The 71932-nt window shown below is 49.5% G+C and overlaps 1 protein-coding gene across 1 annotated transcript; it reads left to right on the forward strand.

Moving 5' to 3' along the window:
* The first annotated feature begins 9017 nt into the window (after nucleotides 1-9017).
* On the forward strand, nucleotides 9018-34389 carry LOC140386561 (urokinase plasminogen activator surface receptor-like). The gene is made up of 5 exons (XM_072468984.1): nucleotides 9018-9121; nucleotides 22961-23083; nucleotides 25982-26119; nucleotides 30698-30841; nucleotides 32027-34389. Exons 1-5 carry the CDS (start codon nucleotides 9073-9075, stop codon nucleotides 32281-32283), a joined length of 711 nt encoding a protein of 236 aa, XP_072325085.1. The 5' UTR covers nucleotides 9018-9072; the 3' UTR covers nucleotides 32284-34389.
* The last annotated feature ends 37543 nt before the right edge of the window (nucleotides 34390-71932 follow it).

The following is a 71932-nucleotide window of genomic DNA, read 5'->3' on the forward strand; positions in this document are numbered from 1 at the left end:
GCATTGAGGTACGTAGGGAAGAGGTGTTGGCAATTCTGGACAGGCTGAAAATAGATATGTCCCCGGGACCTGATGGGATTTATCCTAGGATTCTCTGGGAAGCCAGGGAAGAGATTGCTGAGCCTTTGGCTTTGATTTTTATGTCATCATTGGCTACAGGAATAGTGCCAGAGGACTGGAGGATAGCAAATGTGGTCCCTTTGTTCAAGAAGGGGAGTAGAGACAACCCCGGCAACTATAGACCGGTGAGCCTCATGTCTGTTGTGGGTAAAGTCTTGGAGGGGATTATAAGAGACAAGATTTATAATCATCTAGATGGTAATAATATGATTAGGGATAGTCAGCATGGCTTTGTGAAGGGTAGGTCATGCCTCACAAACCTTATCGAGTTCTTTGAGAAGGTGACTGAACAGGTAGACGAGGGTAGAGCAGTTGATGTGGTGTATATGGATTTCAGTAATGCATTTGATAAGATTCCCCACGGTAGGCTATTCTAGAAAATACGGAGGCTGGGGATTGAGGGTGATTTAGAGATGTGGATCAGAAATTGGCTAGCTGAAAGAAGACAGAGGGTGGTGGTTGATGGGAAATGTTCAGAATGGAGTTCAGTTACAAGTGGCGTACCACAAGGATCTGTTCTGGGGCCGTTGCTGTTTGTCATTTTTATAAATGACCTAGAGGAGGGCGCAGATGGGTGGGTGAGTAAATTTGCAGATGACACTAAAGTCGGTGGTGTTGTCGACAGTGCGGAAGGATGTTGCAGGTTACAGAGGGACATAGATAAGCTGCAGAGCTGGGCTGAGAGGTGGCAAATGGAGTTTAATGTAGAGAAGTGTGAGGTGATTCACTTTGGAAGGAATAACAGGAATGCGGAATATTTGGCTAATGGTAAAATTCTTGGAAATGTGGATGAGCAGAGGGATCTCGGTGTCCATGTACATAGATCCCTGAAAGTTGCCACCCAGGTTGATAGGGTTGTGAAGAAGGCCTATGGAGTGTTGGCCTTTATTGGTAGAGGGATTGAGTTCCGGAGTCATGAGGTCATGTTGCAGCTGTACAAAACTCTGGTACGGCCACATTTGGAGTATTGCGTACAGTTCTGGTCACCTCATTATAGGAAGGACGTGGAAGCTTTGGAGCGGGTGCAGAGGAGATTTACCAGGATGTTGCCTGGTATGGAGGGAAAATCTTATGAGGAAAGGCTGATGGACTTGAGGTTGTTTTCGTTAGAGAGAAGAAGGTTAAGAGGAGACTTAATAGAGGCATACAAAATGATCAGGGGGTGAGATAGGGTGGACAGTGAGAGCCTTCTCCCGCGGATGGAAATGGCTAGCATGAGGGGACATAGCCTTAAACTGAGGGGTAATAGATATAGGACAGAGGTCAGAGGTAGGTTCTTTACACAAAGAGTGGTGAGGCCGTGGAATGCCCTACCTGCAACAGTAGTGAACTCGCCAACATTGAGGGCATTTAAAAGTTTATTGGATAAGCATATGGATGATAATGGCATAGTGTAGGTTAGATGGCTTTTGTTTTTTTGACTTCCCATGTCGGTGCAACATCGTGGGCCGAAGGGCCTGTACTGCACTGTATCGTTCTATGTTCTATGTAATTGTGTTTTCTGGCTTTAAATTTTTTTTCACTATTTTCGAACATTTCCCCTGTAAATGGGCGTGGTCCAGGGCCTCTGACATCGTGATGCTTGTGATGTAGAGTGTAGGAATGGATTGCGCATGTGCAAATCGCTTTTCCTTTACTGTGTGCTCCTTGCGCAAACGCACTTTCCTTTACTGTGCGCGTTTTCGGAACTGCGCATGTGTGGCTCTGTGTGCAAGATGGCTGCCAATCAAAAATGTTGTTTGCTTCTGTTGTAAGCCTACCTTTGTCTCGTGGTGACTTTAGGGGCCAGTTTTACCAATTTTTTTTGTGTTTACCTCGCAGTAGTTTTCAAACTTGTCCAGGACTGTCTGGAAGTCTCTCTTGTCCGGCCCTTTGGAGTACTTGAAGGAGTTGAAGATTTCTGTTGCACTTTCACCCGCAATGATGAGTAGAAGATCTATCTTCTCAGCATCGGCTACTCCATCCAGGTCGGATGCTATCATGTAGATCTCAAATCTCTGCTTGAATGCACGCCAGTTGGCACTGAGATTGCCATGGTACCTGAGCTGCTGAGGTACCGGAATCTCGATCGTCTTGCCTGTGTGCTGTTGCTGGTAGTCACGGATCTTGCTGAGTTGAACTGTATAGATTCAACAGGCACTACTGGTACCATGATGTGTTATGTACTCTGGGATAACACAGGCTGCAACTCGATGCAGCTTTGACCAAAAGATACTCCAGACTTTGAAGTAAGTTCATGTGATTTATTGAACCATTAGCTCAGTTCTCTATGAGTTTGAATCTCCTGCTAATCTTGCTATAGTAACTCAGTCAAACTAACCAGTCTGCTCTAAGCCATGCAGTGGGTGTGATGCGAGTGCCCTGCCCCTGTCCTTCTCTCTGAGTGTCACCTGTGGAAAGAGGCAGAGCATGTCCTTGTCCTTTTATATGGGTTGCCCCCTTGTGGTAGTGTCACCTCTGGGTGTCTTGACTGCTCATTGGTCATGTCCTATTCTATGTGTTCATTAGCTGTATGTCTGCATGTCATGACATCTCCGGTGCTCCCTCTAGTGGTTACTTAGTTGTAGTGTATTTACATACCCCTTGTGTATATACAGTGATGCATATCACCACAGAATCAATGCAGATGCGCAGGTCTCCAGAGGGTTTTTTAACCACCACCATCGAGCTGACCCAGTCAGTCGGTTTGGTTACCCTGGAAATGATCCCCTGCTGCTGCAGCTCCTTGAGCTGTTCTTTCATCCGCTCCTTCAGCAGAGCCGGGACCCGGCATGGTGCATGGACCACTCGCTTGGCATCAGGTCGCAGTAGGATCTTGTACCGTTATGGCAAAGTGCCCATCCCGTCAAACACATCTGGATACTGAGCGATGATGTCGTCAATGCCAGCTTGAAGATCCACGTTGGAGGATGTCGTTGAATAAACCCGCTGCACCAGGTTTAGCTTTTTTCAGGCATGCACGCCCAGTAGGGATGCCCTGTCCGGCTTGACAATTTCAAACCTTAACAGTGCATGGGTACTCCGGTTGGAGATGAGTAGATGGCAGGACCCCAGTGCCCTGATGGCATTACCGTCATAGTCCAGGAGCTGGCAGGCTGCTGGAAGGACCTTGGGGGGCTCCTTGATGCGTTTGAAGTCTGCCTACGAGAGGAAGTTGGCAGAAGCACCTGTGTCCAGCTTGAATTGGATGGAACAGCGGTTGACCTGCATCACCGCATGGCATTCATCCTCCGAAACCACAGCGAGGATGGACTGAATGCGAGATGAGTTAGGTGTGGCATGTTCATGTGTGGCAATGTTGCCCACTCGGTAGGAGGTCTCCAGGCACTCGTCCTCTGAATCCGTTGTACTGCCAGGATCAGAATCCTGTAATCGGCGTTGCATATTCTGGACGTATCGTCGTCGGAATTGGGAGCGCTGGCCTCTGACTGGTGGTGCAGACCTGCACAAGGCTGCATAGTGTCCAGGCTTCCCGCAGTTTAAACATCGCCTGCCTCTTGCAGGGCAGTGTCCTTTTAAGTGGGTGGTGCCACAGGTCGGGCACGTCATGACATCGGCGTCATGACGCGGTGTACGTCGTCGCACATGCGCAGTGCGGTAGGCAGATGACTGTACCTGCGCAGTGTGGGTGTTGGACGCTTCGGTATCCCGTTCGCATCACGCATGCGTGGGGCCCCGGGAAAAGCGCGCGAGATGGCCGCTTCTTCAATGCTGAGGCGCTGCATCCGGGAGATGGCCTGCATACTCAGTGCCTAGTGGGAGGCAAGTTTCTCATTTTCAGCCGATTTGTATTGGGAATACCGATTTTTTTTGCGTGCTTATGCACTGTACATGTTTCAATCGCGACTGGCAGGGTCATATGCTTGATTTTTAAGAGCTGCTCTCTCAGAGGATCAGAGTGAACTCCAAACGCGATTTGGTTCTGATCATGGAGTCAGCAATATCACCAAAGTTGCAGGACAGCGCTAGCAGGCGGAGGCTTTAAGAAGGCATTGAAAGATTCATCTTTACCTTGAAGACGTTGTTTGAATATATAGCGCGAGAAGATTTCATTGGTGCCCACTTCATAGTAACTATCGAACTTGTCCAGGATGGTCTGAAACTTTGTCTTGTCCTGGCCTTCGGTGAAGTTAAATGAGTTGGAGAGTTTGATGGCTTGATCACCCGCTATTGAGAGGAGAAGCGCGATCTTTCTTGCATCAGGCGCATCCTCGAGGTCTGAGGCTTTGATGTACAGCAGAAACCTTTGCTTGAATATCCGCCAGTTGGCATTGAGATTGCCGGAGGTCCTGAGCTGGTGAGGAGCCTGAATCTTCTCCATGGTGCCGGGATACATTTGCAGGTTGCCACGGAACGGACTGAGGTAAGCCACCTTAAATTAGTAGTCTCCTGGTATCATGTCGTGTTAGGTACACTGGTCTAACACTGGCTGCAACTGGATGCAGCTTAGATCAGTAATATATTCCAGACCTTGAAGTTAGTTCAATCAGGTTTATTGAACTAATAGCACAGTTAGCACAGTTCTCTGTGAGTTTGACTCTCTACTAACTTAAGTGTGGTTACTCTGTCTGACTGAACCAGACTAGCTCTTAGCCACGTGGTGGAGGTGTGAGATTGTAACTACACCCTTGACTGACTCTCTAGCTGTTCATCAATGGAAAGAGGCAGAGTGTGAGTGCCTCCTGACTTTTATAGTCAGATCCCACCCCTGTGTGTCCTGCCTGCTTATTGGTCATGTCCTGTTCTCTGTGTCCATTAGCTGCTTGTCTGTATATCATTATGTGTGTGTCTGCATATCATGACACTAGGGTGGGGGATACACCAGACCATGAGATTGCAGTTTGTGGTTGAATACAATTCTGCTGCTGCTGATGGCCCACAGCACCTCATGGATGCCCCGGCTTCAGTTACTAGATCTGTTCCAAGTCTATCCTATTTAGCAAGAAATGCCACACAACACGATGGAGGGTATCCTCAATGTGAAGACGAGACTATGTCTCCACAAGAACTGTGCGGTGGTCACTTCTACCGATACTGTCATGGACAGACACATCTTAAGAAGGCAAATTGGTGAGGATGAGGTCAAGTATGTTTTTCCCTCTTACAGGAAAGGTACTGTATGTTGGGGCAAGTAAACAAGTCCTCGGAGGGCAAGGGAAATACTTCAAGGACACTTTCTGCGGTGCAACATCCTGGCCGATATCCAGCAATCCCGAGCTCAAGACAATCAGAATTGAAGACAAAACAACCGGAAAGGGGCCCAACACCTCAGGTTTAATCGCCGAGAAGTAAGTGGAGCCCAGTGTCCACAGCAGAGGGAGCAGGTGGCAACCCTCCCGCTCCTCCAACCACAGTCTGCCCCCACCCCTGACAGAGACTGTAGGCCGTGAATCGAGCCCCCCCCCCTCCCCCGCCCGTCTAGTTGCCTGAGAATTCATTTTGAGTGTGGAAACAAGTCATCCTCATGCCCCCAGAGACTGCCGAAGAGAAGAGAGATACAACTACAAGTCATCGTTGTTTCTCTTGTTCTGTGTTCCATTCTTGTTTGATAAGCAGCCTGGTCTCTGTGACTGAGCTGGGTGGGGTTCCGGTGTGTGGGATGTTCCTGGGGCATTCCAATCTTTCCTGCGGAGGCAACAGACGTGCCGAATATTCAGGCCCGCAAAGTTTGCGAGAGGGAATTATTACAAAATGCAGGAGAAGATGCATTAGTTAGGAGCATTGATTCAGTCGTGCAGTTTCCTCATTCTCTGGAGGGGGGATTTTTATGACTGCAAAAATGTCGATGTCCGCAGGGCACAATAGGGGATTTTCAAAGCTGTGTGGATACAGGCAGCAGGTTCGCAGGTTCCAGGAATTAGCTGGCAACTGGACAAGAACAAGAAGAAGTTAAATATCTTCATAATTAGTGGTGACTGAGTCAAAACAACACAAACAAACTCTTCCTCTGATTAATTTCTCTGCTGTTCACTGTTCGGTTCTTGGCAATGCGGGAACCTTTATCTCATCTGGTCACCCTTACATCACAGAAAGAAAAAAAAAACTGTGAAATAGGAATACTGGTCCAGTTGGTTTTCCCTATTGAGCTTCTAAAAGTGGTAAGGTCTCTGCCCCAGTCATGAAGTAGGTCAGTTCCTGTTGGCAGGCAGTGAGGAGAGTTCACACCCAATGAAACCAGTCCTTTGTATAAAGAGGATAAATAGTTCTTTAAGCTCAATTAAGACACATTTCATCTGCAACTCCGCCGTTGAAGCATCCCCTCAGTACGTCCCCCGACTGGGCAACAACCTTCACCACGTCCCTCTGACAATGCAGCACTTCCTCAGAACTGACCCTCTGACAGTGTAGCACTCCCTCAGTACTGACCCTCTGACAGTGCAGCACTCCCTCAGTACTGCACCTCTGACAGTGCTGCACTCCCTCAGGACTGACCCTCTGACAGTGCAGCATTCCCTCAGTACTGACCCTCTGACAGTGCAGCACTCCCTCAGTACTGACCCTCTGACAGTGCAGCACTCACTCAGTACTGACCCTCTGCCAGTGCAGCACTTCTTCAGTACTGACCCTCTGACAGTGCAGCACTCACTCAGTACTGACCCTCTGCCAGTGCAGCACTTCTTCAGTACTGACCCTCTGACAGTGCAGCACTCCCTCAGTACTGATCCTCTGACAGTCCAGCACTCCCTCAGTACTGACCCTCTGACAGTGCAGCACTCCCTCAGTACTGACCCTCTAACAGTGCAGCACTCCCTCAGTAATGACCCTCTGACAGTCCAGCACTCCCTCAGTACTGACCCTCTGGCAGTGCAGAGCCCCCTCAGTACTGACCCTCTGACAGTGCAGCACTCCCTCAGTACAGACCCTCTGACAGTGCAGCACTCCCTCAGTACTGACCCTCTGACAGTGCAGCACTCCCTCAGTACTGACCCTCTGACAGTGCAGCATTCCCTCAGTACTGACCCTCTGACAGTGCAGCACTCCCTCAGTACTGACCCTCTGCCAGTGCAGCACTTCCTCAGTACTGACCCTCTGACAGTGCAGCACTCCCTCAGTACTGACCCTCTGACAGTGCAGCACTCCCTCAGTACTGACCCTCTGACAATGCAGCACTCCCTCAGTACTGACCCTCTGACAGTGCAGCACTCCCTCAGTACTGACACTCTGACAGTGCAGCGCTCTCTCAGTACTGACACTCTGACAGTGCAGCGCTCTCTCAGTACTGACCTTCTGAGAATGCAGCACTCCCTCAGTACTGACCCTCTGACAGTGCAGCACTCCCTCAGGACTGACACTCTGACAGTGCAGCGCTCTCTCAGTACTGATACTCTGACAGTGCAGCGCTCTCTCAGTACTGAGCCTCTGGCAATGCAGCACTCCCTCAATACTGACCCTCTGACAGTACAGCACTCCCTCAGTACTGACCCTCTGACAGTGCAGCACTCCCTCAGTACTGACTCTCTGACAGTGGAGAATTCCCTCAGTACTGATCCTCTGACAGTGCAGAATTCCCTCAGTACTGATCTTCCGACAGTGCAGAATTTCCTCAGTACTGATCCTCTGACAGTGCAGCACCCCTCAATGGCAATGCTGCTGGCACAGGTGGATGGAACGTCTGTCTGGATCAGATTGGTGCCAACAGCATGGCGGTCCATCCCTGTCCTGGATGGAATCGATTTTGGACCTTACCCAATGAATTTGGATCAGACAACACCGAACAACAATCTGAGGGAGGGTTTACTCGAAGGGAAGATCTCAAGTTCGGTGAATGAGTCCGGTTTTATGGTGAATCCTGAATGAGAAGATAGGAGGTCTCAGAATTAAATTCAGAGCTTAGGGCCCCACAACCTCCTGTGGTGGAGCAATGGAACTTGGAGATATTCAAGAGGCCAGAGTGAAAGGAATAATCCATTAGTCCCATCAGGGAGGGATTTGCGTCATTGATGCATCCACAGTCAAAGGCTTTGAAAGGGTAAGGGAGCTTGGAGATGGAACAATTTATTTGCAAGGAACAAGAGTCCGGTTATGAAATTGAGTGTGGGTGATCAAATAGAAAGGGGGAGGAGCCATCTCCGAGGAATGTGAGCTATTTCGAACCAATAGCTAACATGAGAGGGTCATCCGACTGGACTGTCTGCCCCTCTTCCGCGGCTTTATTCGTGGCCGGGTGTCCCTGGAGAGGAGGCATGCGGTGTCCATGGACACACTCGAGCCCTCCCATGCTCAGTAGGCCCCGCAGGGGTTGGACTGCTTTATCGACCCCTATTTTCACATTTTGGTTTGGTGTTTTTTTACGTTTCCGTTCTTCTTTGTTCTTTTTAGGCTGTGTTTCGGTTGTTCTTTGTAGAAGCGGGCCCCTTTGATTTATCCCTTAATTAGTTTCAGATCTTCGAATTAGTTCATTGGCCCTATAACACGGCAATAGCTAACATGGGGGGGTTAACAGGCCAGAAACCCGGGATGGTTTTTGTTTAGTGTGAACAGCAGGAGGTGAGTCTGATGAAGAAGCACAGAGGGGACATGGGGGGAGGGGGGGGGGGTGAATGGTGATGATGTGACACTACGATTGTGGAAGAGGGAGCCAAGCAGGTAGGGTAAGGGGTAGGATAGTGTGTGTTTGGGGCAGGGGACGGCTAGACATGAGGCGGGAACTAGAAAACGGAGGTTTCAGTGGGGAGGTGGCGGAAACCGGCAGAAGAAAATAATAAGATGTTCTTGGCTCCCAGCCATTGCCACCAGCAGCCTGGAATTTCCTCTGGGTCTTGGCCAACATTTCACCTGTTGATACCTCAGTGTCCACAGGGTGGATCCATTCATGGGTTTTGGCTCCTGTTCCATTTGGGTATTTTAAAAAAATATTCCCCACGCCGTCATCAAGCCTATAAATGGGATGAGGATCTTTATTCTGAGCAGATCCACCAAGTCTTGGGAGTGCAGAGAGAAATAGAGAAGAAAATGAAGTTGTTGCTTGGAGCAGTGCTTCTCATCGCCTTGGTGACAGGAGGTAATGTAACTGAGGGGTCACAGTGTCTTCTCAATCCCTACACAACCTCTCCTTCTATATTTTTCACAAAGATATATCGATTATTGTGATAACATTGCAAATGAGAAGGTGACGTTTTGTGCTTGAGATCAATTAAGAGGGTTTGAGTATTGGGGTTGGAATCTGACGAATATTACAGCGTCCCTGTGTTTCAACACAGAAAGGTTATGATAAATAGTGTACACCCAGTGTTATATCAGGGAGTGATGTCCCGCATTGGAGAGTGAGGGGTGTTTTATTACAGTGATGTCCCTAATGGGGAGTGAGTGTTGGTGTGTTTTATTACAGAGTGTTATCTCCACTGGGCAGCACGGTAGCACAAGTGGCTAGCACGGTGGCTTCACAGCACCAGGGTCCCAGGTTCGATTCCCCACTGGGTCACTGTCGGTGCGGATTCTGCATGTTCTCCCTATGTCTGCGTGGGTTTCCTCCAGGTGCTCCGGTTTCCTCCCACAGTACAAAGACGTGCAGGTTAGGTCGATTGGCCATGCTAAATTGCCGTTCATGTCCAAAAAGGTTAGGAGGGGTTATTGGGTTATGGGGATAGGGTGGAAGTGAGGGCTTAAGTGGGCCAGTGCTGACTCGATGGGCCGAATGGCCTCCTTCTGCACTGTATGTTCTATGTTCTATGTTCTACTGGGGAGTGAGTGTTGGTGTGTTTTATTACTGAGCGATATCTCCATTGTGGAGTGAGTGTTGGTGTGTTTTATGACAGAGTGATATCTCCATTGGGGAGTGAGTTTTGGTAAGTTTAATGACTGAGTGATATACCCATTTGGAGTGAGTGTTGGTGTGTTTTATTACAGAGTGATATCCCCATTGGGGAGTGAATGTCGGTGTGTTTTATTACAGAGTGATATATCCATTGGGGTGTGAGCGTTGCTGTGTTTTATTACAGAGTGATATCTCCATTGGTGAGTGAGTGTTGGTGTGTTTTATTACTGTGATATCCCCATTGGTGAGTGAGTGTTGGTGTGTTTTATTACAGAGTGATATCTCCATTGGGGAGTGAGTGTTGGTGTGTTTTATTACAGAGTGATATCTCCATTGGTGAGTGAGTGTTGGTGTGTTTTATTACAGAGTGATATCCCCATTGGGGAGTGAATGTCGGTGTGTTTTATTACAGAGTGATATATCCATTGGGGTGTGAGCGTTGCTGTGTTTTATTACAGAGTGATATCTCCATTGGTGAGTGAGTGTTGGTGTGTTTTATTACTGTGATATCCCCATTGGGGAGTGAGTGTTGGTGTGTTTTATTACAGAGTGATATCTCCATTGGGGAGTGAGTGTTGGTGTGTTTTATTACAGAGTGATATCTCCATTGGTGAGTGAGTGTTGGTGTGTTTTATTACTGTGATATCCCCATTGGTGAGTGAGTGTTGGTGTGTTTTATTACAGAGTGATATCTCCATTGGGGAGTGAGTGTTGGTGTGTTTTATTACAGAGTGATATCTCCATTGGGGAGTGAGTGTTGGTGTGTTTTATTACAGAGTGATATCTCCATTGGTGAGTGAGTGTTGGTGTGTTTTATTACAGAGTGATATCCCCATTGGCGAGTGAGTGTTGGTGTGTTTTATTACAGTGATATCCCCATTGGGAAGTGAGTGTTGGTGTGTTTTATTACAGAGCGATATCTCCATTGGGGAGTGAGTGTTGGTGTGTTTTATTACAGTGATATCCCCATTGGGGAGCGAGTGTTGGTGTGTTTTATTACAGAGCGATATCTCCAGCGGGGAGTGAGTGTTGGTGTGTTTTATTACAGAGTGATATCTCCAGTGGGGAGTGAGTGTTGGTGTGTTTTATTACAGTGATATCTCCATTGGGGAGTGAGTGTTGGTGTGTTTTATTACAGTTATATCTCCATTGGCGAGTGAGGGTTTGTATGTGTTATTACAGAGTGATATCTCCAGTGGGGAGTGAGTGTTGGTGTGTTTTATTGCAGTGATATCTCCATTGGCAAGTGAGGGTTAGTATGTGTTATTACAGAGTGATATCTCCAGTGGGGAGTGAGTGTTGGTGCGTTTTATTACAGTGATATCTCCATTGGCGGGTGAGGGTTACCATGTGTTATTACAGAGTGATATCCCCATTGGGGAGTGAGTGTTGGTGTGTTTTATTGTAGAGTGATATTTACAGTGGGGAGTGAGTGTTGGTGTGTTTTATTATAGAGTGATATCCCCATTGGGGAGTGAGTGTTGGTGTGTTTTATTATAGAGTGATATTTACAGTGGGGAGTGAGTGTTGGTGTGTTTTATTATAGAGTGATATCTCCATTGGCGAGTGAGTGTTGGTGTGTTTTATTACAGTGATATCTCCATTGGCGAGTGAGTGTTCGTGTGTATTATTACAGAGTGATATCCCCATTGGGGAGTGAGTGTTGGTGTGTTTTATTACAGTGATATCTCCATTGGGGAGTGAGTGTTGGTGTGTTTTATTATAGAGTGATATCTCCATTGGGGAGTGAGTGTTGGTGTGTTTTATTACAGTTATATCTCCATTGGCGAGTGAGGGTTTGTATGTGTTATTACAGAGTGATATCTCCAGTGGGGAGTGAGTGTTGGTGTGTTTTATTGCAGTGATATCTCCATTGGCGAGTGAGGGTTAGTATGTGTTATTACAGAGTGATATCTCCAGTGGGGAGTGAGTGTTGGTGCGTTTTATTACAGTGATATCTCCATTGGCGAGTGAGGGTTACCATGTGTTATTACAGAGTGATATCCCCATTGGGGAGTGAGTGTTGGTGTGTTTTATTATAGAGTGATATTTACAGTGGGGAGTGAGTGTTGGTGTGTTTTATTATAGAGTGATATCCCCATTGGGGAGTGAGTGTTGGTGTGTTTTATTATAGAGTGATATTTACAGTGGGGAGTGAGTGTTGGTGTGTTTTATTATAGAGTGATATCTCCATTGGCGAGTGAGTGTTGGTGTGTTTTATTACAGAGTGATATCCCCATTGGCGAGTGAGTGTTGGTGTGTTTTATTACAGTGATATCTCCATTGGCGAGTGAGTGTTCGTGTGTATTATTACAGAGTGATATCCCCATTGGGGAATGAGTGTTGGTGTGTTTTATTATAGAGTGATATCTCCAGTGGGGAGTGAGTGTTGGTGTGTTTTATTACAGTTATATCTCCATTGGCGAGTGAGGGTTAGTACGTGTTAGTACAGAGTGATATCTCCAGTGGGGAGTGAGTGTTGGTGTGTTTTATTACAGTGATATCTCCATTGGCGAGTGAGGGTTAGTATGTGTTAGTACAGAGTGATATCTCCAGTGGGGAGTGAGTGTTGGTGTGTTTTATTATAGAGTGATATCCCCATTGGGGAGTGAGTGTTGGTGTGTTTTATTACAGTGATATCTCCAATGGCGAGTGAGTGTTCGTGTGTATTATTACAGAGTGATATCCCCATTGGGGAATGAGTGTTGGTGTGTTGTATTACAGTGATACCTCCATTGGCGAGTGAGTGTTTGTGTGTATTATTACAGAGTAATATCCCCATTGGGGAATGAGTGTTGGTGTGTTTTATTACAGAGTGATATCCCCATTGGCGAGTGAGTGTTGGTGTGTTTTATTATAGAGTGATATCTCCATTGGGGAGTGAGTGTTGGTGTGTTTTATTACAGTGATATCTCCATTGGCGAGTGAGGGTTAGTATGTGTTATTACAGAGTGATATCTCCAGTGGGGAGTGAGTGTTGGTGTGTTTTATTACAGTGATATCTCCATTGGCGAGTGAGGGTTAGTATGTGTTATTACAGAGTGATATCTCCAGTGGGGAGTGAGTGTTGGTGTGTTTTATTACAGTGATATCTCCATTGGCGAGTGAGGGTTAGTATGTGTTATTACAGAGTGATATCTCCAGTGGGGAGTGAGTGTTGGTGTGTTTTATGAGAGTGATATCTCCATTGGGGAGTGAGGGTTAGTATGTGTTATTACAGAGTGATATCTCCAGTGGGGAGTGAGTGTTGGTGTGTTTTATTACAGTGATATCTCCAGTGGGGAGTGAGTGTTGGTGTGTTTTATTACAGTGATATCTCCATTGGCGAGTGAGGGTTAGTATGTGTTATTACAGAGTGATATCTCCAGTGGGGAGTGAGTGTTGGTGTGTTTTATTACAGTGATATCTCCATTGGCGAGTGAGGGTTAGTATGTGTTATTACAGAGTGATATCTCCAGTGGGGAGTGAGTGTTGGTGTGTTTTATGACAGTGATATCTCCATTGGCGAGTGAGGGTTAGTATGTGTTATTACAGAGTGATATCTCCAGTGGGGAGTGAGTGTTGGTGTATTTTATGACAGTGATATCGGCGGGAGCGGCGTGCAGCGGCCTGCCGGGAGGTGAGTATTTAGTTTAAAAACACTTACCTGGTCCCGTTTCTGTTCTTCTTTTCTGTTTTTTTTAATATAAGGCGGGAACCGGATGTTCTACCCGCGGACTTCTGGGAAGGTCCCCCCCCCCCCACCAATAAATTCTGGTGGAGCGGAAACCCGAGACACTACACGTGTAGTGTCTCCCACCCGCCCGCCTCCTCAAACCTAATAATAAGACCCATTGGTGTGAGGTAAGTGCCATATTATATTATTATTATTTTTAAAAAATGTATTTATTTATTAACCAGATCTTGGTTGGAAGTTAGAGGGATGGCAGGGAAGGGAGTGCAATGTTCCTCCTGCAGGATGTTTGAGGTGAGGGATGCCGTTAGTGTCCCTGCTGATTTTACCTGCAGGAAGTGCAGCCATCTCCAGCTCCTCCAAGACCGAGTTAGAGAACTGGAGCTGGAGTTGGATGAACTTCGGATCATTCGGGAGGCAGAGGGGGTCATAGATAGCAGCTTCAGGGAATTAGTTACACCAAAGTTTGGAGATAGATGGGTAACTGTAAGAGGGACTGGGAAGAAGCAGTCAGTGCAGGGATCCCCAGCGATCGTTCCCCTGAGTAACAAGTATACCGCTTTGGATACCTGTGGGGGGGGGGACTTACCAGGGGTAAGCCATGGGGTACGGGCCTCTGGCACGGAGTCTGTCCCTGTTGCTCAGAAGGGAAGGGAGGAGAGGAGCAGAGAATTAGTAATTGGGGACTCGATAGTCAGGGCACAGATAGGTGATTTTGTGGGAGCGAGGGAGACTCACGTTTGGTATGTTGCCTCCCAGGTACAAGGGTACGTGATGTTCGGATCGTGTTTTCCGGGTCCTTAGGGGGAGGGGGAGCAGCCCAAAGTCGTGGTCCACATTGGCACTAACGACATAGGTAGAAAAGGGGACAAGGATGTCAGGCAGGCTTTCAGGGAGCTAGGATGGAAGCTCAGAACGAGAACAAACAGAGTTGTTATCTCTGGGTTGTTGCCCGTGCCACGTGATAATGAGATGAGGAATAGGGAGAGAGAGCAATTAAACACGTGGCTACAGGGATGGTGAAGGCGGGAGGGATTCAGATTTCTGGATAACTGGGGCTCTTTCTGGGGAAGGTGGGACCTCTACAGACAGGATGGTCTACATTTGAACCTGAGGGGCACAAATATCCTGGGGGGGGAGATTTGTTAGTGCTCTTTGGGGTGGTTTAAACTAATGCAGCAGGGGCATGGGAACCTGGATTGTAGTTTTAGGGTACGAGAGATTGAGAGGAGAGGTCAGGAGCACAGATTTGACTTCGCAGGAGGGGGCCAGTGTTCAGGTAGGTGGTTTGAAGTGTGTCTACTTCAATGCCAGGAGTATACGAAATAAGGTAGGGGAACTGGCAGCATGGGTTGGTACCTGGGACTTCGATGTTGTGGCCATTTCGGAGACATGGATAGAGCAGGGACAGGAATGGTTGTTGCAGGTTCCGGCGTTTAGGTGTTAGTACGTTCAGAGAAGGAGGCAAAAGAGGGGGAGGTGTGGCGCTGCTAGTCAAGAACAGTATTACGGTGGCGGAGAGGATGCTAGATGGGGACTCTTCTTCCGAGGTAGTATGGGCTGAGGTTAGAAACAGGAAAGGAGAGGTCACCCTGTTGGGAGTTTTCTATAGGCCTCCAAATAGTTCTAGGGATGTAGACGAAAGGATGGCGAAGATGATTCTGGATAAGAGCGAAAGTAACAGGGTAGTTATTATGGGAGACTTTAACTTTCCAAATATTGACTGGAAAAGATATAGTTCGAGTACATTAGGTGGGTCGTTTTTTGTACAATGTGTGCAGGAGGGTTTCCTGACACAATATGTTGACAGGCCAACATGAGGCGAGGCCACATTGGATTTGGTTTTGGGTAATGAACCAGGCCAGGTGTTAGATTTGGAGGTTGGTGAGCACATTGGGGACAGTGACCACAATTCGGTGACGTTTACGTTAGTGATGGAAAGGGATAAGTATACCCCGCAGGGCAAGAGTTATAGCTGGGGGAAGGGCAATTATGATGCCATTAGACATGACTTGGGGGGGGTAGGTTGGAGAAGTAGGCTGCAAGTGTTGGGCACACTGGATATGTGGAGCTTGTTCAAGGAACAGCTACTGCGTGTTCTTGATAAGTACGTACCGGTCAGGCAGGGAGGAAGGCGTCGAGCGAGGGAACCGTGGTTTACCAAAGAAGTGGAATCTCTTGTTAAGTGGAAGAAGGAGGCCTATGTGAAGATGAGGTGTGAAGTTTCAGTTGGGGCGCTTGATAGTTACAAGGTAGCGAGGAAGGATCTAAAGAGAGAGCTAAGACGAGCAAGGAGGGGACATGAGATGTATTTGGCAGGTAGGATCAAGGAAAACCCAAAAGCTTTCTCTAGGTATGTCAGGAACAAAAGAATGACTAGGGTAAGAGTAGGGCCAGTCAAGGACAGGGATGGGAAGTTGTGTGTGGAGTCTAAAGAGATAGGCGAGATACTAAATGAATATTTTTCTTCAGTATTCACTCAGGAAAAAGAGAATGTTGTGGAGGAGAATGCTGAGACCCAGGCTATTAGAATAGATGGCATTGAGGTACGTAGGGAAGAGGTGTTGGCAATTCTGGACAGGCTGAAAATAGATAAGTCCCCGGGGCCTGATGGGATTTATCCTAGGATTCTCTGGGAAGCCAGGGAAGAGATTGCTGAGCCTTTGGCTTTGATTTTAATGTCATCATTGGCTCTAGGAATAGTGCCAGAGGACTGGAGGATAGCAAATGTGGTTCCTTTGTTCAAGAAGGGGAGTAGAGACAACCCCGGCAACTATAGACTGGTGAGCCTCACGTCTGTTGTGGGTAAATTCTTGGAGAGGATTATAAGAGACAAGATATATAATCATCTAGATAGGAATAATATGATTAGGGATAGTCAGCATGGCTTTGTGAAGGGTAGGTCATGCCTCACAAACCTTATCGAGTTCTTTGAGAAGGTGACTGAACAGGTAGACGAGGGTAGAGCAGTTGATGTGGTGTATATGGATTTCAGTAAAGCGTTTGATAAGGTTCCCCACGGTAGGCTATTGCAGAAAATACGGAGGCTGGAGATTGAGGGTGATTTAGAGATGTGGATCAGAAATTGGCTAGCTGAAGAAGACAGAGGGTGGTGGTTGATGGGAAATGTTCAGAATGGAGTTCAGTTACAAGTGGCGTACCACAAGGATCTGTTCTGGGGTCGTTGCTGTTTGTCATTTATATAAATGACCTAGAGGAGGGCGCAGAAGGGTGGGTGAGTAAATTTGCAGATGACACTAAAGTCTGTGGTGTTGTCGACAGTGCGGAAGGATGTTGCCGGTTACAGAGGGACATAGATAAGCTGCAGAGCTGGGCTGAGAGGTGGCAAATGGAGTTTAATGTAGAGAAGTGTGAGGTGATTCACTTTGGAAGGAATAGCAGGAATGCGGAATATTTGGCTAATGGTAAAGTTCTTGGAAGTGTGGATGAGCAGAGGGATCTCGGTGTCCATGTACATAGATCCCTGAAAGTTGCCACCCAGGTTGATAGGGTTGTGAAGAAGGCCTATGGAGTGTTGGCCTTTATTGGTAGAGGGATTGAGTTCCGGAGTCATGAGGTCATGTTGCAGCTGTACAAAACTCTGGTACGGCCGCATTTGGAGTATTGCGGACAGTTCTGGTCACCTCTTTATAGGAAGGACGTGGAAGCTTTGGAGCGGGTGCAGAGGAGATTTACCAGGATGTTGCCTGGCATGGAGGGAAAATTTTATGAGTAAAGGCTGATGGACTTGAGGTTGTTTTCGTTAGAGAGAAGAAGGTTAAGAGGAGACTTAATAGAGGCATACAAAATGATCAGGGGGTTAGATAGGGTGGACAGTAAGAGCTTTCTCCCGCGGATGGAAATGGCTAGCACGAGGGGACATAGCCTTAAACTGAGGGGTAATAGATATAAGACAGAGGTCAGAGGTAGGTTCTTTACGCAAAGAGTGGTGAGGCCGTGGAATGCCCTACCTGCAACAGTAGTGAACTCGCCAACATTGAGGGCATTTAAAAGTTTATTGGATAAGCATATGGCTGATAATGGCATAGTGTAGGTTAGATGGCTTTTGTTTTTTGACTTCTCATGTTGGTGCAACATCGTGGGCCGAAGGGCCTGTACTGCGCTGTATCGTTCTATGTTCTATGTTCTATGATATCTCCATTGGCGAGTGAGTGTTAGTATGTGTTATTACAGAATGATATCTCCATTGGGGAGTGAGTGTTGGTGTGTTTATTGCAGAGTGATATCCTCATTGGGGAGTGAGTGTTGGTGAGTTTATTACAGAGTGATATCCCCATTGGGGAGTGAGTGTTGGTGTGTTTTATTACAGAGTGATATCTCCATTGGGGAGTGAGTGTTAGTGTGTTTATTGCAGTGATATCCCCATTGGGGAGTGAGTGCTGGTGTGTTTTATTACAGAGTGATATCTCCATTGGGGAGTGAGTGTTAGTGTGTTTATTGCAGTGATATCCCCATTGGGGAGTGAGTGTTGGTGTGTTTATTACAGAGTGATATCCCCATTGGGGAGTGAGTGCTGGTGTGTTTTATTACAGAGTGATATCTCCATTGGGGAGTGAGTGTGAGTGTGTTTATTGCAGTGATATCCCCATTGGGGAGTGAGTGTTGGTGTGTTTATTACAGAGTGATATCCCCATTGGGGAGTGAGTGCTGGTGTGTTTTATTACAGTGATATCTCCATTGGCGAGTGAGTGTTGGTGTGTTTTATTACGGAGTAATGTCCCCATTGGGGAGTGAGTGTTGGAATGTTTATTACAGAGTGAATTCTCCATTGGGGTGTGAGTGTTGGTGTGTTTTATTACAGTGATATCTCCATTGGGGAGTGAGTGTTAGTGTGTTTATTGCAGTGATATCTCCATTGGGGAGTGAGTGTTGGTGTGTTTATTACAGAGTGATATCTCCATTGGGGAGTGAGTGTTGGTGTGTTTTATTACGGAGTAATGTCCCCATTGGGGAGTGAGTGTTGGTATATTTATTACAGAGTGAATTCTCCATTGGGGTGTGAGTGTTGGTGTGTTTTATTACAGAGTGATATCTCCATTGGGGAGTGAGTGTTGGTGTGTTTTATTACGGAGTAATGTCCCCATTGGGGAGTGAGTGTTGGTATGTTTATTACAGAGTGAATTCTCCATTGGGGAGTGAGTGTTGGTGTGTTTTATTACAGTGATATCCCCATTGTGGAGTGAGTGTTGGTGTGTTTTATTACAGTGATATCTCCATTGGGGAGTGAGTGTTGGTGTGTTTTATTACAGTGATATCCCCATTGGGGAGTGAGTGTTGGTGTGTTTACCACAGTGATATCCCCATTGGGGAGTGAGTGTTGGTGTGTTTATTACAGTGATATCCCCATTGTGGAGTGAGTGTTGGTGTGTTTTATTACAGTGATATCTCCATTGGGGAGTGAGTGTTGGTGTGTTTTATTACAGTGATATCCCCATTGGGGAGTGAGTGTTGGTGTGTTTACCACAGTGATATCCCCATTGGGGAGTGAGTGTTGGTGTGTTTTATTACAGAGTGATATCCCCATTGGGGAGTGAGTGGTGGTGTGTTTTATTACAGAGTGATATCCCCATTGGGGAGTGAGTGTTGGTGTGTTTTATTACAGAGTGATATCTCCATTGGGGAGTGAGTGTTAGTGTGTTTATTGCTGTGATATCTCCATTGGGGAGTGAGTGTTGGTGTGTTTATTACAGAGTGATATCTCCATTGGGGAGTGAGTGTTGGTGTGTTTTATTACGGAGTAATGTCCCCATTGGGGAGTGAGTGTTGGTATGTTTATTACAGAGTGAATTCTCCATTGGGGAGTGAGTGTTGGTGTGTTTTATTACAGAGTGATATCCCCATTGGGGAGTGAGTGCTGGTGTGTTTTATTACAGAGTGATATCCCCATTGGGGAGTGAGTGTTGGTGTGTTTTATTACAGAGTGATATCCCCATTGGGGAGTGAGTGTTGGTGTGTTTATTACAGTGATATATCCATTAGGGAGTGAGTGTTTGTGTGTTTTATTACAGAGTGATATCTCCATTGGGGTGTGAGTGTTGGTGTGTTTTATTACAGAGTGATATCCCCATTGGGGAGTGAGTGTTGGTGTATTTTATTACAGAGTGATATCCCCATTGGGGAGTGAGTGTTAGTGTGTTTATTACAGAGTGATATCTCCATTGGGGTGTGAGTGTTGATGTGTTTTATTACAGTGTTATATCCCCATTGGGGAGTGAGTGTTGGTGTGTTTTATTACAGAGTGATATCTCCATTGGGGAGCGAGTGTTGGTGTGTTTTATTACAGTGATATCTCCATTGGCGAGTGAGTGTTGGTGTGTTTTATTACAGAGTGATATCTCCATTGGGGTGTGAGTGTTGGTGTGTTTTATTACAGTGATATCTCCATTGGGGAGTGAGTGTTGGTGTGTTTACCACAGTGATATCCCCATTGGGGAGTGAGTGTTGGTGTGTTTTATTACAGAGTGATATCCCCATTGGGGAGTGAGTGCTGGTGTGTTTATTACAGAGTAATATCTCCATTGGGGAGTGAGAGTTGGTGTGTTTTATTACGGAGTAATGTCCCCATTGGGGAGTGAGTGTTGGTGTGTTTTATTACAGAGTGATATCTCCATGGGGTGTGAGTGTTGGTGTGTTTTATTACAGAGTGATATCTCCATTGGGGAGTGAGTGTTGGTGTGTTTTATTACAGAGTGAATTCTCCATTGGGGTGTGAGTGTTGGTGTGTTTTATTACTGTGATATCCCCATTTGGGGAGTGAGTTTTGTTGAGTTTTAATACACCACTATCATCATCCCTGTGTATGTCCTGTCACACGTGCAGGTCAGACCCAGCAGAGGTGGGTGCAATGTGGTATACAGTCAGGATAGAGTTGCCCCAGGATTCCCTGAAGTCTCATGGCCTCAGGCAAAACATGGGGAAAGAATCCTCCTGCTGATTACCATGTCCCAGCCACCATCAGTTGATGAATCAGTACTCCTCCAAGTTAATCACCACGGGGGAAGCACTGCGGGCGGAAAGGGCACAGAATGTACTCTGGATGGGGGTGCTTTCATGTTCGTCAACATGAGTGGCTAGGCAGCACCACTACTGACCTGGCTAGCCGGGTCCTAAGAGACAAAACTACTAGACTGGGACTGCAGCAGGTGGTGAGGGAACCAACAAGAGGGGAAAACATGCTCAACCTCATCCCCACCAATCTGCCTGCTGCAGATGCATCTGTCCATGACAGTATCAGCAGAAGTGACCACCCTACAGTTCTTGTGGAGATGGGTTCCCATCTTCACATTGAGTACGTGTTGTACGGCACTATCATAAATGCATAAATTCAGAACAGATCCAGCAACTTGAGTATGCGATCCATGATGCACTGTGAGCTATCAGCAGCAGCAGAATTGTACACACCCACAATCTGCAACCTCATGGCCCGGCATATTCCCCACTCTACCACGACCACCAAGCCAGGGGATCAACCCTGGATCAATGATAAGTAAAGGAAAGCATGCCAGAAGCAACACCAGGCTTCCCAAAAAATGTCAACCTGGTGAAACTACAACACAGGACTACTTGTATGCCAAGCAATATAAGCAGCAAGTAATAGACAAAGCTAAGCGATCCCACAACCGACGGATCAGGTCTAAGCTCTGCAGTCCTGCCACATCCAGCCATGAATGGTGGTGGACAATTAATCCAACTCACTGGAGGAGGAGGCTCCACCAATATCCCCACCCTCAATGATAGAGGAATCCAGCACATATGTGCAAAAGACAAGGCTGGAGCATTTGCAATAGTGTTTACCCAGAAATGCCGAGTGGATGATCCACCTCGGTCCCCTCCGGAGATCAAGAAACAGCAGAAGGCACTGGATATTGCAAAGGCCAAGGTCCCTGACAATATCCCAGCAATAGTCCTGAAGACTGTGCTCCATTACTTGCCAAAGTTCTAGCCAAGCTCCTCCAGTACAGCTACAACACTGGCATCTACCCAGCAATGTGGAAAATTGCCTGGGTATGTCCGATGCACAAAAAGCAGGACAAAATCCAAATCAGCAAATTACCACCCGATCAGTTTAATCTTAGTCATCAGTAAAGTGACAGAAGGAGTCATCAACAGAGCTATCCAGCAGCACTTGCTGAGCAATAACCTGCTCATTGGTGCTTAGTTTGATTCTGCCAGGTTCACTCAGCTCCTGACTTCATTACAGCTTTGGTTCAAACATGGACAAAAGAGCTGAACCCCAAAGGTGAGAGTGACTTCCCTTGACATCAAGGCAGTTTTTGATTGAATATGGCATCTAGGAGTCCGAGCAAAACTGGAGTCAATGGGAATCAGGGAGAAAACTCTCCACTGGTTAGAGTCACACCCAGCACAAAGGATGATGGTTGTGGTTGTTGGAGGCCAGTCATCTCAGTTCCAGACGTCACTGCAGGAGTTCCTCAGGGTAGTGTCCTAGGCCCAACCATCTTCAGCTGCTTCATCAGTGACCTCCCTTCCAACATAAGGTCAGATGTGTGGATGTTCGCTGATGATTGCACAATGTTCGGCACCATTCACGACTCCTCAGACATTGAAGCAGTCCACGTTCAAATGTGGCAGCTCTGGACAATATCCAGGCTTGGGCTGACAAGTTACATTCATGCTGCACAAGTGCCAGGCAATGACAACAAGAGAGAATCAAACCATTGCCCCTTGACATTCAATGGCATTACGATCAGTGAATCCCCCACTATCAACATCCTGGAGGTTACCATTGGCAAGAAACTGAACTGGACTAGCCAAATAAATACTGCGACTACAAGTGCAGGTCAGAGGCCGGAATCCTGCTGTGAGTAACTCACCACCTGACTGCCCAAAGCTTGCCCACTACATAACAAGGCACAAGTCAGGAGTGTAATGGAATACCCCCCACTTGCCTGGTGAGTGTAGCTCCAACAACACTCAAGAAGCTCAACACCATCCAGGACAAAGCAGCCCACTTGATTGGCACCACTTCCACAAACATTCAAACCCTCCACCACTGCCGAACAGTGGCAGCAGTGTGGACCATCTACAAGATGCACTGCAGTAACTCTCCAAGCTTCCTTTGACAGCACCTTACAAACCCACGACCACAACCATCTAGAAGGACAAGTGTAGCAGATACCTGGAAACCCCATCAACTGTAGGTTCTCCTCCATGTCCCTCACCATCCTGACTTGGAAATATATCGGCTGTTCCTTCAAGGTCACTGGGTCAAAATCCTGGAGCTCCCTCTCTAACAGCACTGTAGGTGTACCTTCACCTCACGGAGTGCAGCGGTTCAAGAAGACAGCTCACCACCACCTTCTCAAGGGACAATTAGGGATGGGCAATAAATGCTGGTTTAAAAATAAACTTTAAATTTTTTTTTCTCACAGGTTACTCTCTGATTTGTCACAAATGTAATAGTCTCACTGGCAGCTGTGCATTAAACACCACAACCGAGTGTAACAGAACAATTCATCATACATGCAGATCCATCAGTGTCAACGACGTCGTTGGTAAGTACTGTGCAATCATTGGGATTTTACTTTCACTCTGAGATTTCAGCAGCAGCAACTTTAATGTAGTAAACATCCCAAAGTGCTTCACAGCAGCGAGACCAAATGAAAAGCTAACACTGTGTCGCATGGTGAGGTATAGGTCACATGGCCAAGAGGTAGTTTTTAAGGAGTGTCTTGAAGGAGGAGAGAGAGGGAAAAAGAGAGGCTGAGAAGTTACGGAAAGGAATTCCTGATCCCGGGTCCGAGCTTGGACACCAATGGTGGTGTTCAAAGGTGTTGGCTATCGCTCCGTAAACATTAAGGACGTCCATGTCTTATATAGTTCCACAGAATGTGTTTACTAACTACAAGAACTAGGATGTGCAGGTAAAACCCCGCGGGTAAGGAAGGTGGTGTTGGGTTGGAGCAGAGCTGGGGGTTGGGGGGGACCTTATCAAACTTTAGGAATTATTACTGGGCGGCAAATGTAGCCATAATGAGAAAGTGGGTAGTGGGGGAGGGGTCGGTGAGGGAGTGGGTAGAGGCGGCATCATGTAAGGGCACAAGTTCAGGGGTGCTGATAATGGCACCTCTGCCATTCTCGCCGGCCTGGTACTCCACAAGCCCGTGCTGGTAGCAACTCTGAGGGTGTGGGGACAGTGGAGGAGGCATATGGGAGTGGGGGAGCGCTGGTCTGGGCTCCAATTTATGGGAACCACCGGTTTGTGCTGGGGAGGTTGGATGGGGGGTTTCGGAGGTGGTGGAGAGCACGGATTGAGAGGCTGGGGGATCTGTTTATCGATGGCAGCTTTCCTTATTTGGAGGATTTGGAGGAGGAGCTTGAGCTGCCGGGTGGGAATGGGTTTCACTATCTGCAGGTGAGGGACTTTGTACAAAAGCAGGTTGTGACCTTTCCGCTTCTACCGCCACAGGGGTACAGGATAAGGTAGTTTCGAAAACGGGAGTGGGGGAGGGGAAGGTCTCGGAAATTTAGAAAGAGCTCATGGAGTGGGAGGAAACCCAGATAGGGGAGGTAAAGCACAAGTGGGAAGATGAGCTGGGTAAGACAATAGAGCCGGGTTTGTGGGAGGATGCCCTGAGCAGAGTCAACACGTCCTCATCATGTGCCAGGCTCAGCCTGATACACTTTAAGGTGGTCCACCGGGCACACACATGATGGCCCGGATGAGCAGGTTTTTGGAAGGGATGGAGGGCAGGTGTGGGAGGTGTGCGGGTGGGCCCGCAAACGATGTCCACATATTTTGAGCATGCCTGAAGCCCAGGGAATTCTAGCAGGGATTTGCCGATGTCTTGTCCACGGTGCTAAAGACAAGGTGGCACCGAGTCCAGAGGTGACGATTTTTGGACTGTCGGAAGACCTGGGGATCCAGGGGCGGGAGAGGCTCACATTCTGGCCTTTGCCTCCTTGGTAGTCCGGAGACGGCTCCGATAAGCGTGGAGGGACTCTGAACTCCCGGAATTGGGGATATGGGCTAGTGATATGGCTGGGTTTCTCAGGCTTGAGAAAATCAAGAGATCCCTTAGAGGATCAATGTGGAGGTTCGTCCGGAGGTGGTAGCCGTTTATCGACTTCTTTGGTGGAAACTATACTGTTAGCAGACACATCAGGAGGGGGCAAGGGGGGTAGGGAATGTGGGGCGGGGGGGGGGGGGGCGGGGTAGGGGGAGATAGTTTAGTTTAGGCGGGATTTGCGAGAGGAGGAGGTGGGATTGGGGAATTGTGTGTATAAGCCATGTTGGTTGGGAATGGTTGTTGGTTGGGGGGATGCTATTTACTGAGTTATGTTTACACTTGTATTTGTTGTCATAAAATGTACGTAAATATAATAAGGGCATCAAGCTAGGAGCTGTCTCCATGTTTGCTTCTACCAATGGCTCTGTTGAATTCGAGACTGACCTACAGTGCAGATTTTATGTTCTCTGACATCTGTGTGGACGGTTCTGTACTCAGTACCACATTGATCTGTTATGCGCCAGACCCTTACACTCCAACCTCCCCAATTCTTTATCCAATGTATTATAAGCTATTCCTGTTTACTGCATGTACCTACATCGTTAATACTATCCTATCTCTCCTATTCAAGACGGATCTAATATGTTTTGGCGATCTGGAGGCTTGATAATTCTGACATTTCGTGTTCTCACTGCTGTCCGATAAGAACTGGATTCTGTTGTTGCAAAAACGTTCTGCTCAATTGGAGTTTGTTCTGGCATCTGAGTGTCTTCCATTATGTCTTTCCATTGTACTGATGGAATGTCCTGTCGAGGGATGATGAGGGTCTCCTACAGTTCCTCCTGTCTGTACACGCTGGGGTGCAAAACAGATCTGATCAAGTTTGGCCACCATCTTTCCCAAGGATAGTGCCCTCCCTTTCAATCAAGACCTTGTTGTTCTTTTGTAGTTTGGGCCAGATCCCGTGCAATACATTTTGTGGCAGATGAAAACCTTATTTGAACTGTCGGACTGCTCTCTTATTTGGATATCCTCGAAATCCTCGGTTACCAATCCTGTATTAGGTTCTTAGACAGCATTGGAAGTTGTGAGTTACAGAGATTTCTCTATCTCATCCAGCTCTTACAACCCTCCCTTTCTCTGTAACCTCTTGCAGCTCTTAAAACCTTCCTTATCTCTGTAACCTCCTCCAGCCACTATGACCCTCCTCATCTCTAACCTTCTCCAGCTCCTATGACCCTCCCCATCTCTAACCTTCTCCAGCCTTTATGACCCTCCCTATCTCTGCAGCCTTTTCCAGCAGCTCTGACCCTCTCCATCTCTGTAACCTCCTCCAGTCCTGTAACCTTGCATTCATCAGAATGATACTGAGGCTACTAGGGTTTAATGAAGTGGACAGGTTGTCAGGTTGGTGACGTAATATAATGTGATTTGTTCAATTAGGTCCAACACGCACCAATTTCCTTCTGAGTGGCTGTGGACGCTGTTTTGGTCTCGCCACTTTCAATAGTGGAATTTTTTCCAGCTACGTGCACACCACCTGTTGTAGCTCCGACCTCTGCAATGATGATGTTGAACCAGGTAAGACACTGAATAGCACCAATACTGGGTGAGGGCAGTGAGAGGGAGTTTGGTCCAGTGTGCTCGATCTCACTTATTTCACCTTCTGCTGCAGTTAGATCATAAACGTTAGCAAGCAACATGTATTTCTACTGCATAAGTCACAACCTGAAGATGTCAGATTTCCAGAAGGCCTTTGACAAGTTGCCGCATAGGGGCTGTTAAATAAGTTAAGAGCCCATGGTGTTAATTAAGGGTAAGATCCTGGCATGGATAGAGGATTGGCTGACTGGCAGAAGGCAGAGAGTGGGGATAAAGGGGCCTTTTTCATGAAAAACACCCAACCTACTCACCTAATCCCAAGTTGCCAGCACTTGGCCATATCCTTGAATGTTATGAAGTGCCAAGTGCTCATTCAGGTACTTTTTAAAGGATATGAGGCAACTGGTCTCTATCACCCTCCCAAGCAGTACATTCCAGACTGCCATCACACTCTGTGTAAAAAAAAGTTTTTTCCTCAAATTCCCCCTAAACCTCTTGCCCTCACTGTGAACTCATGTTGCCTCGTGACTGACCCTTCAACTAGGGGGATCAGCTACTCACTATCCAGCCTGTCCCTGCCCCTCAGAATCTTCTACACTTCGATTAGGTCACCCCTCACACTTCTCTGCTCCAGCGAAAACAACCCAAGCTTCTCCAACCTCTCTTCATAACTTAAATGTTTCATTCTGGGCAACATCCAACATATCCATGGCAGAGGCCCAGTGCCTTTTAATGAGCACAGACCTGTGATTCTGTTTTGGGTGGTGATTGATTGCTTGTATGAATTCAGAATTGTCATAGATAGCAGCTTCAGGGAATTAGTTACACCAAAGATTGGAGATAGGTGGGTAACTGTAAGAGGGACTGGGAAAAAGCAGTCAGTGCAGGGATCCCCTGCGGTCGTTCCCCTGAGAAACAAGTATACCGCTTTGGATACTTGTGGGGGGGGGGACTTACCAGGGGTAAGCCATGGGGTACGGGCCTCTGGCACGGAGTCTGTCCCTGTTGCTCAGAAGGGAAGGGGGGAGAGGAGCTGAGCATTAGTAATTGGGGACTCTATAGTCAGGGGCACAGATAGGAGATTTTGTGGGAGCGTGAGAGACTCACGTTTGGTATGTTGCCTCCCAGGTGCAAGGGCACGTGATGTCTCGGATCGTGTTTTCCGGGTCCTTAGGAGGGAGGGGGAGCAGCCCCAAGTCGTGGTCCACATTGGCACTAACAACATAGGTAGGAAAGGGGACAAGGATGTCAGGCAGGCTTTCAGGGAGCTAGGATGGAAGCTCAGAACTAGAACAAACAGAGTTGTTATCTCTGGGTTGTTGCCCGTGCCACGTGATAGTGAGATGAGGAATAGGGAGAGAGAGCATTTAAACACATGGCTACAGGGATGGTGCAGGCGGGAGGGATTCAGGTTTCTGGATAACTGGGGATCTTTCTGGGGAAGGTGGGACCTGCCTCTACAGACAGGATGGTCTACACCTGAACCTGAGGGGCACAAATATCCTGGGGGGGAGATTTGTTAGTGCTCTTTGGGGGGGGTTTAAACTAATGCAGCAGGGGCATGGGAACCTGGATTGTAGTTTTAGGGTAAGGGAGAATGAGAGTATAGAGGTCAGGAGCGCAGATTTGACGTCGCAGGAGGGGGCCAGTGTTCAGGTAGGTGGTTTGAAGTGTGTCTACTTCAATGCCAGGAGTATACGAAACAAGGTAGGGGAACTGGCAGCATGGGTTGGTACCTGGGACTTCGATATTGTGGCAATTTCGGAGACATGGATAGAGCAGGGACAGGATTGGATGTTGCAGGTTCTGGGGTTTAGGTGTTTTAGTAAGCTCAGAGAAGGAGGCAAAAGAGGGGGAGGTGTGGCGCTGCTAGTCAAGAGCAGTATTACGGTGGCGGAGAGGATGCTAGATGGGGACTCTTCTTCCGAGGTAGTATGGGCTGAAGTTAGAAACAGGAAAGGAGAGGTCACCCTGTTGGGAGTTTTTTATAGGCCTCCTAATAGTTCTAGGGATGTAGAGGAAAGGATGGCGAAGATGATTCTGGATAAGAGCGAAAGTAACAGGGTAGTTATTATGGGAGACTTTAACCTTCCAAATATTGACTGGAAAAGATATAGTTCGAGTACAATAGATGGGTCGTTTTTTGTACAGTGTGTGCAGGAGGGTTTCCTGAAACAATATGTTGACAGGCCAACAAGAGGCGAGGCCACGTTGGATTTGGTTTTGGGTAATGAACCAAGCCAGGTGTTGGATTTGGAGGTAGGAGAGCACTTTGGGGACAGTGACCACAATTCGGTGACGTTTACGTTAATGATGGAAAGGGATAAGTATACACCGCAGGGCAAGGGTTATAGCTGGGGGAAGGGCAATTATGATGCCATTAGACGTGACTTGGGGGGGATAAGGTGGAGAAGTAGGCTGCAAGTGTTGGGCACACTGGATAAGTGGGGCTTGTTCAAGGGACAGCTACTGTGTGTTCTTGATAAGTATGTACCGGTCAGGCAGAGAGGAAGGCGTCGAGCGAGGGAACCGTGGTTTACCAAGGAAGTGGAATCTCTTGTTAAGAGAAAGAAGGAGGCCTATGTGAAGATGAGGTGTGAAGTTTCAGTTGGGGCGATGGATAGTTACAAGGTAGCGAGGAAGGATCTAAAGAGAGAGCTAAGACGAGCAAGGAGGGGACATGAGAAGTATTTGGCAGGAAGGATCAAGGAAAACCCAAAAGCTTTCTATAGGTATGTCAGGAATAAGCGAATGACTAGGGAAAGAGTAGGACCAGTCAAGGACAGGGATGGGAAATTGTGTGTGGAGTCTGAAGAGATAGGCGAGATACTAAATGAATATTTTTCGTCAGTATTCACTCAATAAAAAGATAATGTTGTGGAGGAGAATGCTGAGCCCCAGGCTAATAGAATAGATGGCATTGAGGTACGTAGGGAAGAGGTGTTGGCAATTCTGGACAGGCTGAAAATAGATAAGTCCCCGGGACCTGATGGGATATATCCTAGGATTCTCTGGGAGGCCAGGGAAGAGATTGCTGGACCTTTGGCTTTGATTTTTATGTCATCATTGGCTACAGGAATAGTGCCAGAGGACTGGAGGACAGCAAATGTGGTCCCTTTGTTCAAAAAGGGGAGCAGAGACAACCCCGGCATCTATAGACCGGTGAGCCTCACGTCTGTAGTGGGTAAAGTCTTGGAGGGGATTATAAGAGACACGATTTATAATCATCTAGATAGGAATAATATGATCAGGGATAGTCAGCATGGCTTTGTGAAGGGTAGGTCATGCCTCACAAACCTTATTGAGTTCTTTGAGAAGGTGACTGAACAGGTAGACGAGGGTAGAGCAGTTGATGTGGTGTATATGGATTTCAGCAAAGCGTTTGATAAGGTTCCCCACGGTAGGCTATTGCAGAAAATACGGAGGCTGGGGATTGAGGGTGATTTAGAGATGTGGATCAGAAATTGGCTAGCTGAAAGAAGACAGAGGGTGGTGGTTGATGGGAAATGTTCAGAATGGAGTACAGTCACAAGTGGAGTACCACAAGGATCTGTTCTGGGGCCGTTGCTGTTTGTCATTTTTATCAATGACCTAGAGGAAGGCGCAGAAGGGTGGGTGAGTAAATTTGCAGACGATACTAAAGTCGGTGGTGTTGTCGATAGTGTGGAAGGATGTAGCAGGTTACAGAGGGATATAGATAAGCTGCAGAGCTGGGCTGAGAGGTGGCAAATGGAGTTTAATGTAGAGAAGTGTGAGGTGATTCACTTTAGAAGGAATAACAGGAATGCGGAATATTTGGCTAATGGTAAAGTTCTTGAAAGTGTGGATGAGCAGAGGGATCTAGGTGTCCATGTACATAGATCCCTGAAAGTTGCCACCCAGGTTGATAGGGTTGTGAAGAAGGCCTATGGAGTGTTGGCCTTTATTGGTAGAGGGATTGAGTTCCGGAGTCGGGAGGTCATGTTGCAGCTGTACAGAACTCTGGTACGGCCGCATTTGGAGTATTGCGTACAGTTCTGGTTACCGCATTATAGGAAGGACGTGGAGGCTTTGGAGCGGGTGCAGAGGAGATTTACCAGGATGTTGCCTGGTATGGAGGGAAAATCTTATGAGGAAAGGCTGATGGACTTGAGGTTGTTTTCGTTGGAGAGAAGAAGGTTAAGAGGAGACTTAATAGAGGCATACAAAATGATCAGGGGGTTGGATAGGGTGGACAGTGAGAGCCTTCTCCCGCGGATGGAAATGGCTGGCACGAGGGGACATAACTTTAAACTGAGGGGTAATAGATATAGGACAGAGGTCAGAGGTAGGTTCTTTATGCAAAGAGTAGTGAGGCCGTGGAATGCCCTACCTGCTACAGTAGTGAACTCGCCAACATTGAGGGCATTTAAAAGTTTATTGGATAAACATATGGATGATAATGGCATAGTGTAGGTTAGATGGCTTTTGTTTCGGTGCAACATCGTGGGCCGAAGGGCCTGTACTGCGCTGTATTGTTAAAAAAAAAAAGAAGAGTAGAATGGGACAGGTTAATGTTGTTGTCTGTTTGCATTTCAGAGATAGACAACAGTACACTGAATGGTCTGGAATGTCATGGATGTTTTGCTATTACTGAGGCCGGGTGTAGCAATTTCATGACGACGATTAAATGTAGAGGACAACAGGATCGCTGTGTCCACACTTCAGGAATCCTGAGATGGAGTAGGTCCAAGACTTTATTCATCATTTTACGGAGTGATATAAAAACGCCGACTAATATGTGGGATTTTACAGCCCAGAAGCAGACCATTCAGCCCATCTGTCCCACACGAGCCTCGTCCCACAACCTCTTCATCTCACCCCATCGCCATATATTTCTATTCCTCTCCCCATCGTGTGTCTATCCAGATTCCCCTTTAAGGTGTCTATTCTCTTCACCTCAGCCACTCTCTGTGGGAGTGACTTACACTATCTCACCACACTCTGGATAAAGGGGTTCCCCCTGAATTCCCCATTAGTGACGATCTTATATTGATGACCCCTAGATTTGGTCTGTCTCTCAAGTGGAAGCATCTCCTCTACATCGACTGGAGGCGGAATTAGAAGAAAGAGATAGAAATTAATTATAAACGTTCCTTGAAAAGGAAAGTCATCGATGTTGGAAGCTAGTTTGTACCTACATGAAGACTTCACCAGGAGAAATTGTGTTAGGTTCTGGGCACCACACCTGAGGCAGGATATCTTGGTCTTGGAGAGGGCGTAACCACGATTCACTAGAATGATACTGAGGCTAAAAGGGTTAATTTACAGGGATAGGTTGCACTAGCTAGGCCTGTATTCCCATGAGTATAGAAGATTAAGGGGTGATCTAATCAAGTGGTTTAAGATGATTTCAGGTTTGGATAAGGTTGATGGAGAGAAACTATCGCCTCTGGTGTGGTAGGAAGGTCCAAAACAGGGCGGTTCAGGGCTAATGACAGAAAGCACTTCTTCACACAAAAGGTAGTGGAAATTTGGGACACTCTCCCGCAACCCCGCCCCGCTGCCTCCCCCACCTGCCCCACCACTCCAAATAAACTACTGAGGTTTGGAGGGTCAATTGATATTTTCCAAACTGAGATTGGCAGATTTTTATTGGTGAAGGGAATTGAGGGTTGTAGACCCAAGGTGGGTAGATGGAGTGAAGGAACAAATGGACCCTAGCCTAAATTGATTGACGGAACAGGCCCGATGGGCTGAATGGCCTGATTCTGTTCCAGAGAGATTGTCTGCGTCAATCGGAGGCCGGGATAGTTTAAATGGCACTGATGGGGAATTGGATCTGGTGGGAGATGATGGTGAGCTGTTCAAAATGCACTTAAATTTGAAGGTATTAAACTGATCGCTGTCCCTTTGCTACACACACAGGGGATACCACAACGTACGTGATGAAAGGCTGTGTTTCCAATGTTATCTGTCAAGATCCTGGCTATTTGGGACTTTTTGCGATTGATCCGAACAACGCTTTCTACTGCTGCAAGGACAACATGTGCAACCTCGAGTCACGGAACTTTACCCGGTCCACCACACCTGGTCCCACAACCACTTCCAACTCTGGCCCAACCCAACTCAATGCCTCTATTGGCACCACACTGCTCCTGGCCTTCCTCAAACTTGTGCTGTGAACACAATGCTTCAATTCTCTTCGACTGGGTGCAGCATCTTGTGGATCGAGTGAGGGTTCCTGAGAGGGATGGAAAATCCCAGCATGCTCAGTGTGTTCAAAACTCTCTTTTCCAACAGCTTTATCAACTCCCTCAATATCCTGCAACGTGAAAGTCTTCAGCCTCCTCCCTCCCAAACTGGCTTGTATCGTAGCTACAGGATTAACGGGTGTCAGCTCAACAATGTTTGTGTAATAATAATAATAATCTTTTGGCCATTTGGCCCATCATGTCCCTTTTAGTTCTTTCTCACATCAATCCCAAACTAATCACACTGGGCCACTCTCTCCCCATTCCCTGTATCAATCCTAAACTAATCCCACTGGACCACTCTCTCCCCATTCCCTGTATCAATCCCAAACTAATCCCACTGGACCACTGTCTCCCCATTCCCTGTATCAATCCCAAACTAATCCCACTGGACTACTCTCTCCCCATTCCCTGTATCAATCCCAAACTTATCCCACTGGACCACTCTCTCCCCATTCCCTGTATCAATCCCAAACTAATCCCGCTGGACCACTCTCTCCCCATTCCCTGTATCAATCCCAAACTAATCCCACTGGACCACTCTCTCCACATTCCCTGTATCAATCCCAAACTAATCCCACTGGACCACTCTCTCCCCATTCCCTGTATCAATCCCAAACTAATCCCACTGCCCACTCTCTCCCCATTCCCTGTATCAATCCCAAACTAATCCCACTGGACCACTGTCGCCCCATTCCCTGTATCAATCCCAAACTAATCCCACTGGACCACTCTCTCCCCATTCCCTGTATCAATCCCAAACTAATCCCACTGGACCACTCTCTCCCCATTCCCCGTATCAATCCCAAACTAATCCCACTGGACCACTCTCTCCCCATTCCCTGTATCAATCCCAAACTAATCCCACTGGACCACTCTCTCCCCATTCCCCGTATCAATCCCAAACTAATCCCACTGGACCACTCTCTCCCCATTCCCTGTATCAATCCCAAACTAATCCCACTGGACCACTGTCACCCCACAGCCCTGTATAAATACCAAACTAATCCCACTGGACCACTGTCGCCCCACAGCCCTGTATCAATCCCAAACTAATTCCACTGGACCACTGTCGCCCCACACCCTGGATCAATCCCAAACTAATCCCACTGGACCACTGTCGCCCCACAGCCCTGTATCAATCCCAAACTAATTCCACTGGACCACTGTCGCCCCACACCCTGGATCAATCCCAAACTAATCCCACTGGACCACTGTCACCCCACCGCCCTGTATCAATCCCAAACTAATCCCACTGGACCACTCTCTCCCCATTCCCTGTATCAATCCCAAACTAATCCCACTGCCCCACTCTCTCCCCATAGCCCTGTTTCAATCCTAATCTAACGTCAGTGCTCCACACTCTCCCCATAGCCCTGTATCAATCCCAAACTAATCTCACTGGACCACTGTCGCCCCACAACCCTGTATCAATCCCAAACTAGTACCACTGCCCCATTCTCGCCCCAATATCCCTGCATCAATCTCAAACTAATCCCACTGTCACATTTGTGCCCATAGCCCTGTATCAACACCAACCTAGTCCCACTCTCTCCCAATGGCCCTGTATCAATTGCAAATGAATCCCACTGTCCCACTCTCTCCCCATAGCCATGTATCAATTACAAATGAATCCCTCTGTCCCACTCTCTCCCCATAGCCTTGAACTAATCCCCCGCCCCACTCTCTCCCCATAGCCCTGTATCAATTGCAAATTAATCCCACTGTTCAACTCTCTCCCCATAGCCTTGAACTAATCTTCCTGCCCCACTGTCTCCCCATAGCCCTGTATCAATCTCAAACAAATCCCATACTAATGCCCTTCTCTTTCTTGTACAAAGTCTTACAACACCAGGTTAAAGTCCAACAGGTTTCTTCTCTTTCTTAATAAAGGGGAAATGTATTAAATGCAGGACTGCAGGAAATCACTGTTGAATCATTAATTTCTCAGATCTACCCTGCCTGTAATGCAAAACCTACCCACTGCTGGTGACTGAACATCATCTTAACTCTTTAATTAAATCAACATTTCACTGATTTTGTCAATAAATGATTTACTGTTAATGTGGAATTGAATAAGAGTCACACCTTTCTCCATCTCCCTCTGTATTACTGTACTCAGTCACATTTCCCTCTATCTGTCTGTATCTCTGCAATCAGTCACATTGCCCTCTGTCTCTCTCTTCTGGTGTCTCTCTGTATCACTACAAGTTCACTGTTTAAACCTCACCAGTACATCTGTGCCAGTGAGTTCAGAGTTCAGTTTCAGAGAGTAACTCTGGGTGAAGTATTCCTTCATTTGGCGACCTTAATGAGACTGTTCAAGGGTTTATTTAGATACTGGTGAATGTGATTACAGATAACGGGGCAGGAGGTGTTAGACTGGGAGGGGGTGACACAATTCCCCCAGATATGATCTGAGGCATGTCACAGTTTGGGGGTACTACAGGCAGGTATTATAACTCGTGCAAAGGGGATAACTCGCTTTTTAACAATACCTCACCAAGGCCTGTTTTGTTGCCTGTGTGGTAGGTAACATGTGCTACTCAAACCTTGGTTAGTGATGAGGTATTCTGAATCCCGATGAAGAAGATTCAAACACTTCCAGTAGTAACAAAAGGTTTATTGAGTAATCATAACAATATTTACATGAGTTCTTTACTTTAACTTTGATACTAATGATAAGGTTAACAAGATCTAACTATGGTAATTATATGTAACTTCACTGGCTATCTAAACTAGTCTGCTGTTGCTTTGATCACCATGCACCCAAGAGAGAAAGAGAGCCCAAATATGGCTCCCTTTTACACCCCTGTTGGTCCCGGCCCTCTAGTGATCATGTGGTGCTACTGATGACACATTAACCCCTTGTGTACATGCACACATAGAGATCACCACAGGGCCCAATATTGTCACCTCTCGGAGTTTTTAATAATGTTCCGGAACACTCCAACTGAGAGTTCCACCTGTGGAATCCGGAAAACAGCCACGAGGTTAAGAGGATGTAATCTTAACACAGACTTATGATGCTGTTTGAACGGAGCTGGGACACCCGCTTTGGAAGAAATGGAACCAATTTGCCCCTGAATGTGTGTGTTGGGGGGGGGGGGGGGGGGGGGGGAGTGGTAAAGTGAGGACAGCTGCGTTCAGGGAATATCTCTGATGTTAAAGTGTGGCCTCTATGCTCAGTGATAGATACAAACAGCAGTTTGATAGTAACTGAGAGCTGAGAGTTACTGACCATTGCTTACTGAAGATCTACACTGAAGTTAAGGGCGTGGGCTTCGGTGATGGATATGTAATTGTTTTAATTTCTTAATTACTTGTAGGCTATATAATAAATTGTTAAGATAATTCAAATTCTGGTTTCTGCCTACCTTTTGTGTTCGGCGACTGCTGTTAATTTGCTTAAAAAAACAAACTAATGATTTCACGAGACCACAACTGAGAGCCATCAATGTAAGATTGTCATGAATCACTTGACGTATGACCAGTAGCATTTATGCCGCACAAGTGCCAGGCAATGACCTTCTCCAACAAGGGAGAACTTAACCATAGTCCCTTAACATTCAATGGCATTGCCATTGCTGAATCCCCCTCTATCAACATCCTGGGGGGGGGTTACCATTGACCAGAATCTGAACTAGACTAGCCATATAAATATTGTGGCTACAAGAGAAAGTCAGAGGCTGGGAATCCTCCAGTGAGTAACTCACCTCCTGATCTCCCAAAGCCTGCCCACAATCTATAAGTCACAAGTCATGGGTAGCACAGTGGTGCAGTGGTTAGCTCTGCTCCCTCATGAGGCCGAGGGCCCTCATTCAATCCCAGCCACAGGTCACTGTCCATGTGGAGTTTGCACATTCTCCCTATGTTTGTGTGGGTCTCATCCCCACAACCCAAAGATATGCAGGATAGGTAGAACGGCCACACCAAATTGCCCCTTAATTGGAAAAGTAAAATAAAAAATGAGAATGAGAATCACGTTACCACAGCGAGTGATTGAGTTGAACAGCATAGACACATTTAAGGAGAAAGCTGGATAAACATATAAGGGAGAAAGGAAGAGAAAGATACGATGATGGGGGTGAAATGATCAAGGATGGAAAGAGAATTAGGTGGAGCATTAACACCTTGCAAGGCGCCGATGGGCCAAATGGCCTGTTTCTGCACGGTCAGTTTTTCAGTGCAGTGTCTAGCATGGGAAGAAGTGGTTCAAAAGGAAGTTAAGTTTTCAGCTGAACATGTTGTTGAAGGATGATATTGTCAAGGTATAGCACGTTCAGGATTCATATGGTTAATGAGGGTTTCTGAAATAAAGACAGAGACATTCAGCCGGTCTGGAAGCTTCTGTGTGGAGAAAAACAGAGTTAACATTTTTAATCCAATACGATTGCTACTGAAATGAGGATTCCTGTCAATACCAAGTGCTGGGTGAAGAGACTGCAACAGGCACATGAGAGCCCACGAGGAACTGGAGAGGATTAGGAATTAGACACAGCTGGACTTGGGACCCAGGGGCAATTGCAGTGGAAACCAAATCTGATTGGTTGTTTCTGACTCCCGGTTGCGATTGATGTCGATAGGAAAGGCTGGATCTTTTGTGTTCTCTACGATATACTCACTGTCACAGTCTGCTCTCTCTGGAAGAAAATTCAGAGTATATTCCACAGAAACAAGGTTATTGGAAGAAAGAGGCTGAAAGGTTCCCCGTTGTCAATTTGCACATTTCTCATCCAAAACAACAGAACATCTCACAGTGCAGCACTCTCTCAGTGCGGACCCTCTGACAGTGCAGCGCTCCCTCAGTACTGACCCTCTGACAGAGCAGCACTCTCTCAGTACTGACCCTCTGACAGTGCAGCACTCTCTCAGTGCGGACCCTCTGACAGTGCAGCGCTCCCTCAGTACTGACCCTCTGACAGTGCAGCACTCCCTCAGTACAGACCCTCTGACAGTGCAGCACTCCCTCAGTACTGACCCTCTGACAGTGCAGCACTCCCTCAGTACTGACCCTCTGACAGTGCAGCGCTCCCTCAGTACTGACTTTCTGACAGTGCAGCGCTCCCTCAGTACTGACCCTCTGGCAGTGCAGCACTCTCTCAGTACTGACCCTCTGACAGTGCAGCACTCCCTCAGTACTGACCCTCTGACAGTGCAGCACTCCCTCAGTACTGACCCTCTGACAGTGCAGCGCTCCCTCAGTACTGACCCTCTGGCAGTGCAGCACTCTCTCAGTACTGACCCTCTGACAGTGCAGCACTCCCTCAGTACTGACCCTCTGACAGTGCAGCACTCTCAGTACTGACCCTTTGACAGTGCAGCACTCTCTCAGTACTGACCCTTTGACAGTGCAGCACTCTCTCAGTACTGACCCTCTGACAGTGCAGCACTCTCTCAGTACTGACCCTTTGACAGTGCAGCACTCTCTCAGTACTGACCCTCTGACAGTGCAGCACTCTCTCAGTACTGACCCTTTGACAGTGCAGCACTCTCTCAGTACTGACCCTCTGACAGTGCAGCACTCTCTCAGTACTGACCCTCTGACAGTGCAGCACTCCCTCAGTACTGACCCTCTGACAGTGCAGCACTCTCTCAGTACTGACCCATTGACAGTGCAGCACTCCCTCAGTACTGACCCTCTGACAGAGCAGCACACCCTCAGTACTGACCCTCTGACAGTGCAGCACTCCCTCAGATAGGATCCTTTGGCAGTGCAACACTTGCTCAGTACTGACCCTCTGACAGTCAGCACTCCCTCAGTACTGACCCTCTGACTGTGCAGCCCTCCCTCAACACGGACCCGCTGACAGTGCAGCACTCCCTCAGCACTAACCCACTGACAGTACAGCACTCCCTCAACACTGACCCGCTGACAGTGCAGCACTCCCTCAGCACTGACTCTCTTACAGTGCAGCACTCCCTCCGTATTGACCCTCAGACATGCAGCACTCTCTCAGTACTGACCCTCTAACAGTGCAGCACTCCCTCAGTACTGACCCTCTGACAGTGCAGAACTCCCTCAGTACTGACCCCTTGACAATGCAGCATTCCCTCAGCTCCAACCCTCTGACAGTGCAGCACTCCCTCAGTCCTGACCCTCTGACAGTACAGCACTCCCTCAGTACTGACCCCCTGACAATGCAGCATCCCCTCAGCTCCAACCCTCTGACAATGCAACACTCCCTCAGTACTGACCCTCTGACAATGCAACACTCCCTCAACACTGACCCGCTGACAGTGCAGCACTCCCTCATCACTGACTCTCTTACAGTGCAGCACTCCCTCAGTATTGACCCTCTGACATGCAGCACTCTCCGGTGCTGACCCTCTAACAGTGCAGCACTCCCTCAGTACTGACCCTCTGACAGTGCAGCACTCCCTCAGTACTGACCCCTTGACAATGCAGCATTCCCTCAGCTCCAACCCTCTGACAGTGCAACACTCCCTCAGCACTGACCCTCTGACAGTGCAGCACTCCCTCAGTACTGACCCCCTGACAATGCAGCATTCCCTCAGCTCCAACCCTCTCACAGTGCAGCACTCCCTCAACACTGACCCGCTGACAGTGCAGCACTCCCTCATCACTGACTCTCTTACAGTGCAGCACTCCCTCAGTATTGACCCTCTGACATGCAGCACTCTCCGGTGCTGACCCTCTAACAGTGCAGCACTCCCTCAGTACTGACCCTCTGACAGTGCAGCACTCCCTCAGTACTGACCCCTTGACAATGCAGCATTCCCTCAGCTCCAACCCTCTGACAGTGCAGCACTCCCTCAGTCCTGACCCTCTGACAGTACAGCATTCCCTCAGCTCCAACCCTCTGATAGTGCAGCACTCCCTCAGGGACACCCTGACAATGCAGCATTCCCTCAGCTCCAACCCTCTGACAATGCAACACTCCCTCAGTGCAGACCTTCTGACAGTGCAGCACTCCCTCAGTACTGACCCCCTGACAATGCAGCATTCCCTCAGCTCCAACCCTCTGATAATGCAACACTCCCTCAGTACTGACCCTCTGACAGTGCAGCACTCCCTCAGTACTGACCCCTTGACAATGCGGCATTCCCTCAGCTCCAACCCTCTGACAGTGCAGCACTCCCTCAGTACTGACCCTCTGACAGTGCAGCACTCCCTCAGTACTGACCCCCTGACAATGCAGCATTCCCTCAGCTCCAACCCTCTGACAATGAAACACTCCCTCAGTACTGACCCTCTGACAGTGCAGCATTCCCTCAGCTCCAACCCTCTGATAGTGCAGCGCTCCCTCAGTACTGACACCCTGACAATGCAGCATTCCCTCAGCTCCAGCCCTCTGACAAGGCAGCACTCCCTCAGTGCTGACCCTCTCACAATGCAGTCCTCCCTCAGTGCTCACCGTCTAACAGTGCAGTATCACACAGGATGCGGGGGACCCGAGGTTAAGGAGTAGGAAGGTGTTGAAAGCTGGGGCCGTTATATACCTCAAGGACTTGTTGGAAGAATGATGATGATTGGCTCGGGCTGATTGGAGATGGATGTGGGAGCGTGGATTTCACATGTGCCCTGGCAGGGAAAGGCCCCATGAGCCAATGTGGAGAAAGCATTTGTTAGGATTGCAGGACAGTTACAACACAGAAGGAGATAATTTGGTCCAGGGTGAGAGGTCAATGTGAAAGTGAGTCAACTTACAGAATAATACATTTGTTTCATCAGAAGCGAGGAACACTTGATCTCACAGGGAATGACCCTTTTAAATAAAAATACTATTCAGTGTAAGTTCTCTTGTTTTCCATCAATTTAACTGGAAGTTTAAGATGTCCTCAATTTCTGTTATAACCCCCACGAGGACGATCCGATTAATCTCCCCCTGAGCCTGGTGCAGTGCAAGCTCCCATGCTGAGGGGCGAAGATCCTTCAGCGGGATAGTTCCTTAGGACCTTAAAAGCCGGCCCAGGTAGGAGCCACGTTGTAGGGTAGCCCCACCTGGAACTGGGCCTGTTACTTGTAAATACTTTTCTTTAGGTAATAAATCTTTTGTATGACTCTCCCTTCCGAACTCTTCTGCGACTACAAAAATGTTAAACTACAATCAGGAGAAATGTAATAAACGTAACTGGTTTGTAGCGCACAAAGACTCTGTGAGACGAATAGAGTGAAGTCGATGAGGCTTTATTAAGCGTGTCTGTTCCCCCGCAGCTCGATAGTAGAATGGCCTGCGGGGGAGGACTCTGGCTTCTTATACTCCGCCTTCAGGGTGGAGCTAGAGGTCAACGGCCAACCAGGACCCGGGATCTGTCAGCCAATGACATTAGGGCTTCCAGTCCCACATGACCCCTAATACATACTACCACATTCACCCCTTGTCAAAATGAACCCGGCGGGGTGATGCTTCGCATGGTGGTAAGGGTTTACAGGGCTGGTCCTGGGAGGAAAACATTCATATGGCAATACAGTATGTACAATTTTGTCCTGTTTCAACTATTTACAGAAGGTATCGGGAGAAAAGCAAAGTGTTCTTGTGAAAAGTCCATATATTGATTTAGATCAACGCCACGAGTCGGTCGGGCGGTCTGGTCGTCCGTGTCGATCGCCTCAGCCCCGGTGGTGGTGGTGGTGCTTGTTCCGGTGTTGTCGTCTCCGGGAGCCTTACGGTTTCAGCTTGGGCTTTATTCCTGGTCGGGCCTGGGAGGAGGACTGATCCTCCTGGGAAGGGGGCGGTCGCGGGGTGCGGCGGTGGCAGGAAGGGGGGGGGTTGGGGGAATGGTGTCGGGGGGGTGTGTGTGTTGCCGGCGGGCGCCAGATCTCGCAGGGAGATCGTGTCCTGTCGGCCGTCGGGGTACTCCACGTAAGCGTACTGCGGGTTCGCGTGGAGGAGGTGAACCCTTTCGACCAACGGGTCCGCCTTGTGTGCCCGCACATGCTTTCGGAGCAAGATGGGTCCTGGGGCCGCCAGCCAGGTCGGCAGCGACGCTCCACAGGAGGACCTTCTAGGGAAGACAAGGAGACGCTCATGAGGCGTTTGATTAGTGCTCGTACACAATAGCGACCGGATGGAGTGGAGAGCGTCCGGGAGGACCTCCTGCCACCGTGAAACTGGGAGGTCCCTGGACCGTAGGGCCAGTAGGACGGTCTTCCAGACCGTGCCGTTCTCCCTCTCTACTTGCCCGTTCCCCCGGGGGTTGTAGCTGGTCGTCCTGCTTGAGGCTATGCCCTTGCTGAGCAGGAACTGGCGCAGCTCGTCACTCATGAAAGAGGACCCCCTGTCGCTGTGGACGTATGCGGGGCAACCGAACAGTGTGAAGATGGTGTTCAGGGCTTTAATGACTGTGGCCGCGGTCATGTCAGAGCAGGGGATGGCGAATGGGAAGCGGGCGTACTCGTCCACCATATTAAGGAAGTATGTGTTGCGGTCGGTGGAGGGGAGGGGCCCTTTGAAATCCAGGCTAAGGCGTTCAAAGGGGCGGGAAGCCTTAATCAGGTGCGCACCATCCGGCCTGAAAAAATGCGGTTTGCATTCTGCGCAGATGTGGCAGTCCCTTGTGACTGTACGGACCTCCTCTAAAGAGTATGGGAGGTTGCGGGACTTTGTAAAGTGGAAAAACCGAGTGACCCCCGGGTGGCAGAGGTCCTCGTGGAGGGTTTGGAGGCGGTTAATTTGTGCGTTGGCACATGTGCCGCGGGATAGGGCATCGGACGGCTCGTTCAGCTTTCCGGGACGATACAAGATCTCGTAGTTGAAGGTGGAGAGCTCGATCCTCCACCGTAAGATCTTGTCGTTTTTGATTTTGCCCCGCAGTGTATTATCGAACATGAAGGCTACCGACCGTTGGTCGGTGAGGAGAGTGAATCTCCTGCCGGCCAGGTAATGCCTCCAATGTCGCACCGCTTCCACTATGGCTTGGGCTTCCTTTTCCACTGAGGAGTGGCGGATTTCTGAAGCGTGGAGGGTTCGGGAGAAAAAGGCCACGGGTCTGCCCGCTTGGTTAAGGGTGGCCGGTAGAGCTACGTCGGAGGCGTCGCTCTCGACCTGGAAGAGGAGGGACTCGTCGATGGCGTGCATCGTGGCCTTTGCGATATCCGCTTTGATGCGGTTGAAGGCCTGGCAAGCCTCTGTCGACAGAGGGAAGGTCGTGGTCTGTATTAGGGGGCGGGCCTTGTCTGCGTACTGGGGGACCCACTGGGCGTAGTATGAAAAAAACCCCAGGCAGCTTTTCAGGGCTTTTGAGCAGTGCGGGAGGGGAAATTCCATGAGGGCACGCATACGTTCGGGGTCGGGGCCTATTATCCCATTGCGCACTACGTAGCCCAGAATGGCGAGCCGGTTGGTGCTAAAAACGCACTTGTCCTCGTTGTACGTGAGGTTCAAGGCTTTGGCGGTCTGGAGGAATTTTTGGAGGTTGGCGTCGTGGTCCTGCTGGTCGTGGCCGCAGATGGTTACATTGTCGCGATACGGGAGCGTGGCCCGCAACCCATGTTGATCAACCATTCGGTCCATCTCCCGTTGGAAGACCGAGACACCGTTTGTGACGCCAAATGGGACCCTTAGGAAATGGTATAATCGCCCGTCTGCCTCGAAGGCTGTGTACTTGCGGTCACTTGGGCGGATGGGGAGCTGATGGTAGGCGGACTTGAGGTCCACGGTGGAGAAGACTTTATATTGGGCAATCCGATTGACCATTTCGGATATGCGGGGGAGAGGGTACGCGTCTAGTTGTGTGTACCTGTTGATGGTCTGGCTATAGTCTATGACCATCCTTTGTTTCTCCCCTGTCTTCACTACTACCACCTGTGCTCTCCAGGGACTATTGCTGGCCTGGATTATGCCTTCCTTTAGTAGCCGCTGGACTTCGGACCGAATGAAGGTCCGGTCCTGGGCGCTGTACCGTCTGCTCCTAGTGGTGACGGGTTTGCAATCCGGGGTGAGGTTCGCAAAAAAGGACGGGGGTTGCACCTTGAGGGTTGCGAGGCCGCAGATAGTGAGTGGGGGTATTGGGCCGCCGAATTTGAACGTAAGGCTCTGTAGATTGCACTGGAAATCTAATCCCAGTAATGTGGGGCGCAGAGTTGGGGAAGGACGTGTAGTTTGTAGTTTTTGAACTCCCTCCCCTGCACCGTTAGGGTAACTATGCAGAAACCTTTGATCTGTACGGAGTGGGATCCTGCAGCTAGGGAGATCTTTTGTGCGCTGGGATAGGTGGTCAAGGAACAGCGTCTTACCGTGTCGGGGTGGATAAAGCTCTCCGTGCTCCCGGAGTCGACTAGGCATGGTGTCTCGTGCCCGTTTATTAGCACCGTTGTCGTCGTCGTCTGGAGTGTCCGGGGCCGAGCTTGATCGAGCGTTATTGAAGCGAGACGTGATTGTAGTAGTGGAGCGTCTTCCTCGAACCCCGTGGAGCCGTCGACACTGGGGTCCGTTGTTGCCGTCCAAGATGGCGTCGGGGATGAACAAAATGGCCACCCCCATGCGTCATACAGGTCTGGGGTGGTCCAAGATGGCGGCGCCCTTCCTCCCCTCGTGGTGGCCGGGACCCAAAATGGCGGCGTCTGCGGGTCGCACATGGGGCGCTGGGGGGGTTGGGGAGCGTTAGGATCACGCGGGGCTCCCTCATCTCTGGGGACAGCGGTGGTCGGGACCCAAATTGGTAGCGCGGCGGGTCATACGTGGGGCGCGGGGGGGGTTTGGGGAGCGTAAGCGGCGTGCAGGGCTCCCTGTTCTCCCGGGACCGCGGTGGTCGGGACCCAGAGTGGCTGCGCCTGCGGGTCGTACATGGGGCGCTGGGGGGGGGTTGGGGAGCGTAAGCGGCATGCAGAGCTCCCTGTTCTCCCGGGACAGCGGCGACCTCGCGGGACCGGCACACAACCGCGAAATGGCCCTTTTTCCCGCAGCTCTTGCAGATTGCTGCGCGGGCCGGGCAGCGCTGCCGGGGGTGTTTCGCCTGGCCGCAGAAATTGCAGCGGGCGCCCCCGGTGCGACTTGGCGTTTGGACCGCGCAAGCCTGTGGGGTGTCCGGGGGTGGGGGTGGGTTTGTCGCGACGGGTACATACGGAGCCCAATGGGCTGCCGCGCGGTCGGGGCCGTAGGCACGGGTATTTTGCGCGGCCACGTCTAGGGAGGCTGCTAGGGCCCGTGCCTCTGAGAGTCCGAGCGACTCTTTTTCTAGAAGTCTTTGGCGGATTTGGGAGGAATTCATACCTGCCACAAAAGCATCGCGCATTAACATGTCCTTGTGTTCATTTGCGTTCACCAAAGGGCAGCTGCAGGCTCGTCCCAAAATCAGCAGCGCGGCGTAGAATTCGTCAATCGATTCTCCGGGACCTTGCCGTCTCGTCGCGAGCTGGTAGCGAGCGTAGATTTGGTTAACTGGGCGGACATAGAGACTTTTCAGTGCTGCGAACGCCGTCTGGAAATCCTCCGCGTCTTCGATGAGGGAGAAAATCTCCGTGCTTAACCTCGAGTGCAGGACCTGTAGTTTTTGGTCTTCTGTGACCCGGCCAGTGGCCGTTCTGAGGTAGGCCTCGAAACAAGTCTGCCAGTGCTTGAAAGCTGCTGCCGCGTTCACTGCGTGGGGGCTGATCCTCAGGCATTCCGGGATGATCCTGAGCTCCATAGTCCTTTTTAGGCACGCTTAATAAATTGTAGCGCACAAAGTCTCCGAGAGACGAATAGAGTGAAGTCGATGAGGCTTTATTAAGCGTGTCTGTTCCCCCGCAGCTCGATAGTAGAATGGTCTGCTGGGGAGGACTCCGGCTTCTTATACTCCGCCTTCAGGGCGGAGCTAGAGGTCAACGGCCAACCAGGACCTGGGATCTGTCAGCCAATGACATTAGGGCTTCCAGTCCCACATGACCCCTAATACATACTACCACATGGTTTAAAGGAGAAAGGTGTCATTTTGGGCTCTGCACTATCAATTCAAGGCATTAGCCAACATGGTGGCCATGTTAATGTAATGTTAACACAACAATGTCACTTCCTGTATGTGGTGAACCACTGTATGAGGGGATGTAAGGTAGGACCTGCACTGCAGGTTCGCCGGTAGCCCCTGCCGGCTGGCTCCGCCCACTAAGAACTGTATAAATATGCTTGACCTCCATTGCCCTGCCACTTCGCCAGCTGCATCAGGAGGCCACGCATCTGACTGCAATAAAGCCACAGTTGTACTCAATCTGCGTCTTTGTGCAATTGACTGCACATCACTGTGGAGATGCATTTTCCGCAAAGGGATTTATTTGCTGCTTGTAAGGAGTGGAAAGCTCAATTCTCCAAAAGCTTGACAATTTCTGGATCCCCAGCTCTCTGCTCCCTCTCCTGAATCCCCAGCTTTCCCCTCTCCGGAATCCCCAAATTTCTCTCCACTCTCCCTTGCCCCCAACTCATCTCCCTGCACTGTTGAAACCCCAACTCTCAGCACAAATATTATTTCTCACAAAGCAGAACTGGTTTCATCAGTGAAATTAGGAAATACATTGTAAATATAAATGGTGGTAGAAGCTTGGAACTGTCTTCCTCAACTGACAATTAATGTTTGATCAATTGCTCATTTGATATCTGAGATCAATAAACCCCCACTGTCTGTCATGCCTCCATGTTTGGTATCACTGGCAAAGTTTGAAATCTTATTCTGCATTCCAATATCCAGGTCCTTTATAAATATATCAAAAGATTATTGAACATTTCTGAAAGACAACACGTGCTGTCCAAAATGTTTGTCTTGCGCACATAAGGACAATTTGTTACTATACCATGTAAAGTGAACAATAATTTATACTTCATGTGAAGAGAGTGCTGATTGGTTGGCAAATGGACCCTGATTTCCAGAGGCAATGGAGAATGCACCAATAAAATAATGGCTGACGGTTAACTGCCAAGATTTGTTTCAAATCAAACTAGTTGAACCTGATTGGTCAAGGTTTCACCCGAGGAAGGAGCAGTGCTCCGAAAGCTAGTGATTCGAAACAAACCTGTTGGACTTTAACCTGGTGTTGTAAGACTTCTTACTGTGCCCACCCCAGTCCAACGCCGGCATCTCCACATCCTGATTGGTCAAGATAGTGCCCTGGGGCATAAGCCAGAGAATGGCTATTGCCTCTTATGTTCAGTTGAAACAGGTGCAATGTGTGCACTGGTTGTTTCTGTCTGCAAAGAATAGGGCCCTGTATTTTAATATATGTAGCTTCTAGTTCACGTAAATGAACCACACTGTGAGCTGAACTGATAATCTTAATTTGGTTGTCAGTATAATTCTTCGCGCTAAACATTGGGAACCAGCACTGGTCTACAATCCTCTAATCTGAAAAATAGCTGAACAACACAAGACACTGTTTTTTATCCTTAAGCCTAGTTTTTAAACAAACTGACACTGACACTCCAATTCCATTAGCTTCAATTTTGTTAACCAGCCTTTTTTTTCAATCACTGCAATTCATTCCACCCGTTTTGAGCATTTTTATCTTCAATATATTTCCAGTCTCTTTCCATAATTACTGTAAAACAAATTATGTTGTGATCACTATTAGCTTCTTGCTTCCCTATGGTAAGACACTCCACTTTGCAAATTTTACAGGGCTTCCCTCCTTGCTGGACCAATTGTTGATGTTATTTCCATGGTGTTGTTGAAGTTTAATTTTTTTTGAAAAATATTTTATTGAGGCATTTATGTTATACATTTTAACACAGTGGGCAACCACACCCCCCAAAACTAGCCAACATGGCTTACACCAGGCATTGTCAAACTCGGGGGCGCGACCCGCGGGGGGGGGTTGCGAGCGGGTGTCGGGAAGGTCGCGGAGCCGTCCGTCGCGGCGCTCCCGATCGCACAAACTTGCGCGCAACAGCCGCAGCAGCCGGCTGTTAATAACGCCGGCTGCAAGCACCCTTCAAAATGGCCACGAAAATGTAGAAATAATGCGGCCGTACTGCGCATGCGTGCCAGAGCGTCAGAGCACATGCGCAAAACTATGCACATGCGCGCCGATGATCGGGCATGCATGCACAGTGCGGCCGCTTTTTTTAAAAACGGTCGCAGCCTTATTTTTTACAAGTTTGGGCGGGTTTTATTCATTTATTTTATTTTTATTTTTTTCATTTATTTTACTCATTTTATTTTTTATTTTTTTCAAGTTCGGAGGGTTTTATTTGATATAATTTTACAGGAAAAAAATGCAGAACTTTGGACAGATGGAGACTCCATACTTTCCGACACCGGATGGCTTCACCTTCATCCACCAGGTTCCATTGGAGGAGCGTGTAGGATCCAAAGGGATCCAAAACCATTTTCTCCATTTTTGTCAGCAGCAAACAAAGTAAGAGAAAATGGTGGGTCGCGAAGGTCGGCCGGCGTGGGTCGCGAAGGTCGGCTGGCGTGGGTCGTGAAGGTTGGCCGGGTTGGGTTTTGGTCGGTTGGTAAAAATGGGTCTCCGGAAAAAAGTTTGAAGGACACTGGCTTATAACACCTCAACAAAAAATCCCCTCCAGCCCGCCCCCACCGTGTCCGCCTCCCCCTGCCTCCTCTTTTTAAAAGAAAATATTTTTATTGGCATTTCTCATATTTATAAACAGTTGTATACATATACATCAGATTTTTCTCACCCGTGCTAATTTCCTTTATCATACAGAGAGGTTTATTTTGTCCTTCGGTTAACTGACCCTATGTGCATTTCGTTGCCCTCTGGATTGGTCCATGGTTCCTCCCCCTTCCCCGTTGTTTTCCCCTCCCTCCCTCCCCACTCTCCCTCCCTCCACCCCCCCTCCCCCCCGTCCCTCCCTCCCTCCCTTATTCTCCCCCCCACCACCTGGCTTCGGCTGTGCTTTTCTTTTATTTTCCGGACAGAATGGAAAAAAAAAGGAGGGGGTTAGCCCTCCCCCCATATCTCGTGGGTAGTACCTCATCTATCTTGGTGGTTTAAAAAATATATATTCTTATTGGCTTACTCCTCGTTGCTGGCCTCAAACAGGTTTTGGAACAGACCGACAAACTGTCCCCAAGTATCCACAAAGCCTTCCTCTGACTCTCGGGTGGCGTACTTCAGGTGGAGAAATTCCGAGAGGTCAGCGAGCCAGTCTGCAGCTGTGGGTGGTGCTGCCGATCGCCAGCCGAGCAGGATTCTCCGGCGTGCGATTAGGGAAGCGAAAGTTAGGGCATTCGCCCCCTTCCTCATGTGTAACTCTGGCTCCTCCGATACCCCGAAGATTGCCACTCTCAGGCATGGCTTCACCCTCACCCTCACAACCTTGGACATTGCCTAGGAGAAGGCTGTCCAGAACCCAGCAAGCTTGGGGCAAGCCCAAAACATGTGGTTGTGGTTGGCCGGGCCCCTGTGGCACCGCTCACATTTGTCCTCCACCTCCGGGAAGAACCTGCTCATTCGGGTTCTGGTCAGGTGCGCTCTGTGCACCACTTTGAGCTGCATTAGGCTTAGCCTTGCGCAGGAGGAGGTGGAGTTAGCCCTGCTCAGTGCTTCGCTCCAGAATCCCCACCCTATCTCTGTCCCCAGTTTGTCCTCCCATTTTTGTCTGGTCTTGTCCAGTGGAGTCCGGGCACTGTCCAGTAGCTGTCTGTATATTTTCCAACATAGCCCCTCCTTCTCGTTGCTTGTGCCTATCAGGTCCTCTGTTAGTGTGGTTTCTGGGGCCCCGGGGTACCCTACTGCCTCTTTGCAGATGAAGTGCTTTACTTGGAGCTGTCTCATTTCCTGTCCTTTTGCTAGTTTCCACTTCCTCGTCAGTTCCTCCAGTGTCACCAGTCTGTGCCCTACGTAGAAGTCCCCGACCGTCAGTGTGCCCCCGTCCCGCCTCCATCTTTTGAAGGTGGTATCTAGCATTGCTGGGGGGAATCTGTGATTGCCGCTTCCGCATATGGGAGCCATGAGGGACATTTTGGTTATCCCGAAGTGTTGTCTCAGCTGGGTCCACGTTCTCAGCGTGGCCGCTACCACTGGGTTCGTTGTGTATCTTGTTGAGGGGGATGGGAGTGCTGCGCTGCTGTAGCCAGTGCCCGGAGGGTCATTCCTTTACAGAATGCCTCCTCCATTTGTACCCAATCTGTGTCGGGTTCTTGTACCCATCCCCTCACTCTCTCTGCCATTGCTGCCCAGTGGTAGTATTGTAGGTTTGGTAAGGCCAAGTCCCGTTTAATTTTCCTTCTTTGCAGTGTCTGTTTGGGGATTCTCGGGTTCTTATCCCCCCCCCACCCAAATGCCATGGTTAGACTGTCCACGTTTTGGAAAAAGGTTTTGGGGATGATGGAACATTATGGATCTAAACAGGAAGAGGAATCTTAGCAGTACGTTCATCTTGATCGTCTGCACTCTCCCTGCCAGGGAGAGTGGGAGTGAGCCCCACCTTTGAAGGTCTTTTCTTACTTCCTCCACCGGGCTGGTCAGGTTCCACTTGTGGATCTGTGTCAAGTCTCTGGCTATCTGGATCCCCAGGTAGCGGAATCTGTTCTGGGCTGTTTTGAACGGGAGCCCCTCCAGCTCTCTCCCTCCCCCATTTGGGTTCACTGGGAATGCCTCGCTTTTGCCCAGGTTAAATTTGTAGCCCGAGAAGGTTCCAAACTCTTTCAGTATTTGCAATATTGCCTTCAGTCCCTGCTGTGGCTTTGAGACATAGAGGAGCACGTCATCTGCATAGAGTGAAACTCTGTGCTCTCTGTCTCCTCTCCGGATTCCCTTCCAGCTTTTTGCGTCCCGCAGGGCTATCGCCAGGGGTTCGATCGCTAGCGCGAACAAGAGTGGGGACAGAGGGCAGCCCTGTCTTGTTCCTCTCTGTAGCTGGAAGTATTCAGAGCTGGTGGTGTTAGTTCAGACACTCGCTTTGGGAACGTTGTACAGGAGCCTCACCCAGGCGGTGAACCCCGCTCCTAGCCCAAACTGTTCCAGTACCTCGAGGAGGTATTTCCATTCGACTCTGTCGAAGGCCTTTTCTACATCCAGGGAGACGATCACCTCTGGTGTTCTCTTCCCGAGGGGGGGGGGTGGGTCATTATTACGTTCAGCAGCCGCGTGATGTTCGCTGTGAGCTGCCTACCCTTGACAAAGCCCGTTTGGTCCTCTGCGACCACCTCTGGTACACAGCCCTCCAGCCTTTTGGCTAGGACCTTTGTGAGTATTTTCACATCCACGTTCAGCAGTGAACTGGGTCTGTATGATCCACATTCCGTCAGGTCTTTATCTTTTTTGGGTATCAGTGAAATTGTGGCCTGTGCTAGCGTGGGGGTAGGGTGCCCCTTGCCAGTGAGTACGCGAAGATGTCCCTTAGGTGTGGGGCCAGGACTGGTGCAAATGTTTTGTACAGGTCCGCCGGGAAAACGTCTGGTCCCAGTGCCTTCCCCGCCTGCATGGAGTTGATGCTCTCCATGATTTCTCCCAGATCTATTGGGCTTCCAGCTCCCCCCTTCTTCTTCCCCCACGACTGGTAGTTCCAGTCCTTCTAGGAACTGTTTCATCCCCGTTGGTGCCTCCTCTTTTTAACCCCCCTGCAGACAGATTAGTTCTTTCCAAAGAAGTCGATAAACGGCTGCTACCACTGGGCAAACCCTACCATCGAGCCCCTCAGAGCGAACTTAATTTTCTGAAGCCTGAGAAACCCCACCATGTCACTCACCCACACCCCGGACTGGCCAGCAAGATCCGTCTCTGGGCTACCAGGGAAGCAAAGGCCAAGACATCAGCCTCTCTTGCCCCCTGGACTCCCGGGTCTTCAGACACACCAGAAATCGACACCTTTGGACTCGGAACCAACCTTACTGTCAGAATCTCTGACATAACATCAGCAAAACCCCTGCCAGAATCCCCCAAGCTTCGGACATGCCCAAAACATATGGACATGATTCGCATTAACTCTCCTCAGGGCATCCTCCCATGACCGAACCTCTAGCTCCCTACCCAACTCTTCCTCACATTTCTGCTTCACCTCCCTATCGGGGCTCCCTCCTGTTTTGTTATGTTTCCTTTGTAACATAAGCGGCTTCCTTGTGTTGCATTTGTCAAGGAAGGTCGAGATGTGTAAATAACTTCAACTCATTTATTTACACTATGTACACTTTTATAACTTGAGTTCGACACTACTGCTAATCCTATTATAGCTACCCAAACTGACTGACCAGCTGCTGTCTTCCATGTGGTGGGTGTAATATTGAATCAACCCTGTGCCTCTCCTCACTGACTGTCTCCACTGGCCAAAGGGGCTGATCATGTGTGTGGTGTCCTTTATGTATGGGTTGGTGTAATGCCCCCCTGTGGTCGTGTCACCTCCTTGTGTATCGTGAATGTCCATTGGTCGCCTCCCATGTAACTTATCTATTGGTTGAGTGTGTGTGTGTGATGTTTCTGGTGCTCCCTCTAGTGTCTGTCTAGCTTACATGTATTTACAGTGATGCATATCACCACATCCTCCCCTTTTTAATATGTTCATATTTTCTGTACAGTTTAAGAAAAACTGAACAAAGAACAGGTAGAGAATGTAAGGTATATACAAGACATGGGAACGGTGATTAAACAATAAGTCCAAATCATTCATGTGAGCCCGTAAACCATCAATCATCATGGTCAAATGTCTCTCTTGGTTATGAACGCCATCAACAGGAACCAAGAAGTGGTTGAATCACTGCGCTGTCCGCTTTGGAGTCTTTTTCTTTTTAAAAAATGTTTGTGGTGGTGCTGTCGGGTGGCATCTTGTAGCTGATAGGTCGTTGACATTGAAGAGGTACCATCAACAGTATCATTCGAGGTCATGGATGTGCCAGATGTTGAAGTCGGATGAGACTGTGCATACTGGTTCTGGCCACATGCTGTGCTGGAAGGGTGATTCTGCTGAGAAGCGTTGAAGCATGTCGCTTTGGAGACAGAATTGCTGCTCGCATCAATGTCTGGTGATGGTGTGAAACTAGAACCTTGCATCTGATAGGAATATGCTGTCTGGCCAGGCTGTGGTGCAGCAAATCCTGGGCAGTAACTAAGGCATCCAGTCTGTAGTGCAGATTGCGCTGGCGGTAGTCCTCCTTCGGTCTTGATTCCATTAGTGGGCAATCCGTAGTGCTGGCCTGTTTGAGAATATGCTGCATAGACTGCTGGCTGCTGCAGGCTTGAATACTGGGTTTGTCCAGCATGAGCTGTCATTGGCCGCACTGTCGGTGTGGAACAAATGTGTGGACATAGCTGTGGTGAAAATTGGTGTATTCCTCTTGGACTGTAGCTGCTGCTTGTTATTACTGACCCAGTGTGATTGTCACGGGATCCATCTCCTGTCGTTGTGGCATCTGCTGTCACCCTGAGCGTGCAATCACTGAGGTTGCGACACTGCCTGTCTGGAGTAAAGTCTGGCTTACGTGAATCAGAGTCGGCGTTTGGTTGCTCCCCATCTGGAGTCTGGTCTGTTTTTTGTTGATGCTCCCCGTCCGGAGTCTTAGCAGGTTCACTGGAGTCAGCTGAGATTTCTTGAAGCTGCACGTCTGGAGTCGGAACATGCAGGAATGCATTGACTAGTGGAGAGATTTGAGCAATTGAGGGTGGAAGTAGTGTGGTGTCACCGGAGTCACCAGTGGTCTCACCATGATCGTCGAGTGCCTCTGTACGCACCAGCTGAGGTCTGTCACTTTGCACCTTTTGTGGGATGCTGTCGTCACTCGTTGCACATACCGTGGGTAGATCCTCAGTAGCTGCTTGCTGTTCACGAGGGTTGGGTAAATTGTCAGAGTTTTCATCTGGTGGTGCAAACAATGTGGGTGGACTGTCATTGTCTTGCCGTTGTCCTTCATTTGGGCTTTTCTTCTTTGGAATTTTAAATCTTCCCCCAGACATTACAGAACCTTGTTCATTTCCCTCAATTTCTCCCATATGTAGGGCATCAAATGTTAGATCCAATGTTTCTTTTGTCATTGTACTAGTTTCCAAAGAACAGTCCATTTCGATTTTCTTCTCAGTTACTTCATATGCATCCTTTTCTAATTTACATGCCTCCATAGTCTCTGGCTCTGATTTTGCTGGGATTGGCACAGTCACCATCTCTCTTTTACTGTTCTCAATTGCCCACATTCTACTCCCCAGACATAAATGCTTAATCTCTGGAGTTAATGTGGTACAATGGATAATTGGGTCGACCTTATCTGCATCTTCACCATCACTGGAAAGCACAATTGGTCACTTAAAACTGCTGCGGGTTTTAAGTGCTTTATCTGGCTACTCGATGTCGGTGTCCTCAGGATTCTTGCTCCAATGTTCTGCTCATTTATCAGTGGAGTGTGCAGAGGTTCAATGCGATTAATATTCCCATCAGGGGTTGAAGAGTCATTACTGACTAACTGCTGGTCTCTGTAGTTGGGACTTTGCGGTTTTGTGTTGAAGGGAGACAGTTGTCCCTGCTGTAGATATGATTCAGGTTGTGTTATTTCCATTAAATGAGGATCAATGTCTTGTCCATTTTTTCGATCCGTACTAAAGCAATGGCAATTTTCAGTCTGCTCCTTGCAAGTTAGACATACAAGCAATTTCTTTAGCAAATCCTCAGCATCCTTCTGTGACTGTGCAGCATTATTAATATCTCTTCGGCTAGAATGATCCTGAAGATCAGCGCATAATCCTTTTTTCTTCGGGCTTGGAAGAGGCGATTCCTTTGGCTTGTCTTCATTTGGGCTGAACAGTCATCAGCGCTGTGCCCTTCATTGTAGCATGATAGACCGTCATGGTCGTCCTGCTGTGCAGTGGAGCGTGGTAGACTGTTATAGCCTTCTTGCTGTTTACGTGAGCATGGCAGACTTGCATCGTCTGCCGCTAGTTGGTCAGAGGAATTGCTAGACCCTCATAGACTTGTTCCTGCAAGGACTGCGCATTGGAGTCATGCGTTTCTGCAATTGTGAAGTCTGTCCACGAGCTTGCTGTGGAGTCTTGTGACACTGGAGTCACGTCTTGTTCCGGCAAGGACTGCGGTGTGGAGTCTTGCATGTCTTCTTTCGTAGAGTCGGGAACCCTGAGCGGGGCGTGGACCACGCTCTGTGTGGCAGCAGGCCGCTCTCTGTGGGCTTGTACCGCTTTCTGTCTCTTAATTTCAGGCTGCAGCATCATCCTGCACTGATGAGTTGGGACGTCATATCTGCTGGGTTGAAGATCCTCAAATCCGAAAAATATATCCGCATCTGCATCGGATTCAATGCGGGGGTCGCCAATGTGCAACACAAAAGGTTCGTCCGGGTCGTAGTCGTCTAGGACCATGGAGCTGTCATTGGGCTCGCGAGGTCCAGAAAAAATGTAAAGATCGGTATCGAAGTATTCGAGGTCAGAATCATCGGTTTGTGCGTAGGTAACTGCTTGTTGCAGGGTTCTTCGGAGGTTAAATTCATTTCCTGGTTCAATTTGAGGCATTGTGCTGTCATTCCAGGTGAAGGAAGGTTGTTTTACAGCTTTAAAAGATTTTTTCTTTGATTTGGAACGTCTCCCCTTTAAATTGGTGCGGTCTGGGGCCTCTGACGTCATGACGCGCGTGACGTAGCACGTAGGAAGCGATTGCGCATGTGCAGATTGCTGTTCCTTTACCGATGGCTGTTTTCTTGATTGCGCTTGCACGGCGTCTCGCGCATGCGCAAACGAACCTCCCGGTTCTGCGCACTTCTCGCGCAACTGCGCTAGTGTAGTCCCTTTAGCAAGATGGCCGCCGACCTCGACCCAAATCGTTCTCTGGTCCGGGATTTCGGCCTCGAGATGAGTACTGGCGCTTCTCCTACCTTTCCTTGCCGATTGGAGTGTGTCTTCCTCACAGTATTTGCCGAATTTGTCCAGGACTGCCTGGAAGTCGTACCTGTTTTGCCCCTTGGAGAACTTGAATTTTTAAAAGATTTCCTCTGCTTTTGCACCGGTGATGGTGAGGAGAAACTCTATTTTTTCATTATCGGCCAGGTCTCTAAGTTCGGCTGCCACCAGGTAGAATTCAAACGTTTGCTGGAATCGCTGCCAGTTTTCGCGGAGATCGCCGTGGCACTGGAGCGGCTGCGGAATCGGGAGCCCGTACATCTTGCCTGGGCATTGCTGGTTGTCACTGTACGCTGAGGTATGGCTATCTGGATTTAAGCAGTTCACTACTGGTACCATGTTTTGTTATGTTTCCTTTGTAACATAAGCGGCTTCCTTGTGTTGCATTTGTCAAGGAAGGTCGAGACGTGTGAATGACTTCAACTCATTTATTTACACTATGTACACTTTTATAACTGGAGTTCAACACTACTGCTAATCCTATTGTAGCTACCTAACTGACTAACCAGCTGCTGTCTTCCACGTGGTGGGTATAATCTTGAATCAACCCTGTGCCTCTCCTCACTGACTGTCTCCACTGGCCAAAGGGGCTGATCATGTGTGTGGTGTCCTTTATGTATGGGTTGGTGTAATGCCCCACTGTGGTCGTGTCACCTCCTTGTGTATCGTGAATGTCCCCTGGTCGCCTCCCATCTAACTTATCTATTGGTTGAGTGTGTGTGTGTGTGTGATGTTTCTGGTGCTCCCTCTAGTGTCTGTCTAGCTTACATGTATTTACAGTGATGCACATCACCACACTTCCCACTTCATCAGCTCTTTGTAAATTTCCAATACCTTCTCCTCGCCTACTCACACTTTCAACACCACCTTATCCTGTAGCCCCTGGGGTGGCAGATGCAGAAAGGTCGATACCTGTCTTCGTACAAAGGCTCTCACGTGCAAGTAATGGAACCCGTTTCCACCGGGCAGCTCAAATTCCTCCTTCAACGCTTCCAAGCACGGAAAGCCCCTGTCTATAAACAAATCCCCAAACCACGCGATCCCCACCCGCTGCCACCCCCAAAACCCCCCATCCAGCCCTCCCGGACCAAACCGGCGATTGCCACATATCGGTGCCCAAACCGAAGTCGCCTCCAACCCGATGTGCTGCCGCCACTGTCCCCACACCCTCAGGGCCACCACCACTCCTGGGATTGTTGAGTACCTGGCTGGCAGGAATGGCAGAGGCGCCATGAACAGTGCCCCCAAACCCGTGTCCTCACATGGGTCTGCCTCCATCCGCTCCCGCACCTCCCCCTCCCCCACTCCCATTGCAATATTCGTCACCCAGTAGTAGTTTATAAAGTTCAGGAGAGCCAGCCAGCCTCCCCCCCACCGACCCCCCCCCCTCCACCGACCCACACCGACCCCGCTCCAGCAGCACCTTCTTCACCTGCAGGGTTTTACCCACCCACACAAACCCTGAAATCACTACGTTCACCTTCCTAAAAAACGCCTTGGGAATAAAATTTGGGAGGCTCTGAACATGAACAAGAATCTCGGGAGGACTGTCTGAACCCTCCCCGCCAATGACAACGGGAGCGCATCCACTTCCTAAAGTCTCACTTCATCTGCTCAACAACCGAGCCAAATTTAAATATGCTGCTGCTCCCACCCCGCACCACCTGAATGTCCAAGTTCCGAAAGCTCTCCCCGCCCCACCACCTTGAACGGCATCTCCCCCAATCTCTCCTGCTGCTCCCTCGTTTGAATCGGAAAGATCTCACTCTTCCCCATGTTCAATTTATACCCCGAAAACCGACCGAATTCCACTAAGATCCCCAATACCTCCCAACGGGTCCGAAATGTACAACAACAAATCCTTTGCATAGGGCAAGACCCTATGCTCCACCTCCCCGTACTAACCCCTGCCAGTCCCTTGTCACTCTCAACGCCATCGCCTGTGGCTCTATAGTCAAGGCAAAGAGCAATGGGGAGAGTGGACATCCCTGCCTCAACTCCCGATGCAGCCTGAAATAATCCGAGCTCACCCGGTTTGTCTGCACTCTCGCCACCAGTGCCTGGTACAGCAGTCGGACCCAGTCCACAAAACCCTGCCCAAACCCAAACCGCCCAGACGCCCACAAATAGTCACACTCCATCCAATCGAAGGCCTTCTCCGCATCCATGGCGACCACCACCTCCAAATTCCGTCCCTCGGGATATCATTATCACATTTAATAATCTAATGTTGGCCGACAGATGCCTCCCCTTCACGAACCACGTCTGATCCTCCTCTATCACCCCCAGCACACAGTCCTCAATTCTCAAGGACAAGATCTTGGCCAATAACTTGCGTCCACATTTAACAGTGAGACTGTGCTATAGACACACAATGCTCCGGATCTTTATCCCATTTTAGAATCAAGGAGATCGAGGCCTGAGATAATGAGCGCTCCCTTGCCTCATTAAATGCCCTCACCAACAAGGGTCCCATTACCCCCGAAAACTTTTTATAAAACTCCACTGGGTATCCGTCCAGGCCCTGGGCCTTGCCCGACTGCATCACCTCCAGCCCTTCCAGCACTTCTACCAGCCCAATGGGCGCTCCCAGCCCCTCCACCAGGTCCTCCTCTACCCTTGGGAACTCCAACTCCTGCAAAAACCGCCTTATCCCCTCCATCCTGGCTGGGGTTCCTACTCACACAGCTTACTATAAAAATCCCGAAATACCCCATTCGCCCCCACTGGGTCCAAGACCATGTTGCCCCGCCCCTGTCCCTCACTTTCCCGATCTCCCTCGCTACCTCCTGTTTCCCCAATTGATGCGCCAACATCCTGCTCGCCTTCTCCCCATATTCGTAAACCACCCCCCTCGCCCTCTTCAGCTGCCCAACCTCCTTCCCCGTGGATAAAAGCCTAAACTCCATCTGCAGGTTTTGCTGCTCCTTCAACAGCCCCGCCTCCGGGGCCTCCGAATACATCCTATCCATCTGCAAGATCTCCTCCACTAGCCTCTCCACCTCCAACCACCCTCACTACTGACTTCAATGCCTCACACAACATGGCCCCCGAAACCTCCCCCGTGTCGTTCAGCTCCATCATTTTTGTTAATTGATTGATTTTTGTTTTATAAAAAGAGTCTATTTAGAGGACAGCGACTCTTTCAGGAGCTGTCACCCCATTCATTTGACACGGTTTAACAAAAATGGCCAACAATGTAGTGGCATTGATGCTGTATTGGTGTTATATTGGCAGGTAATTGCTGGAGTGAAATCTAGGACTTTTGTGTGACTGCGGAGTGGGAACACCTCATCTGCATCCCGATCCATTCACCATTTCCTTTGCATCTTCGCTGATGTTGGCTAAAAGCTCTGGCTATCTATGACACTCAAGGCCGGTGAAGGTGGTGTTTCCGACTAACAAACTAGAACATACATGTTATATAAAGAGTGCAATATTTTGTGACAGAATTGGATCACAATTGTGTGCGACAGGCTGAGGTCAAGAAACTATTTCCTTGTTAAATATTCCTTGTATATATTTGCATCCCTCCTTTCCTATTCCCGTAATGTCCCACAACTCTCCAAGCTCTTGACCTTCCTGAAAGTAGAATTGCATAAATGTCAGAAAACAGGAATTCTATAGGACTATGGAGAAAGAGTATGAACAGGTGTGGCCATCTAAAATGGCCACCCGCAAAGGATAATGGGAATTATGGTCAGGCTGGGACACAGACGGTACACAGCCCCTGTGTATTGTGCAGAGGGAAACCAGACCTAACTGAAACTCACACCTGCTAAAGGTCAATCATCGGTTTCCCCAGGACAATGGGCCACAGATCGAAACATAGCAGCAGTAGCAGACTCGGGGGCACCTATATACCTTATTTGGGAGTGCATGTGTGCCTTGGACAATAGCAGCTAGGATCGGCCCAGCCATCGAGGTACCCGCCCCTAATTGGCCAGAATCAATTAGGGTGATCGAAACCCTATCGATCCATTGGATCCCGAGTTGGGACCGCCCAAAAGAGCGCGAAAGATCGGGGGATAAGAAGAACTGCGCAACCAGTATTTGGCCTCTTTTGGGATCGGCCTCTTCCTCACCAACCGCAGCACTTCGACCAGCCAAGTTCAAGAACCCGCAATCGCTACCTGAAGGACGAGCCGCAGCCGAGACACACCTGACGACTCCCAGCCGCCATACGTGAGGATCCAGATAAAGGCCTTATCTAACCTGCACAGAGCCGGTCACTTGGAAGTTAAGTAAAGGTCATTTCAGTTGTTAGGTGTGTAGCCGCATGTAGTTTATTACACATAGAACCAAGCCTGCGTTTAATAACAAACTATAATTGAACTAACAGACTGGTTGTGTGGTCATTTGTCCAATACAAGGAACGTACTCGCGCCTTGTGGTTCAGATAAAAGAGCAACACAGGTCTTTCAGACTGGGACAGGCAAGATTCCATAACACCCTTGACTTGTGCCTATTTAAATGGGGGACAGGCTTAGGGGGAGGCAGGAAGTGATTTACTAGCCACAGAATTCCCAGCGACTGACCTGCTCTGGTCGCTACAATATTCAAATGACTGCCCCAGTTCAGACTCTGGTCAATGTTAACCCTTAGGATGCTGACAGTGGGGATTCAACGATCACACTTGTCATGACAGGTAGATATGCACATAATGAGATACAAACAGGCAGCTAATGACTACAGAGAACAGGACATAACCAATCAGCAGGCAGTATACTTGGGGGTGGTTTCCCACTATGTGGTGGTATGTATTAGGGGTAATACGGTACACCATGAATGCCGAGGAGCTATTGGAGGACAGATGCTGGGTCCCGATTGGATCTGCCGCCTACTGGGCTCCACCCAGAAAGGCGGGGTATAAGAACCCAGTTTACTCCCCGCAGCTGCATTCTGTGACTGAGCTGCTGGGGAACAAGTCTGAACAAGTCTGCTCAATAAGGCCTTGATCGAAGTTCTCCACGTCTCGCCTCATGACCACCAGCTCCCCATTCGCCCCGGTGACCGCAAGTACACTGCCTTCGAAGCAGACGGGCGGCTATACCACTTCTTAAGGGTTCCATTCGGCGTCACGAACGGAGTCTCGGTCTTCCAACGGGAGATGTACCGAATGGTTGACCAGCACGGTTTACGGGCCGCACGAGGCACTCACACTCCGTTTCTTTCCACTGGTGACATCTACAGTGTGAGTCAGGGTGTACAAATCATATAACTCCTACAGCACGTGGCTAAGAGCTAGTCTGGTTCAGTCAGACAGATTAATCACACTAGGTTAGCAGAGAGTCGAACTCACAGAGGATTGAGCTAACTGTGTGACAGATTCAATACATCATATTGAACTAACTTCAAAGTGTGGAGTATCTCTCAGGTGAAGCTGCATCCAGTTGCAGTGTTATCTTACTGTGCTTAACAGGACAACACTGATCTCTTTGAGGCTGGGAGGTGGTGAGCTATGGGTAGTAGTGAATGGGCAAGGGAACCTGCCACTGATAGCCCCCATCCTCCCTCCCGCTGTGGTGGAACAGTTACCGATGAGGGTGGGGTCAAAGGCCATGATCGCTTCGGAGGACGAGCGAAGGAAATTTACCAGAATGGTTCCAGGGGCGAGGGGGTGATGGGGCAAGTTGGTGATGTTCTCCTCAGAGCTGTGAACGGTAAGAGAGGATTTGGTGCAGGCGATTAAAATCAGGAAGGGGTTAGATCGAGGAAAGTTAGAGAAAATGTTTCTAAAGGTTGAAGATAACTAGGGAAATTACTCAGTTGACAATCTGAGAGGAAATAAGCAAAGTCATGCTTCACTGATCAGGGGAGATCCCAAACACCGACAAGGAATGTGTTTTTTTAAAAAGCCTACCTCCTTCTCATTGTCTGAAAACGGGTTGGGCCACAAGCCCTGATGAAAATAAGGTCATTGCACCCAAGGGGAATTTTCTCTCGCCTTTCACTGCAAGTGATTTTTTTCTCAGCTATGTTAGGAGCTTTTCACCCAAACTGTGCCTCTCACACCCGTCCTAAGTCAGGACCAGCAAGAGCGATGATAATTCTCATCTGCTGCCTTGAGGTGTTGTGCTACAATCAAGTGCTGTACAAATGCAAACCATTCGGATTGGATTTGTTTAAAGTCACGTGTACCGAGGTACAGTGAAAAGTATTTTTCTGCGAACAGCTCAACAGATCATTAAGTACATGAAAAGAAAATACATAATAGGGCAACACAAGGTACACAATGTAACTACATAAACACCGGCATCGGATGAAGCATACAAGGTGTAGTGTTAATGAGGTCAGTCCATACGAAGGTCATTTAGGAGTCTGGTGACAGTGGGGAAGAAGCTGTTTTTGAGTCTGTTCGTGCGTGTTCTCGGACTTCTGTATGTCCTGCCCGATGGAAGAAGTTGGAAGAGTGAGTAAGCCGGGTGGGAGGGATCTTTGATTATGCTGCCCGCTTTCCCCAGGCAGCGGGAGGTGTAGATGGAGTCAATGGATGGGAGGCAGGTTTGTGTGATAGACTGGGCTGTGTTCACGACTCTCTGAAGGATTTCAATAAATCTTTACAAAACACTCCAAAAAGGAAAGAAAATATACATGAGAAAAATAAAAAGGGGAGGCCTTACGCCATCCCCTCCAACAAAACCACTAAACATTAAACTAACTAACAAACGGAGAACAAAATGGGGCAAACGCCCCTTACAATAATAAAAACAAGCCAAGCCAACCCCCCCTCCCCCCTTCTCCCCCCGGGGTTGCTGCTGCTCTTGACCTCCACCTAACGTTCCGCGAGAAAGTCTAGGAACGGTTGCCACCGCCTGGAGAACCCCTGCACAGACCCTCGCAGGCAAACTTTATCCTCTCCAACTTGATGAACCCTGCCATGTCATTAATCCATGCTCGGGGGTTTTGCATCCCTCCACATTAGTAGGATCCTCCTCCGGGCTACCAAGGACGCAAAGGCCAGAACTCCGGCCCCTTTCGGCTCCTGTATTCTCGGCTCATCTGATACCCCGAATATTGCTATCCCCCAGCTCGGTTTTACCCGAGTGTCCAAGACTTTGGACATAGCCTTTGCAAAGCCCCTCCAGAACCCCTCTAGCGCTGGGCACGCCCAGAACATATGGGGCTGATTTGCTGGGCTCCCGAGCACCTCACGCATCTGTCCTCCACCCAAATAAATTGCACATCCTCGCCCCTGTCAACACGCCCAATTTTCTTAGATCACAGATCACAGAATTTACAGTGCAGAAGGAGGCCATTCGGCCCTCGAGTCTGCACCGGCTCTTGGAAAGAGCAACCTACCCAAGGTCCTCACCTCCACCCTATCCCCATAACCCAGTAACCCCACCCAACACTATGGGCAATTTTGGACACGAAGGGCAATTTAGCATGGCCAATCCATCTAACCTGGACATCTTTGGACTGTGGGAGGAAACCGGAGCACCCGGAGGAAACCCACGCACACACGGGGAGAATGTGCAGACTCCACACAGACAGTGACCCAAGCCGGAATCGAACCTGGGACCCTGGAGCTGTGAAGCAATTGTGCTAGCCACTGTGCTACCGTGCTGTCATATATGCCCTGTGAACCACTTTGAACTGGATCAGGCTAAGTCTGGCGCAAGACGAGGAGGAGTTAACCTTGCCCAGGGCCTCTGCCCACAAGCCCTCAAACAGTTCCTCGCCCAGCTCCTCCTCCCACTTGCCCTTCAGCTCCTCCACCGAGGTTTCCTCCGCCTCCTGCAACTCCTTATAGATCGCCAAGACCTTGCCCTCTCCCACCCATATACCCGAGGTCACCCTGTCCTGAATCCTCCGTGCGGGAAGCAGCGGAAATTCCCTTACCTGCCTTCTCACAAACGCCCTCACCTGCATGTACCTAAAAGCGTTTCCAAGGGGTAACCCAAATTTCTCCTCCAGCGCCCCCAGGCTAGCAAAAGCCCCGTCGATAAATAGGTCCTCCATCCTTTTAATTCCCGCCTGATACCAGCTTAGGAATCCGCTATCTATCCTGCCCGGTGCAAACCTATGATTATTCCGTATTGGGGACCAAATTGAGGCCCCCAACTCACTCCTGTGCCGTCTTCACTGCCCCCAGATCCTCAATATGGCCGCCACCACCGGGTTCGTGGTGTACCGCGTCGGGTGTAGCCGTCACCAGTGCTCCCAAGCTAGTGCCCACACATGACGCTGCCTCTAATCTTTTCCACCCCCTCTCCCTCCATTACCCATTTCTGAATCATTGCCACATTGGCTGCTCAGTGATAACTACACAGGTTCGGTAGCGCCAGCCCACCCCTGTCCCGACTACGCTCCAGAAACAGCCTCTTGACCCTCGGGGTCTTACTTGCCCATACAAACCCCATAATGCACCTGCTTACTCGCTTAAAAAAGGCCTTGGGGATGAGGATGGGCAGGCACTGGAACACAAACAGGAACCTAGGGAGGACTGTCATCTTAACGGACTGCACCCTGCCCGCCAGGGAGAGTGGCAACACGTCCCATCTCCTAAAGTCTTCCTCCATCTGGTCCACCAGCCATGCCAAATTAAGCTTATGCAGGGCCCCCCAACTCCTGGCCACCTGGATACCCAAATATCGGAAACTCCTCTCCGCCCTCTTAAGCGGCAGCTCCTCCAGCCCCCTTTCCTGGCCCCTCGCATGCACCACAAAGAGCTCACTCTTCCCCACGTTAAGCTTGTAGCCTGAGAAGTCCCCAAACTCCCTAAGGATCCGCATGACCTCCACCATCCCCTCCACTGGATCTGCGATGTACAAACGCAGGTCATCAGCATACAACGAGACCCGATGTTCCTCCCCTCCCCGGACCAACCCCCTCCAGTTTCTAGATTCCCTCAATGCCATGGCCAGTGGCTCAATTGCCAAAGCAAACAACAGAGGGGACAGGGGGCACCCCTGCCTCGTCCCCCGGTACAACCTAAAATATTCTGATCTCCGCCGGTTCATAGATACGCTCGCCACCGGGGCCTGGTATAACAATTTGACCCACCCTATGAACCCCTCCCCGAACCCAAACCTGCCAAGCACTTCCCATAGGTACTCCCACTCCACCCGGTCAAAGGCCTTCTCCGCGTCCATTGCCGCCACCACTTCTGCCTCCCCACCCTCCGAGGGCATCATAATCACATTCAGGAGCCTCCGCACATTTGCATTTAACTGCCTGCCCTTCACAAACCTCGTCTGGTCCTCGTGTATCACTACCGGGACACAATCGTCAATCCTTGTGGCTAGGACCTTTGCCAGCAACTTGGCATCTACATTAAGGAGCGAGGTCGGCCTATATGAGCCACACTGCAGCGGGTCCTTGTCCCGTTTAAGGATGAGTGAGATCAGCGCCAGAGACATTGTCGGTGGGAGAAGCCCTACCTCCCTCGCCTCTTTGAAGGTTCTCACCAGCAGCGGACCCAGCAGATCTACAAACCTCCTGTAAAATTCGACCGGGAACCCATCAGGCCCCGGGGCCTTGCCAGCCTGCATGCTCCCCAACCCTGTAATCAGCTCCTCTATCCCAATCGGGGCCCCCAGGCCTTCCACTTGCCCCTCCTCCACTCTCGGGAACCTCAATTGGTCCAGGACCCGCCGCATCCCCCCCCCCCCCCCCACCTCCGGGGGTTCTGACTTATACAGGTTCCCATAGAAATCCCTGAATTCCTCATTTATTTTAGCCGAACTCCGCACCGTGTTCCCCCCTCTGTCCCTGATTCCTCCAATTTCCCTCGCCGCCTCCCTCTTGCGTAGCTGATGCGCCAGCATCCAGCTCGCCTTCTCCCCATATTCGTATACTGCCCCCTGCACCTTCCTCCACTGGGTCTCAGCTTTCCCCGTGGTCAACTAATCAAATTCTGTTTGGAGGCTCCGTCGCTCCTTCAGCAGCCCCTCTCCAGGGGAATCCGCATACCTCCTATCCACCCTTAATATCTCCCCCACCAATCTCTCCCTCTCCGTCCTCTTTCTCGTCTCCCTGTGAGCCCTAATTGAGATTAACTCTCCCCTAACCACCGCTTTCAGAGTCTCCCAAACCACAGCAAACGGTACTTCCCCATTATCGTTGGCCTCTATGTATCTCTGAATGCACCCCCGGACCCGCCCACAAACCTCATCTGCCAACAGTCCCACGTCCAAGCGCCATAGTGGGCGCTAGTCCCTTTCCTCCCCAACTCCAACACCACCCAGTGCGGGGCGTGGTCCGAAATCGCTATGGCCGAATATTCTGTTCCCTCCACTCTTGGAATCAGTGCCCTGCTCACCACAAAGAAGTCTATCCGTGAATAGGCCTGATGCACGTGGGAGAAAAAAGAGAACTCTCTGGCCGCCGGGCTAGCAAACCTCCACAGATCCACTCCTCCCATCTGATCCATAAATCCCCTGAGAACCTTGGCCGCAGCTGGCCTCTTGCCCGACCTCGACCTGGATCGGTCCATTGCCGGGTCCAGTACAGTATTAAAGCCCCCCCCCCATTATCAGGCTCCCTGTTTCCTTATCCGACTCAGCATGCGCTTCATGAACCCTGCATCGTCCCAATTTGGGGCATACACATTCACCAGCACCACCCGGGTCCCCTGCAGCCTATCACTCACCATCACATATCGACCCCAATTATCAGCCACAATGTTCAGAGCCTTGAACGACACCCGCTTACTCACTAGGTTTGCCACCCCTCTATTCTTCGCATCCAGCCCCGAATGAAAGACCTGCTCCAACCATCCCTTTCTCAGCCTGATCTGATCCGCCACTTTCAAAGTGCGTCTCCTGCAACGTAGCAACGTCTGCCTTCAGTTCCTTTAAGTGCGCGAACACCCGGGCCCTCTTGACCAGCCCGTTCAGGCCCCTCATGTTCCATATGATCAGCTGGATCGGGGGACTACCCCGGAGGACTACCCCCTGTAGCCACCTAAAATGGCTGATTCCCGATTAATTTGACCAAACCCCGATGTAAAATGGCGAACTGAAAAGGCTGATGGGAAAATCAGCCAACAGGGCACAAACGGACAGCTGCAGACAGAACAGTGTATTCGGCTCTGGGGAAGTCGGCCCAGAACCGATACCTGTAACCATTAGCAGCACATCAACCCAGCCATCTGCAGTTTAATCGTCGATCCCTGGGAACAATTGCAACATATTAGCAATTGAAAGCCGATCCAGATCTCTCGGCGCCATCAGTGGCCGAGACAAAGAAAGGTGAATGACCACCCCCGATTAAGGAATCGCCCCATTATTGGAGCATATCGAACCCAGTGATTGGGACCAAGTCCAATCACTTGGAACCAGGGTCAAGGTCCACCCAGAGAGGCGGGAAGCCCCTGGGAACTATAAGAGTAAGGGGCCAAGTTCAGATCGACCCTTCTCTTCCTGCTCGCAACCTTCGCAAGAACCATCGACAATAAACCGTAAGTTGGACTCCAGAGATCGCTACCCGATAGAGACTCCAAGCCATTGACCTGTATCAGCCTTTGAATCCTGCAGGCTAGACCCAATTCGATAAGCCATTCATTTCCCTGACCTGGTGGGCCATTCCCAAAGTTAAGTATTGGCCAGTAGTGGTAGGCAGTAGTCTAGAAAGTAGGATTATTGTATAAGTATTTATTGCTGTATATAATAAATGATCGTTGATTTAACTCTTACTAAGCGGCGTGCTGTCTTATTAATCATAACTAGAGCTTGAACCACGTGGCGGTATCAGAAAGATACCTGGCGACTCGTGAGCAAAGGTGACAGAATTAGAGCTAATAAAACTAAGGCTAATAAGAGCAACACCCCCCTGCCGACTGGCCATCTCCTTTCTTAGGCCAGCCATGTGCCCATGCCTCCCGCACTCTCCAGCCCCCCAGGCGGAGGGCCCCCGCCCCGACTCTCCCTCGTACCTCCAGCTCCCCTTCGGTCAATGCAACAGCAACCCAGTTCCACCCCCCCCCCCACCCAGGCTAGAAAACTGTCTAGCCCCCTTGCTCCCCCCATAAGTCAGCTGACTCCTGCTGACCCCAGACGCTCCCGCCTCTGCGAACGATCCCCCGTTTACATTCCCCGTCAAAGTCCCCCCCCCTCCCCCTTCAAGTCGATACGGACACTCCTCCGGCACCACCCCTCCCGTCGGGCCAGGCCCCCCCCACCTTTAGCGCGGGAAAAAAGCCCGCGATTTTCTACCTGGACTGGCCCCGTCCCCTGTGGTGCAGCTCCTTTCTCCTGCAGCCTCTCCCCAGTTCCCAACGACCCAGGGCCTCCTGCCCCCCCTCCCCCCTTCGAACGCGAGGAGTGGCCCCTCCAAAACATGCCCATGCCCATTAAAACACACATATCGCATCCAATCCCCCCTTCCCACTCCCCAGCTTTCCCAAACCCCACAGCAAACCATTTGTTCGAGTCCAATTTTTCATTCTGAATAAAGGTCCACGCCTCCTCCGGCGTATCAAAATAATGGTGGCGGTTCTGAAAAGTGACCCACAATCGCGTTGGCTGCAACAACCCGAACTTCACCCCCTTCCGGTGGAGAACCGCCTTGGCCCGGTTGAATCTTGCCCTCTTCTTGGCCAGCTCTGCACTCCAGTCTTGGTAGATGCGGATCTCCGTATTCACCCACCTGCTGCTCCGTTCTTTCCTCGCCCATCTCAGGACACACTCTCTGTCCATGAAGCGGTGAAACCTCACCACTATGGCCCTTGGCGGCTCATTTGCCTTAGGCCTCCTTGCCATGACTCTGTGAGACCCATCCAGCTCCAGGGGCCTCGGGAAGGCTCCCACGCCCATTAGCGTATTCAGCATCGTGGCTATATATGCCCCGATGTCGGACACCTCCACACCTTCAGGGAGACCCAGAATCCGGAGATTCTTCCTCCTCGACCTGTTCTCCAGGTCCTCAAACTTTCCCTGCCACTTTTTGTGCGGCGCCTCATGCGCCTCCACTTTCACCACCAGGCCCAGGATCTCATCCTCATTTTCAGAGTCTTTCTGCTGCACCTCTCTAATCGCCGTCCCTTGAGCCTTCTGGGTCTCCACCAGCCTCTCAATCGACGCTTTCATTGGGGCCAGCATCTCTGCTTTCAGCTCCGCAAAGCAGCTTTTCAGGAACTCCTGCTGCTCCTGCGACCATTGCGCCCACGCTGCCTGGTCTCCGCCCGCCGCCATCTGACTTTTTCGCGCCTGTTCTCCTTCCTTCTCCAAGATCACTTTTTTGGTCGCTCCACTCCTGGTCCACTCCATGCAGTGCTGGGGGAACCTTACTGCTGCCTTCCCATGCCGGGAATCGTCGTCCAAGTGGCGCTGGGGCTCCTCAAGAGGGCCCAAAAGTCTGTTCACGGCGGGAGCTGCCGAACGTGCGACCTACCCAGGCATAGCCGCAACCGGAAGTCTCCTTTTATTTTCTGGTAACAATCCACCTCATCATTAACCTTCCCTCCTCCTACCTTCTCCTTTAAGTTTGATTTTCTAATTTTCCATACAACTGACCCCCCCCCCCACCCACTATTTATTTTAAAACCCTATCTACAGCCCTAGTTATGCAATTCACCAGGGCTCTGGTCCCAGTTTGATTCAGGTGAAGACCTTCCCATCAGAACAGCTCCCTCCTTCCCCAGTACTGCTGCCAATGTCCAATGAATTCAAACCCAAGTTTGCTCATCGGACTTGAAACGTTAGCTCCTTTCTCTCCCTACAGATGCTGCCAGACCTGCTGCGATTTTCCAGCATTTTCTCTTTCGTTTCAGGTTCCAGCATCCTCAGTAATTTGCTTTTATCCAAGTTTGCTCATTCTGCCCACAGCCCCCGCTCTCGTCCACACAGGAAGCAAGAATCTCAAACCTGTTTGACAAGGCAAGGGCTCAGTCTCCTGCATCCTATCTCCTGGATCCCTCGACCAGACTCACTCAGTCACATCCTCCTGTCCCTGAGCACTGGCAAAATTCAAGGTAGATAATCTAAGGGGTGGGACTGCCTCCTGAAACACAGTATCCAGTTAACTCCACCCCCCCCCCCTGTTGTGTTACAGTGTCTGAAGCGCAGACTCCAGCTCATCTGAGTTGATGTTCCTCGTGCAACTCACACTTGCTACAGATGTGTTCACTGGGAACCACAATTCGTTGTTTCAGGGTCCTTTCCTGGGCCGTTCACTTTACAGGTGTACATACACATGAAGGTCCGTCTGATCCTCGGTGCTTCCAAGAGTCCTGCTGTTTATCATGCTTCCCCTTGCCTGGTTTGTCCTGCCCAAGTGCATCGCCTCACATTTATCAGAGTTGAATTCCATTTGCCACTGATCAGCCCATCTGGACTAGCCCGTCTATGTCTTCCTGTAATCAAAGGCTATCCTCCTCACTATTTACGACCCCACCAACTTTCATATAGTCTGCGAACTTACTGATCAATCCTCTTACATTCATATCTAAATCATTTATATAAACCACAAACAGCAAGGGTCCCAATACTGATCCCTGCGGGACCCCACTGGACACAGGCTTCCAGTCAGAAAAATACCCTTTGACCATCACCCTCTGCTTTCTGCCACTCAGCCGATTTGGGATCCAATTTGCCAAATTTCCTGGGATCCCATGGGATCTCACCTTCACCAATAGTCTCCCATGTGAGACCTTGTCAAAAACCTTGCTGAAGTCCAGGTAGGCTATGTCAAATGCATTTACGTCATCTACACACATGGTCACTGTGGTATTCAGCATTACCCTGTAATGCTGTAAGACCATTGGTGCAGGAGGTACTGTTTTCATTGGTTAAGCCTGCCTGCTGGTTCCACCCAGTAAGGCGGAGTATAAGCGCCCGTGTCTTCTCAGCAGCTGCTTTCAGTACCTGCTCTGCTGGGGGAAACATCCAGTGTAATAAAGCCTTCAATTGTCTCCAATCTCGCTTCTGGAGTTATTGATCGAGCATCAATTTATTACACTAGATTTTAAAGAATGGAGCTCTGAATCAAGCTGGAGTGACTGCAACTCAGCCCCTACGCGGCAAACTCAGAGGCAACCTTCAAGCACTGGCTGGCGTGTTTCAATGGATATCTCAGGACAGCCACAATTACACCCACGGAGGACCAGAAAATGCAAGTTCTGCACTCGAGGGTGAGCCCAGCGATCTACACTCTCATCGAGAGGACGATTTCGAGGCCGCAATGAATCTGCTGAAAGGATACTATATTCGCCCTGTAAACTAGGTCTACGCCCGACATCTACTAGTGATGAGGCGATAAATCCCTGGGGAAATCACTGGAGGAGTTCTACCGTGCACTCCTGGTGTTGGGGAGGAACTGTAACTGCCCGCAGGTTTCGGCCAGTGACCACACAGAACTTTTGATCTGGGACGCATTTGTTGCAGGTATGCTGTCTTCCCAAAAAATCTCCCTGGCCTCCTGGTCTCATTCAGTGGAGATCAAGGGGTTCTGCATCGCGAACCTCATGATCCAGGGAAGGGAGTTTAAAAATTACCGGCTCTACGTCCTTCCCCACCTCTGCGCTGCCACACTCCGAAGGTTAGATTTTCAATGCAACCTCCAATGCTTAACCTTTAAATTCAGTGGCCCTATACCCCCCTTCACTGTCTGCAGCCTCGCGACCCTCAAGGTCGATCCGCCTTCCCTGTTTGTGAACCTCACCCAGGATTGCAAACCTATCGCCACCAGGGGCAGACAGTACAGTGCCCAGGACGGAACCTTTATTAGGTCGGAGGTCCAGCGATTACTGAGGGAAGGTGTCATTGAGGCGAGCAACAGTCCCTGGAGAGCTCAAGTAGTGGTTGTAAAGACCGGAGGGAAGCATAGGCTGGTCATTGATTATAGCCAGACCATCAACAGGTATACGCAGCTTGACACGTACCCTCTCCCCTGCATATCCAATCTGGTCAATAGGATCGCACAATACAAGGTCTTTTCCACGGTGGATCTAAAGTCCGCCTACCACCAGCTACCCATCCGCCCCAGCGACCGCAAATACACTGCTTTCGAAACAGATGGGTGGCTCTCCCACTTCCTAAGGGTTCCCTTCGGTGTCACTAATGGAGTCTCGGTCTTCCAACGAGAGATGGACCGAATGGTTGACCGGTACGGTTTGCGGACCACGTTTCCGTACCTTGATAATGTCACCATCTGCAGACACGACCAGCAGGACCACGACACCAACCTCCGAAAATTCCTCCATACTTCAAAAACCCTTAATTTCACATATAACAAGGATAAATGTGTGTTCAGCACCGACCGTCTAGCCATCCTCGGCTACGTAGTGCGTGATGGAGTTATAGGCCCAGACCCTGAACGCATGCGCCCCCTCATGGAGTTCCCCCTCCATCACTGCTCCAAGGCCCTGAAACGCTGCCTGGGATTTTTCTTATTATGCCCAGTGGGTCCCCCAACTATGCGGACAAGGCCCGCACGCTAATCCAGTCCACGGTTTTTCCCCTGTCGACAGAGGTCCACCAGGCCTTCAGCCGCATCAAAGCAGACATCGCAAAGGCCACGATGCATGCCAACGACGGGTCCCACCCTTACAAGTCGAGAGCGACGCGTCTGACGTAGCTCTAACAGCCACCCTCAACCAAGTGGGCAGACCCGTGGCCTTCTTCTCACGCACCCTCCACACTTCAGAAATCCGCCACACCTCAGTTGAAAAAGGAGGCCCGGGCCATAATAGAAGCTGTGCATCATTGGTGGCATCACTCTCCTCACTGACCAACGGTCGGTGGCCTTCATGTTTGATAATGCACAGCGGGGCAAGATAAAGAACAACAAAATCTTACGGTGGAGGATCGAACTCTCCACCAACAACTATGAGATCTTGTATCGTCCCGGGAAGCTAAACAAGCCTCCTGGTGCCCTACCCACCACCGCACAAGTAGACCGCCTCCGAGCCCT

The sequence above is a fragment of the Scyliorhinus torazame genome, chromosome 12 (assembly GCF_047496885.1).
Source record: "Scyliorhinus torazame isolate Kashiwa2021f chromosome 12, sScyTor2.1, whole genome shotgun sequence".
Taxonomy (NCBI): domain Eukaryota; kingdom Metazoa; phylum Chordata; class Chondrichthyes; order Carcharhiniformes; family Scyliorhinidae; genus Scyliorhinus; species Scyliorhinus torazame.

Coding starts and splice junctions, on each gene's coding strand:
- LOC140386561 (XM_072468984.1), top strand. CDS start 9,073: ATGAAGTTGTTGCTTGGAGCAGTGCTTCTCATCGCCTTGGTGACAGGA. Junction 9,122..22,960: donor CATCGCCTTGGTGACAGGAG/GTAATGTAACTG, acceptor TTTTTCTCACAG/GTTACTCTCTGATTTGTCAC. Junction 30,842..32,026: donor TTCAGGAATCCTGAGATGGA/GTAGGTCCAAGA, acceptor CTACACACACAG/GGGATACCACAACGTACGTG.